Here is a 72,089-nt window from a genome sequence, read left to right as displayed (position 1 = left end):
CATCCGAACCATAAATTATTTTTCAATTCAACTTGTGCCTTAGATGCTTGGAAAATGATGATTGAACAACGTGGTTGCCAGGTAGCCAGAGGGGTAATCTGGGAATTGAATTTGTTAAACTGCGCCCTTTGATAAATACCAACCTATGATGCGCCTTTTGATAAATATATTATACTACGTACGTCCTTTGATAAATTACCGTTTTAACTTTGGTTACAAGCTAGACTTTGATTCAAATTTACTTTAAGATTAGTTTATTTAAATATTAAGCCCTCAATTTAAATTTATTTGACGATTGTTTGAAAACTTTTATATATTAATTTGTTTGATTATTTATATAATATAAATTTATTTATAATGTTCTTCTCTCTTTTCTACCTAGTTTATTTGACGGTTAATTATAAATAGATTATGTGATTTATTTTTATTCATATAAGCTTAAGATGAATTATAAAAACATCTGGAATGGAATGAATATAGTAATCCTTGTACTACCATAGTATTCTTCTTTTCTTTCGTCTATTTATTTTTTCTTCCCTCCCAATCCAAAACAAACTCGTCTTTCCTTTGTTTCCTGGGCGAGCACATAAGATCCGCCGACAATGTCGAAAGTCGAAACCGACGAAGACTCCTCTCATTTTCCTCTACACGGTTGGTTGCTAATCTCTGTTTCTTTTTTGCTAAACAGTTCTGTCTAATTGGGAAATTCTCATCCTCGGTTACGTGGAGATTAAATCTCCATCTCTATCCTTAAATTATATTCTCACCTGCATTCCTGTCCTCATTCTTGATTCTATCTAATCGAGGAATCTCTATCCTCATTCCCACATGGATTAAATCTTCATTCCCGCTTCAAATGCTACATTGACTTACCCAAAAGGATTTTTAATTTTCAACATATTACATAAAAGTATTAATAGATCCAATCACGTATGAATACTAATTTACTATTTTATTAAGAATATGTATCTTTTACTATGAACTCCAAAATGAAATTTCATTAATGTCTTTTTTTTCTTTTCACATCGACAATAATTTCAAAATTTATTAGTAATTTTTATAAATATATCAATTAGGAATATAGAGTTCAAGACTAGACTAAGTTGCAGTGTATTATTGGAAAATTTTCTCATTAATTAATGATCTAGAGTTAGATACTCAGTTGCGGTGTATTATTAGAAATTTTTCTCATTAATCAATTAGAGATCTAAAGTTCAAGACTTAACTGAGAAGTATTATTGAGAATTTTTCTCATTAATTAATTAGAAACTAAGAGTTCTCTTTAGTCTCACATTTTAGAATTTGTAACACTGCGAGCAAAAATTTTTTTATAAATATATTGGGTCAACGATGTTAAAAAATATATTTTTTCTCGATCAAATATAATATTAAATTAAAAAAAAATTTATATAAAGAGGGGTCTATTACGGTAGCAAGGGATTCTTGAGCTGTCACCTTGACTATGGTTATGAAGTTGACGGTGGGAAGTACTCCCAGTCAACCTTTTACATAAATATAATTTGCTATGATAATCACAATGCTGTAATTAGTTAAATCACACAAAAACTCAAACCGCTGAGTCAACCGAAGAACTCGAGCATGAGGCAAGTGGTTGGGCGGTCGTATACTGTAATAACGGAGCTAAGGTACTCAAACCTGACCTGATGTGATCAGGTAGGTCCAATGACAGATTCAGAAATTTAAATATGAAGAGACGATTTTTACATGAAATATCGGCGACAAAAAGGGGCGATCGTCCCCCGCAGACTGGATCCGCCCCTGCATAGGCCTAAGTTTACTTGCAATTGTCTGATAGCAAAGTATCCTTTGATAAAGATTTGAGATCATAATTTTCAATCTATGAAGGTGCTCAGTAAAGGTTGAATAAGTTTTTATAATTTATTCTCTTTTAAAGTGTACGGGACCGAGTAAAGGTTGAATAAGTTTTTATAATTTATTCTCTTTTAAAGTGTACGGGACCGTCTTAAAAGAACGTTGAGATTGACGATTTCAATTTTACTACTAGCGATTGAGTGATTTCAGTTAATTACATTTGTTTTTGGTGCTGCTAAAGTTGCAGTCAATCAACGTCGGATCCCTTCAAAATTTGTTTAGTGCAAAAATATCGGAATATAAAAAATGAAAGACAGCGCTGTCTGTCCCTGAACGTAAATGCACATTTTTCATCTAAATTTCTCATTCCATTCCCGTGTAGAGGTATAAAAACTGAGAATGAATAAGAACTTAATATGACCATCCACTGTAAAAAAAAATCTCGAGTTTACCGATGAAAATATTCATCGGAATTCCATTGATAACTTCTTATCCCGACGGATTTCCAACAGAAAATCATCAGTTGCGAGAATATACGTTGGAGTCTTATTTACCGACAGAAATATAACTTTCATCGGTAAATCACCGACGGAATAATAATTCCGTCGGTAAACCTTACCGGAAACACTATGCAGCCGCCGCCAACTTCTCCGACGGAAATTATTTTTTCGTCTATGATTTACCGATGGAAGTTATATTTCCGTCGGGGGTTAGGTTGGGATTACGGAGGAAATCAGTTACTCGTATCGACAATTACCGACGAAAATCGACATTCCGTCGACAATTACCAACGGAAATCGGAAATCCATCGGTAATTTACCGACGGAAGTTACATTTCCGTCGAGGGTTAGGTTGGGAATACGGAGGAAACCAGTCACTCGTATCGACAAATACCAACGGAAGTTGAAAATTCCATCGGTAATTCACAATGAAATTTCGATTTCCGTCTGTAATTACCAACGAAATTTCGACTTCCGTCGGTAATTATCAATACACAATGCCGACGAAATAGATATTCGGTCAGTATTCCATCAAAAAATTTAAAAAAAAACTGACAGCAGCCAATTATATTCAGAATCAACTGTGTTTACAAATTACATATCATATAAAATCATCACAATTAATGGTATTTCATACATACAAACATCATATTATACAATCCATACATATAATCATATTTTATACATACTAACAATTGATACAATTATAGCTTACAAATCCTAGCAATCTATACATATATACAAACAAACTAACACAATTGAGATAATTCATATATCAAAAAGAAATAAATAGTATTATGAATAGAAAAACATATAGAAACAAATATAATATAAATAAAACATCCATATATAAATCTAAATATTTCCATGCTCAAATATATAAATCCATACTAAAATAACAAATATTCCAAAAACAACTAATAGTGTAAAATCCTGCAGAAAGTAAAATACAATATATTATGATGTATAATTCAAAATATTGTATATATGTATAATGAATTTTACATGTAAAAAATAAATACCTAGATAGAAAGATAATGATGATGATGATGAAGATGATGATCGTGCTGAATATATACATCCTAACACCTGAAACATATAATAATATTAATATTTAGAAATAAACAAATTCGAATAAAACAATCAAATATATTTTGCATGTAACTTGTATGATAATTAAATATTTAAATTATAGTTGAACAAACCTCAAAACATGTTAATCACCACGGTCTAATAGGTCTTCAGTCTCCTGTGACTCAAAATCACGTGTAATGAATAATGTCTATTATCATTTTAAAATATTTTATTTTTTTATTGTTTTATATTTATATTTTATATTTCATTGGATATAGGGTCGGATATCCAAATAACTAACAACCCGTCGGATATCTGATACATAATAATCGTCGGATATAGGACCGGATGTAGGTCCTGATATTGTATTATCTGATCTAGTAGGGTTGGATAGTCTTTTATCCTAATAACCGAACCAACCCGATCCGTGATCACCCCTAATAGAAGTCATCCTCTCATTCATTGACTTCAGTTGTGTGCGCAGTTCTTCATTTTCGCGTCTTAAAGACTATATCTCACTAGAAGAAGAGAAACTAGCACGACCCCTAGGAGTCCTCAACGATCAAATGCCACTTTGGCCTAGGAGCCAAGGCCGTAGAGGGTGAGTTTTTTATCTTTCCACCGACAACATAGACAGAGCCAAATGCACAAGGTAAGGGGTTGCTTCAATTATTTTCACTAAGCCAAATGCATAAGGTCGAAGTCATATCTTCTTAGACATGCATAGATAGAGCTTCCTTAATCTACTATTATCCCAAACTTCTCTAGTACTATTTGTTGGAGGATCGGTGGCCGGCTTGAAGGGGGGTTGGATAGCTAGGTCACCCCCAAATCGATTTCTTCTCTACAAGAGGGTTAGTGCACAGCGGAAATACAAAAACTAAAGCAATTAGAAACAAATAAGAATACAAACGCTAACACGCTCGATGTAACGTGGTTCGGAGATGATTCTCCTACTCCACGACGTGTCCTTGAGGTGGACGAGCCCTTGATCCTTCGGTGGATCAGTCTCCGGCAATCTCCGGCTAGAGCTTCTCCTTCTCGGTGGAGCAAACCTCTCACAAGATGATCTCTTCCTCTTTACAAGATGGAGTTTAGATTGGGAGGAAGAGAATTGAACTTGGAAGCTTTGGGCAAGACTAAGAAGGTTTACAATTAGCATCAGTAACCCTCTTCAAGCCCTAAAGCATTCCTTAAATAAGAGTAGAGAGTTAATCACAAATCAACTCAAACCCCGTCACCAGTCGACTGGTCCAAGCACCAGTCGACTGGTGTGCCATTGGACCCAGCCAACGGCTCTCTGCAGAAAGCCAAATTCTGCCAACGGCTATATACCAGTCGACTGGTCTCAGGACCAGTCGACTGGTCCCCGTAGCCGACAAGCATAGAATGCTTCTGTGCATTCTGTGAAGCTGGATCAGTCGACTGGTCCCATGACCAGTTGACTGGTCCCAGTACATTCACTCCTCTCATCCTTTCCGGAGTCGCCTTTGAAGTCCTCTTCCTCGGCTTTCATCCCTCAGATGCACTCGAGCCCGCGGCTCCTCTCTGTGTTATCCTTCACGCTGCCTTGAAGTCCACTTCCCTCGACTCCACCCCATTGCTCCTCGTCTGACGGTCCCTCGAATGTCTTCCACACCATCCTTCACCCATTCAAGGATCCGAGCCCTTGAATGAGTTTTCCACACTTGGCCGCACCAAGTTCTCATGTGTTCCACCAAGTCCTGTAAGACTCAAACACATATCAAATACATATGAAAGTCTAACTTAAACTCTTTGACACACACATCAAAACCTAGGTCGATTGCACTAACAATCTCCCCCTTTTTGATGTGTGGCAATATGTTTAAGTTAGGCATAAATAACAACTTTGAAAATTTGAAGCAATATGTAACATGAAGCATAAAACCCAAGCTCCCCCTTAACACATGCTCTCAACCTTAATTTTCAAAGATTTGCACACAAGTAAACCAAGTAGGTTACTAACTTAACCTTCCCTTTTTCTCCCCCTTTGACACCATCAAAAATATTGTACCAGGCACATACACATACTATGATATCAATTCCAACCAATTTTGGACCAAAAACTTGATTTCAGAAACCCTCAGAGTGCTAAAAGGCTGGTACCAGTCGACTGGTACCTGTCACAGTCGACTGGTACATGCTGAACCCAAATTTCAGCCTTCTGAGGCCAACTTTAGAAATGCATAAAAAATTTCAGAAAATTTGAAAAATCATGAAATTTTGACAGCATATTTCTTGAAATGTCCTTTAACTAGGAAAAATATGTTTTCATGAAAAGTCAACCTATTTTTGAAATTTTGACCAAGTCTCAAGAATTCCAAAAGCATGTAAGTTTGTATCAATTTAAAACCCAGTTTTGCACTCATATGTTTCAATATAGCTATACCATAGTAAATAAAACATAGAACTATTTTCAAAAACATTTGAAATGTCCAACTATGATCTATGGGCAAGATGTCCATTAATTAAACATTTGCTTTCCCCATAATTGGTTTATGATCACTAAAAATTTGATACACCACATAACTCATCAAAATGCCATAAGCATATGTGAATTATTTGTATCATCCTAATATCTCACATTTATGGTTAGAAAAGAAGACAAGTCATTGTGAGATAAAGGTAACATCTATTTAGCCCTCTTGATCATAAATCTCTATCAAGGCTAAGTGCTTCCCCTTAAGGTTTCAAGTCAACCATTTTTCAAAGATTGAATTATGATTTCCATGATTGACTTGACCCAAAATCCTCTAATCCTTGAGGATTGATTTTGGTATCCAATAGAAATTCTTTCTAATTGAGTTAATCAAGTACTCTTTGGGGATCCATTTCCTAACTATGGTCTTTGTCTTGGATTGCCCCCTAGCAAGTAGACAATGATAGGTCTTTTCATTGTTTGGTTCATTGTATCCTATCCCATTTTTCTTAAAACTTGCCCTTTTGCTCCCAATGATCATATTTAGGGTTTTAGAGCCAATTTCAAATTTCCTAAGGGCATTGGTAAGGTATTCTACCTTTTCCCTTAATTTTCTATTTTCCTCTTCTAAACATGAATCATTTGAACTTGTAGAGGAAGAAATAAACATATCATTGTCCTTAGAGCACATGGACTCTAATTTTTCTTCAAGACAAATAAAATTATGTTTCAAAGATTTATTCTTCCTTTTTGCCTTGAATAAATCCTCATTTGTGCTTTTAATAATTTTAACCAAAACATGGGGAGGAAGATTATATACCTCACTTACCGAGAAGTCTGAATCCGAAGTTTGACCTCCCCCTTCACTTGAGCTCCCTTCTTCATCTTCACTTGAGCTCTTTCCCTCTTCATTTTCGGACGAAGTGGAGGCAATATCATCAATTCCCATTAGAGCAAAATTGATTACATGGTGCTCTTCTTCCTCCGATGATGATGATGGATCATCCCATGTTGCTTTTAGATTTTGAGCCTTCTTTCCTTTTTCTTTTGTCTTCTTCTCCTCCTTCTTCTTCCCTTCCTTTTTCTTCAAGAGAGGACAATCATCTCTTATGTGTCCTTCTCCTTGACAATTATAGCAAATGATCTTCCTTGTCCTACTTTTGCTTCTAGAACTTTTCCTAGCACGAGATTTGTTAGAAGAAAAAGATTTAAATGTCTTTCTCATCTTCCTTACCATATATGCCTCTTGATCGCTATCCATTGAGGCACTTGATTCTTCGGAGTCGAAAGATGGTGATGATGAAGATTTCTTCTTCTTTCCTTTTCCCTTGTTTGCCACAAGGGCTACTCCTCTTGATCTATGAGCTTCTCCATCTAATCCTTCAACTCTTGTTTCGTGAAGCTCCATTGTTGAGAAGAGTTCATCTAGAGAGGATTTCTCTAGGTCCTTTGATATGTAGTATGAATCTACAATGGAGCTCCAAGTTGTGGTTCTTGGGAAAGCATTTAGGGTTTCATCATCATGTCTCGATTTGAAAGTGTCTCACCTACACTTGTTAGCCCATTAATAATTTCCTTAAATCTAGAATGTAAAATTGATACCTTTTCTCTTTTCTCAAGCTTGATATTGTTGAGTTGAGTTCAAAGGAGGTCTCTTTTTGCCAATTTTGCTTCTGATGTCCCTTCATGAAGCTCCACTAGCCTTTCCCACAAGTCTTTGGCACTTGTATAGTTTCCAATTCTTGTTACTTCTTGTTGTGGAAGAACATGTAGTAGGTGATGCATTGCCTTGGAATTTGCTAGATGCTCTTCTTTTTGCCTTTTGGTCCATCTTGTTATGTTGATTGTCTCATTGCGTTCATCCTTGGGTTCTTCAAAACCACTTCTCATGATTAGCATAATGTCAAAATCGGTATTAAAAAATACCTCCATTTTCTTCTTCCACCATGAGAAGTCCCCTTCGAATTTCGGTGGATGAATGCTTGAGCCGGCCATTTTGATGAAGTGCTCTTCTCGGCGATTAGTCCATTGAAGGGCATCCTCGCTCTGATACCACTTGTTGGAGGATCGATGGCTGGCTTGAAGGGGGGTTGGATAGCTAGGTCACCCCCAAATCGATTTCTTCTCTACAAGAGAGTTAGTGCACAGCGGAAATACAAAAACTAAAGCAGTTAGAAACAAATAAGAATACAAATGCTAGCACGCTCGATGTAGCGTGATTCGGAGATGATGCTCCTACTCCACGGCGTGTCCTTGAGGTGGACGAGCCCTTGATCCTTCGGTGAATCAGTCCCCGGCAATCTCCGGCTAGAGCTTCTCCTTCTCGGTGGAGCAAACCTCTCACAAGATGATCTCTTCCTCTTTACAAGATGGAGTTTAGATTGGGAGGAAGAGAATTGAACTTGGAAGCTTTGGGCAAGACTAAGAAGGTTTACAATTAGCACCAGTAACCCTCTTCAAGCCCCAAAGCATTCCTTAAATAAAAGGAGAGAGTTGATCACAAATCAACTCAAACCCCGACACCAGTCGACTGGTGTGCCGTTGGACCCAACCAACGGCTCTCTGCAGAAAGTCAAATTCTGCCAACGGTTATGTACCAGTCGACTGGTCTCAGGACCAGTCGACTGTTCCCCGTAGTCGATAAGCACAGAATGCTTCTGTGCATTCTGTGAAGCTAGATTAGTCGACCGGTCCCAGTACATTCACTCCTCTCATCCTTTCCGGAGTCGCCTTTGAAGTCCTCTTCCTCGGCCTTCATCCCTCAGATGCACCCGAGCCCACGGCTTCTCTCCGTGCCATCCTTCACGCTGCCTTGAAGTCCACTTCCCTCAGCTCCACCCCATTGCTCCTCGTCCGATGGTCCCTCGGATGTCTTCCACACCATCCTTCACCGATTCAAGGATCCGAGCCCTTGGATGAGTTTTCCACACTTGGCCGCACCAAGTTCTCATGTGCTCCACCAAATCTTGCAAGACTCAAACACATATCAAATACATATGAAAGCCTAACTTAAACTCTTTGACACACACATCAAAACCTAGGTTGATTGCACCAACACTATTTGCTAAGTTAAATTAGTCCCTAATTTAACTAGTCTTAATTACCTAGTCGAGTAAACTATTGTTTTGGAGGTACCAACTAATTTGGTGTCTCCCCCTGAATAATAAACTTGGGGGTTAAGTTTTAGGTTTATGTCAATTAATTTTATAATTATAATAAATTTGATTATAACTTAAGTTTAAATTAAATTTGTAGTTAATTGTTTTAAGTTTAGTTTTTGAGTTTGATTTATTTGATTTCATTTTATTTTTTAGGTTTGACTTTAGCTTAGTAGGTTTAAAGGTTTAGTTATTTGGTTTATTTTGATTTTATTTTAGGTAATGTATTTCATTTTTAAGTATATAATATTGATTGAGTCCTATTTATTTGGTTAGATAAGCTTTTAGAACCTAAGCTTTTGTTTGTTTTGTATTTTGACTTATTAATGAAATAAATATTTTATTTGTCGAGCTGGACTTATATCCGAGCTCAGACTTATTGTATATAGCTTTTTGTGATCCAAGTATCATGTCGAAGTACTTAGATCTTGTTATAAATTTTTCTAAAGGTTCTTTTAGTTCAATTACTTAATTTTTCAATTTGAAAATTTTCTTCTCAAGTTTTAGAACTTGAGTTGGAATTCCATATTTAACTGGTGGATTTGTTTTAAGTTGTTTTTTTAGGTTTTGATTTTCTTTAAGAAGTTTATTAATTTAAATTTACGATTTCCTAACTTTTTGTTCAAGCATGCAATGATTTTGAAAAACCTAGTAGTTAGGTTAGAATTTACCTTATTGAGATCTTCTGAAACAAGTACAGACTCATGGCTTGACTCGTATTCTGACTCGTCATCTTCATTAGCTTCCCTTTCTGATTCCAGTCTAGATGCCATCAACACGAGGTAGTTCTATTGCTTTGGTTCTTCAGCATCTGATTCTTTAGAGGATGATTCGTCCCAAGTTGCTTTCAATTCATTCTTTCTTTTGGTAAACATCTTTCTTACCATGTTTACCAGTTGTTCTTTTTTTATCTGAGTCAGTGTTAGACTCGGATTCTGATTCAGGTTTATTCTTGTTCTTGACTTATTTTGAAAGTCCTGCAAGAAGTGCAACACATTTCTCAGATCTTTTGGAGTTAGTTTGCTCATGGAATTCGAGTTCACAAAAGAGTTCGTCTAATTTAAATTTAGATAAATTCTTCGAAACCTTGTAGGCATCAACTATAGATGCCCACAATTTATTTCGAGGAAAGGAATTTAAGGCGTACCTGATTATATCTCGATTTTCCATCTAGTGGTCGATTAAGTGGAGCCCGTTGAGGATGTCCTTAATCCTCGTGTATAATTGGATCACTATTTCTCCTTTTTACATTTTAATGTTAAACAACTTATTTAGAAACATATCTCATTTAGTTAACTTAGCGTCGTTGGTTTCTTCGTGTAATTTGATAAGCTTGTCCAACTCCTTTGCATTCTTGTGTGGGCCAGCACAGTTGAGTTCTTCTTTCGTGAGTTCTCACTAGATCGTGTTCAATGCATTTGAGTCGATCTGTGCCTTCTTCTTATTTTCTGAATTCCATCTTTCTGGATCAAGGGGTACTTTAGTTGCTTCATCTATCGGCGCCCTATATCCTCGACAGATGGTGAACCACTGCTCAATGTTAGTCTTTAGGTAGACCTCCAATCTCTTCTTCAAATACAGAAAATTATTTTCATTGAAGAGAGGAGGACGAGCAGTATTGTATCCTTCAAGTTGGGTCATTTGAATTATCTTGCAAAAAAAAATAAAAGAAATATCCCAAGACTAGGTCTTGGATTAGCAGAGTTTGAAGTAAAAAAAGAAATATCGACGATTCGAGTAGTGTTGCACCAACTTCGATTAAAGCCGAATGAAAAAAATTACTTGAAGAGGTAAACTTTACCGATTCAAATTAAATATGAAAAAACTAAAATCTGAAAAGAAATAAAATAATTCCCCATGCTTGATTGGTGGTTGCACCAATTTAGAGCCGAACTTTACTCTGATATCACTTGTTGAATCATAAAAATGCTAGAGGGGACAGGGTGAATATTGTTCTTTGCCTTTTCAAAAATCACGAGTTAAGTTAAACACAGTGGAAAAGAATGGAGAAGAAAAGCGAACGTTAACACGGGTCGTTTTACTTGGTTCGGAGCCTTCAACGACTCCTACTCCAAGGCACGCACTCGCTATATGCTTTCGTTGGGCAATCACTATAATCACGAAGCAATTACAAAACTTAAGTACAATTGCAAGAATTACATTATACCAACAATCCAATTTTGAAAACTTGAGCGTAGGTTGTGTTAGAACTGTTAACCGGCTAGAAGGAGGGTTGAATAGCCCTGTACAAATAAAAAACAAACTCTTCTCGGACTTAAAAGAACACTTGCATAAAATAATTAAATAAACTGAAAAAGCACAGGCTCAGAGGATTTACTTGGTTACAACCGGGGAGGTTGTTAATCCAAGGAAATGAATCGCACAAAATTCTCCATCAAGTGAAGAATTCTGTTTACAACAATTTACGCACAGAAAGATGAAGCTAAACTAGAAAGGAAAGCACACAAGTGTTGTTTCAGTAATTGCTTGTTCTATTCTAGCTTCTGGACCAAGGCTGTATTTGTAGCCTTAGTCAGGGCGCCTGGAACCCTTCCAGACGCGTTGATCAAAGTCCATGTCGATTATGATACATTTGGGTTCCGGGCACCCGGACTCACAAAGTTAACATGGTTGACTTTTTTGGTCTGGGCCCTCTGCTTCGGCTCTGCTCGCCTCGGTCCGGGACTTCCTCTCTAGCTCCGTTCGCTTGGGTGATTTCGGTCATCCGTAATAGGGCTCACCCAAACCCAACTTCCGGCCTTCTCGAGCAACCTTCTGCTCCGACTTCTCGTCCCTCGGAAACATCATGCGCCTCCTTCTCGTCTGCTCGTGTACTCTTCCGCGGCACCTCGTCCCTCAGATGCACCGAGCTCGTCGACTCTCTCCCGTGTTATCCTTCTTGCTAGCTACATCTTTTGCTTGACTTTCTGTGCTCTTAAGCTCCTGCACACTTAGACACAAGGTTAAATACAACATGACTTAACTTAACTTGTTTGATCACATCAAAACTACCTTGGGGTACCAACAATCTCCTCCTTTTGATGTGAGCAGCCTAAGTTAAGTTAGGGTAAACTAACATAAATATAAAGGCAATTAAAGTAAAAAAATAATAATTTACCAATCTATCTCCCCCTAGACTTAATCTTTTTCTTCTTCCCCTTTGATCACATAAAAAATGGGGTACCAAGAAAATTTTGATTTTGATTTTCAAATAAAAAATGTCCCTGATCCGGTGCAGCATGGGTCCACAAGGCAGCAAGCAAGTCCAAACGTGTCCCCGGCTAGCAAGCCGGAATACGGTACACACTCACGGCTCATGGGCCGACTGGTGAAAACATCCCACCCTCATAAGAGTAATACAAAGTGCGGAATACGGCGGCGCGCTGGCCAGAAACACAACACACAAAGCATGATACAAATCATGGAGGTCGTAGGCTGGCTGGTGGTAAAGATGGCAGCGGCGTGAGAAGACCGTAGGCTCCTGCGGCGGCTCTGGGATGGGAGAGGATGATGCAGCGGCAGGACTCCATGCCGTCGGCGGCTGGAGGCAGCCTCCACGGCCTTTGGAGGACGCGAGGGTGGCAGGCAGAGGAGGCTCGCGCTAGAGCAGAGCGCGAAAGCGCTGTAGCCAGGGGACGCACGGCGTGGGAAACATAACTCCTCGGCGAGGATGAACACCCAGGGTCGGAACTAGACGGAGACGACGGCGTCAGGGTGGAGTTCGTCGAAGGTGCGGCGGAGGGGACCTCCCAGCATTCATATCCCTTGAAAAAGGTCGTATACTGGCTGAAGTAGACAATGGCGAAGCTCTCACGGCCAGATGGGAGGCAGACGACGACGGACGGGGAGTAAATGAGGCAGAGGTTGATGGAGACACCGCCGACGGTGGGTTCGAGGAGTAAGGGAGGAGTTCGCCTTAAAGAGGTCGTCTCCGACGAAGCTCCTTGGTGGTACCGGCAGCGAGCCAAGGAACCCTCGGTTCCTTGTGGCTGCGCCAGCGAAAAACACGAACCCTCTCTTTTTTCATCTCCTCTGAACAGTGTTTCTTAAAAACACTAAAACCCTCACGGTCTCAAAAGACCCAATTGCCCCATCATTCTCCTTAATTGCCCCCTATGCCCCTGTTGACATCCGGATCACAAGCCTCTCCTTCAAGTCTAGTCGAAGGAGGTGCAAGTCTGACTGACTAGACCAAGCCCAAAACAAAATCGCTACCGAACACGAAATCAGATCATCGGACTCATCTTATCACATCGAACGAGTAGTCGAGGCGATGCCGAGCAAGTGACTCAAGTAGTGTCGAGCGAGCGACGAGAAATAACGCGATCCAAGCAACGGATATAATACTAATTAGATAGAAAGACGAGTGGTCGAGCCAGACGCGCGATCGAGAATATGCTGATCAGGCAACCGAAAAAATGCGAACTGAGTAATCAAGAGAGCGTCGCGCGAGAGACGGTAGCAATGCCGAGTGAACTATGAGAAATAATACCAAGTCGGCCACTTGACCGATGTCGGGCGACTAGCAGGCAAGCTCTTGGCAGAACGCCAAGTGAGCGTATAGGCGAATACCGAGTGAGAGATGAAGTAGAGTCGGGCAAAAGTGGAGTCCGAAAACCGAACGAGAGCACAACCCATGAAATCAAATGCGACGGAGACGAAAATAATGGACCGAACGGACGCATAGCCTACGAGATATTCTATTCTAAAACCAGTGGAGATACTCTCGTCCACGACCATCGGAGATAGCTCGACCCCGAATGGGGGAGATAAGAAATACGATGTGCTGATAACTTGATCCGAGATCAGTGAAGACTACTCGACCCCGAATGGGGGAGATAGGAAATCTGATAACCTGGTTTGAGACCAATGATGCCCGCTCAACCTCGAATGGGAGAGATAATAATATCCGATATGCTGTCGAAGACTGTTCGATACCGAACGGGGGAGATAAATGCTCACGAAAACTACTCGACCCAGAACGGGAGAGCTAGAATATCCGATAAGCTGGTCCGCGACCAGTGACTACCCCTCAACCCTGAACGAGGGAGATAGATGCTCGTGAAGACTGCTCAACCCCGAACGGGGGAGCTAGAATATCCGATAAGCTGGTTCGCGACTAGTGGCGACCACTCAACCCCGAACGGGGGAGATAGATGCTCGTGAAGACTGCTCGACCCCGAACGGGGGAGCTAGAATATCCGATAAGTTGGTCCGCGACCAGTGACGACCACTGAACCCCGAACGGGAGAGATAGATGCTCTGATAAACTCGACCCCGAACGGGGGAGAAAGAATAGCCGATGAACTGGTCCGAGACCAGTGATGATCGCTCGACCCCGAAATGGGGTAGATAGATCTGATAAGCGCGTCCCCGAACCGGGGAGATGAAATAACTGAAGCTGGTCCGAGATCAGTGAATACCGCTCGACCCCGAACGGGGGAGATAGATGTCACTCGACCCCGAACGGGGGATATAGAATATCCGAAGCTGGTCCGAGACCAGTGAAGATCGCTCGACCCCGAACGGGGGAGATAGAATATCCGAAGCTGGTCCGAGACGAGTGAAGACCGCTCGACCCCGAACGGGGGAGCTTGAATATCTGATAAGCTGGTCTGAGACCAGTGAAGACCACTCAACCCCGAACGGGGGAGATAGAATATCTGATAAGTAGGTCTGAGACCAGTGAAGATCACTCGACCCCGAACGGGGGAGATATAATATCTGAAACTGGTATGATATCAATGATAATCACTCGACCTCGAATGGGGGAGATAAAATATATGATAAGCCGATCACTCAACCCCGAATTGGGGAGATACACGCTCTGATAAGCTCGACCCCGAATGGGGGAGAAAGGACATCCGATGAACGGGTTTAGTGCGGCCGAACATCGAAGAACAACCCGTGTACTTCTTAAGCCACATTCTAAAGGATGCTGAATCTCGCTACACTGGTCTCGAGAAACAGGCTTTTGCCTTGATCCTCGCCGCGCGGAGATTGCGCCCTTATTTTTTGGCGCATACAATCATCATGATGACGAACAACACGCTAGGAAGGGTGCTCCTGAATCCAGAAGCGTCCAAGCGGCTCATCAAGTGGACAACAGAGCTGAGTGAATTCGACATTCAGTATCAACCCCGCTCGGCGATTAAGGCGCAGTCCTTGGTAGATTTTGTGACCGAGGTGCAGAATCCCGAGCCCAAAGCTATGTGGAAAGTATTTATGGACGGATCGTCCACTCGGCTCAGAAGCGGAATTGGTATCTTGTTACTTTCCCCTCAAGAAGAGCGGATGCACCTGTCCGTCCGGCTAGACTACCGAGCAACCAATAATGAAGCAGAGTATGAGGCCCACATAGCCGGCCTGCAGGCCGCGCGGCATGTGGGAGCCAACCGGGTGACGCTATTCTCAGACTCCCAATTGGCTGCTCAGCAACTCTCAGGGTCCTTCGAGATAAACAACGCGAGGATCAGGCTCTACGCGGAGGCCTTTGAAAAGCTCAAGACCAACTTCGTCGAGGTTGTCATACAGAAGATCCCCCAAGCCGAGAACCAGTCTACAGACGAGCTAGCCAAACTCGCCAGTTCGATTTCGCCGATCGTCCTCCAGCAACCAATCTAGCAAGTGTCCCTGGTGGCGCACGTTGACCGGATGGAAGGCCTCACATTCCCGAGCGATTGGAGGACATCCATAATAGAATTTTTGCGATCAGAGGCCACGCCGTCCGATCGGGAGGAAGTCTATCTATTGAGGAGGAGAGTCGGCCGGTTCATGCTCATCGGGGATCAACTTCACAAGAAAGCGTTCTCCCGACCGCTGCTAAAGTGCGTCAGCTCGGAGGATGCAGAGTACATTCTCTAAGAGGTACACCAAGGATCTTGCGGAGGTCATTCGGGTGGCCGGTCTTTAGCTAGAAAGATCCTGCTAGCCGGATACTTCTAGCCAACTCTACAGGAAGACGCCGCTCGAACCATCGCTACCTGCTTTTCTTGTCAGAAGTACCACAACTTCTCCCATAGGCCTACGAAGGAAATGAAGACGTCCACAGTATCCTGCCCGTTCGACCAGTGGGGTATGGATATAGTGGGACCCTTCCCTATGGTAACCGGGCAATGGAAGTTTTTATTGGTGACAGTCGACTATTTCTCCAAGTGGGTAGAAGTTGAACCACTTGCCAAAATAACCGAGCAGATGGTCAAAAAGTTCATCTGGTAGCATATAATCTGTCGGTTCGGCATCCCTCGTCGGCTCATCTTGGATAACGGTCGGCAATTCGTTGGTCAGGAGCTCGGAGAATGGTGCAAAGGATACGGCATCGAACAACACTTCACTTCCGTGATGTATCCTCAGAGCAACGGTCAAGCCGAAGTAGCCAATCGGGAGATCCTGCGAATACTTCGGGTTCGGCTCGATCACATGAGAGGAAGCTGGGTGGATGAGATGTCGGGCGTACTATGGGTCATTCGCACAACCCCAAAGGAGGGAACAGGGGTAACACCGTTCCACTTGGTGTATGGAGGCAAGGCGATCGTCCCAGTTGAGGTCGGAGTGGAGTCCGATCGGATCCAAAGCTACGATGGGGATAATGCCGAGCGAAGGCAGCTGGAGTTGGACCTGGTGGACAAAGCAAGAGCTAAAGCAGCCGTCCGACTAATGGCGTACAGGCAGAGAATGAAGCAGAATTACAACAGGCGTGTAATTCCCAGAGCATTCCAGGTTAGTGATCTTGTATGGAAGAAGGTGAAGCCGGTCGGCGATGTGAGCAAAATGGCAGCTCCCTGGGCGGGGCCCTTTAGAGTCGTCGAGAAGCTCCGATCGGGTGTATACTACCTGGAAGATGAAGACGGACGGTGACTAGATTGACCATGGAACGCAAACCACCTCCAGCCATACCGTGTTGGATAAAAGGTGCACTAGTGTAATTCATTTCATGTATGTTCCGTTCGTCTGTATCCTTTGGCTGCAGGATTGAAGATAAGAAAAATTACAGAGTCTGAGCGTTATTCGCCGAACGACAAACTACATGAAGACCGTCGAGCGGCGACGTTAAACTCTAGAGTCGAACCGACGACTATAAACCCCCCGGCTCGAAGACTGTCGAGCGGTGACGTTAAACTCTAGAGTCGAACCGGCGACTATAAACCCCCTGGCTCGAAGACTGTCGAGCGGCGACGTTAAACTCTAGAGTCGAACCGGCGACTATAAATCCCCCGGCTCGAAAACCGTCGAGCGACGACATTAAACTCTAGAGTCGAATCGGCGACTATAAACCCCCCCCCCCCCCGGCTCGAAGACCGTCGAGCGGCGACGTTAAACTCTAGAGTCGAACCGGCGACTATAAACCCCCTGGCTCGAAGACCGTCGAGCGGCGACGTTAAACTCTAGAGTCGAACCGGCGACTATAAACCCCCTGGCCTGAAGACCGTCGAGCGGCGACATTAAACTCTAGAGTCGAACCGGCGACTATAAACCCCCCGGCTCGAAGACCGTCAAACGGCGACGTTAAATCCCTGAGTTAAAACCGACGATTATAAATGCGCCGGTCCGAAGAATACCGAAGGCCACTTGGAAAGAATACGGTCAAAGAAGTGACGTCAACAGAAGCGAAGTCTCATTGACCCATCGTCAAGAAATGCGCAGATAAGTAAGTTGAAAGTCAAATTGAAAGACGATAATGTTAACTCGCCGAACGGCGAGCATACAGACACAACTTCAATACATAGACAGAGACAAGTAAAAGACGCTCCTCACTCCAGTGGATCAAAGATGGGCTCGGGAATGGTCTCTAAAAGGTCGGCCATGTCTTTGGGAGGTATAAAGGCTGTCTCCTGGAGGTGGCCCTTAGCTTTCAGATAAGTCGTTGTCGCCCGAATGGCTTCTTCAAAGGATATAACTAGCCGATCGCTAAACTTCTCGCCGAATTCGTCCGAGCGGAGATAGTGTTTCTTCATCGCCTCGAAGCGGCTTGATTCACTATCTTGATATTCTTTTAGCGCGGCTTAGGAAGCGTCAAGAGCGTCTTGGAGATCTTTCTTGTCTAGTTGCAGTTTAGCTTCGGAGGTCGATCGACCCGCCTGCTCAGCAGAAAGCAGATCAGCTAACTCCTTGACACGCTGCTCCAGCGCTCGGGCCTGCACATTCTTGGCCTCTAAATCGGAGATGGCTGTGTTTTTTCTGTTGGTCGCCAGCTTCATCTCCCGGTCGTGAGACTTGACCTGGGCTTCAAGGCCCGCTACCCTAGTCTCCAGGTCAGAGGACTTGTGTCGTTCGGCCGCCAGTAACTTCTCCGATTTGCTCTGCTCGGCTCGAAGCGCGGCATATGAGGGCCCCTGAGCTGGTGTCCCTCCGGAAATTTGAAGCCTTTTTAATTCTTCCTCCAGTGCAGCCAGGCGGTGGCTAACCGCGATGTTCTCTACCCAAGTCTGTGCACAAAGGAAACAATATCATGGACCAAGTCAAATAAGGGCATATGGTGTTGAGAAACATACCCCGGTAGTTTGCTACAAATGGCTGTCGCCGAGCTGACCGGGAGTCATCAAGGCGACGCGGGCTCTCGCGTCCTCCCATATCCTGGCAAGCGGTCCACGGATAGTAATCTGATGCTCAGGGGCGACTGGCCGATCAGCTGCCAGAAGAAATTCTTCCGTTGGGAGGTGGAGGATGGCCTTAACCACTCGACGGCCGCTCGGATCAAATTGAGCTGAGGTTGCGTGCCCGGATGACTCGCCGAGCGAGGCAGATACTATGCCAGGCCGCCTGAGCCGAACGAAAGCTTGTGGCTGGGAACTTACAGGCGGCGCTCCAAGGGAAGCCATCGGCAAATCAAGCTGGGAAGGAGTTCGATCCGAAGAAAGGGCCTCTACTGGAGCGGAGGCCGGGGTGATTGCTACAGCAGGGGCATCGGTCGGCTCAGTCACTGGCTCCACAGATGTGACTGACTGGGTGTGGAGGTCAGTCCGGGGCCATTTGCGTATTATCAATGGGGAGTCCTCGGTCGAGTGCCCCGCTTCGTCCGAGGTCGGTTGTCCGGCGGACGAGATAGCATCACCGACCGGTGCAGTTACAGAAGTCCGAGCGGCCGACTCTCCAACCGCAGGTGAAGCTTCCGCACTTTCCCCTTCGTGTGAGCCGACCGGTTCAATACCCAGATCGGCCATCTCCTTCGCGGTTGCCGCCTCCACCTCGGCAGCTTTCAACTTTAGCCGATCGACAACCTTGGCGCGCCACATGATGTCAGCTGCATAAAAGAAGAATAAATCAGTTAGACCAAAAGGAAGGGGGACAAGGAAAATGCTTACCCATGCTGCTCAGGAGCTTCGTTCTGATCGGGCTCAGTCCGAATATATATAGTACCCCTTCGTGGAGCAGCTTGTTGATGTTGAATCTCTGCCCAGCTAGCAAATTGGCTGCGTGAAGGTAGTCTGGCTGGCTCTTATATTTACCGATATCCGGCGGGTTCGGCACAGTGGTTTGCCATTTAGTGCGAAAGGACGGCCGCTCGGGAAAACGAAGATAAAAATAGTTTTCTTTCCAATGCTTGTTCGAGGTCGGCATCTTGTCGAAAAAGACTAAACCGATCCGAGATTGGAAGAGAAAGGTTCCCCACTCAGACTGTTTGGGGTAGTAAAAGTAGTGGAAGGTCTTAGGACTAAGGGGATGTCGTGAAGCTTAAAAAGGACAACCACCCCGCACAGCAACCTAAAAGAGTTGGGGGCGAGTTGGCCGAGCGGAAGGCGGAAATAATTACATACCTCAAGGATGAACGGATGAATAGGGAAGCGCAGACCGGCCACGAACTGGTCTCGGAAAAAATAAACAGTGTCGGTCGGAGGGTCGTGTGTCCGATCGGAAGATGTGGCTAATATCAGTTCGTGGTCAGAGGGAAGTTCAAAAGTTCAGGTAAGGCTCAGCGCATCCCTCTCATCGAACCGGCTCTCGGTGGTGGTATACTAGAGGCCGGGGGCGTAGTCGAATGGGTGAGAAGAACTGGCCATTATCAAAGACAAGGAACGACACAGAGGAAATCGAAGTTTGGCAAACAGGATGGTCGGAACAGTGTCTAAACGAGCACGAAAACAGCAAGAAGTGCGAAGAAAAGCACGAAGGAACTGGAAGGAAAAGGGCGAAAGGGCCTTACAAAGGATAGGACCGAAGGAGGCGGTGGTGGATCACCAGAAAGCAAAGCAGCGAGCTCGCCGGAGCGTTGGACGAGAAGAAGCAGAAGCTTTCGGATGCGCACGCGATGTCGTGAAGCGGCCGAAGAGGAAAGATGCTTATAAACATTGGGCTCGATCAACCGGCGCCGTCCGATCCAGGTTACGGGATCCAAGGAGGGGATCCGACTGTCAAATTCGAAAAAGCCAAAGGTCACATCAGACCTGACGGCTCGAGTGAACGGTGACGAATGCGCGACCACGTGGCGCTCGCTCACGGGTCGCATTTAATGAGCACCATCATGCGAGCATGGTCGCATGCTCAGCATTAATGACAGTGATTTACACAAATGCCAAGGAGTTTTCTAGGGATAATCAGCATAACTGATGTCGGAACGGCGGGACAACGGCAAGCAAACGAAACTATCCAAGTACCAACCGGGGACACGCCGAGCGGCGTTACCTACTTGCATAGTCCCCGGACGGCCGGACACTAATCTCGGTGGATGAGCGGCAAACACACCACCCAGACGCAGTCCAGTCAGTCGGACTTAGCGCCTCCTTCGACTAGACTTGAGGGGGAGGCATGTGATCCGGTGGTAAGGACGGGGGACCCTCATTGACGGGAGGTCAACGACGAGTGGAGGTCAATGGTCAAGAAGGTCAACCCCAAGGTCGTGCCGAGCGGAGTAGCAGACCGACCGAGCATCCAGCCGACCAGGGGTCTCCCAGACCGGACGAAAGACAGCCCGACCAAGGGTTGGGTTTCCGATGCTCAAGTAGAGTCTATGGGCCGAGCGGAACACTCGGCCGAGCCGCATGACAATAAGGTGCAATTCCATCCGAGCACATGAGCAGGGCTTCACCGCCCGGGCCAAGGTAGGCGCATTCCCAGAGACCATGAGCGCCGAACGGCTGGTCCGCTCAGCCCGGGAGCAGGTGAAAGCGCTAGGAGACAAAAAGGACAGCTGGTAGCTTCATCCTCGAGACACCTACCACCGACAAACAGCACGGTCGGCGGCCGGAGCGGACAGAATATCGTACGGCGGAAGTTTCCACCGTCACATCCGGGATATGCTCGGACGATTGGGGAATGGCGTCAGGCATTCTTTTCTGACACAACCCTACCGAGGTATGTTTGGGAAAGCGTGCACGCATCGAGAAGTGTGTCCGCACCTTCCCGGGGTCCTATATAAGGACCCCCAGACTTCGACGGAGGTATGCAATCTTGATCACTGTAGCCACAGTAGCGTAGCCTTGTTCTTCTTCTTCTTCGCTGCCTGACTTGAGCGTCGGAGGGTCGTCGCCGGGAAACCCCTCCCGGCTCGGTCTCTTTGCAGGCTCGCCGGAGATCTACATCACCAGTCGAAGATAGCGGAGGGCACCACGTCCCCAGTGTCCATCGACTCAGCGCTCAGACAGGATCAATCTCTAATTGGGACTCATCCTCACTGGATCACTCTCCTCCAGTGCTTACCATATTTACCAATGACAGACTTTCTTGATGTCAGATCCCTTGATCCACTAAGACTTCTTGCATATCTCAAACAATCTGGATTTCAATCAATTATCAACCCAATTAGACTTTCTTTCGCCAGATCTTAATCAATCTGGATTTCAACCAGTTATCAATCCAACTGGACTTCCTTCTGTCAACTATCAACCTAGCTGAATTTCAATATGATATTTTGGTCTTCTAAATCTATCAAATTAGGTAATCCTACATATTCGATAATAATATTAGATTAATAATATATCTAATTTTAATTCAGTTATTATTCATTAAAATTTAAATTTGATCATTAGGATACACTACACCAACTACTGGTACGAACAAAACTAAGTCGGACTTTTCCGTGGATGAGCAAGTTCCATTTGACCAAAATATAAGCCATGCATCCATCCGAAATTATAATGCAACTTTCTTTTATAAATGGTCAAAATGTCGGCCCGAATAATTTATAATTAATAAATATGATCAAATGCTTTCGTTCTATCCGAATCAAGGAATCAAACCCTGCTTAATAAATGAAACCTCTTCTCTGACCAGTTCTACTCGATTCTCCATGAATTGCTTCAGCGGCAGATCAAGACGAGGGCATCCCCAATCTGCTCCATCACCAGCCACTACAGGTAACAACAATTCCTAATCGTATAATACTCCGGACATGGATCTCTTCTGACCTCGCCGCAGGTTCCGGCGAGGAGGAGGAGGAGGAGCAAGAAGGTGAAGGGATCAATGGGCAGAGTCACCGTCGGCATCGGAGTACGGATCGCAGCCCCCTCTCCGATCGCGGTGCCACGGCGACGTCTGCAGCGGCATCCGCCGCCGTCTCACCCGCCTCCGCCACCATCAACCTCAGCACAGCGTATATGCATGCTGTCAACACCAACTCCTACAAGGAGATATGGCATACGATTCACCGCCATCATTCGGAGGAGGGGGAGGCGAGTCACTCGGCCGGAACGCCGTCGCCGGACGGCTTGATTGAGCGCGTCCTTCAGCCGGATCGGGCCTCCATCGAGGAAGCCCTTCGCGGCGCGACACCCAATCACCTGACCCGCCTCATTTCTGACTACTTCGACAGCAGCGAGAATACTTCCCTAGTCTGCCTGTCGCTCCGCCGCATCGTCGATCGCGCTCGCGCAATGTATGCGCCAATTGGCGAGCTGATCGATCTCCTCCCCTCCGCCGATGGCCATCACGCTTTCCTGACCCACCACCAGTGCGATTGGGCCTTCGATAGGCTCCTGGAATTCGATCTGTGTGGTAACCCCTTCCCGGTTCCTTCATCTAGCGAGGAATCTAGCTTCCACGGAATGCGCGGCTGCTTCTCGAACCTCAAGCAGCAGCTGGACCTCCGTCTTTTCAAGGCCCGACGGAAGCGCCGGCTGGCATACCGCGCCACCCGAGGGATCGGCGCCGGCTTGATCTTATTTACAGTTGGCCTCGCCGTCGCTGGGGCGGTTTTGGCTACTCACGCGATAGTCGTCATCATGGTCGGGCCGTCCATCGTTATCGGCGGATGTCTTCCTACAAGAGATCTGCGTGGAGGATCGAGGCCGCGGCAACGTGATTACATGGCCCAGCTCGACGCTGCCTCGCGTGGGGCGTACGTGCTTAACAACGACCTAGAGACTATCGAGCGCCTGGTGGCGAGATTGCACGCGAACGTGGAGAGTGACCGGGACCTGGTGCGGCTGGGTTTGGAGAGCGGGAGGGGGCAGCAACATCAAATCGAGGAGGTACTGCGTCAGTTCCGTAGAAATCATCCTAGCTTCCTCAACCAGCTCGAGGACCTCGAAGAACACATTTGCTGCTTCTTAGCCTCTATTAACAGTTCCAGATCGCTTCTCCTCAGGCAAATTCAACATCAGCCACCACCTCCTTGAAGTACGGGTTTGGAATTCTTCCTCCTTGAATTATGGGCAACATTTTTTTTTTTTTTTTGCCAACTTACCCGATGTCAAGCGAGCACATTTCCACTTCCTTTCTATTAGATCAGCGATATGGAGTCAATTCTTTATTAAACACTGATAGATTTATTTATTAAACACTGATAGATTTGTTCAACCTCTGAAGAATGGTGGTTTGTCCTACAATTGGAGAGGACATTACATATCTTCCTGAAAGATAGTGTTATAACAATGCTGTATTCCTACAAATAAAATAATAAATGAATGAATATGCCTCTTGGTTGTACTCATGTTTGTTGATCCTCATTGCAATCATCTGGAATTTGTTATATTAAATTCAATTCAAAAATAGATTCAATCAATGCCACAATCTATCTGCTGATCCAGTCGTACCATCTTTGATGAATGGGTTTGAGAAATTATCTTATATTTGCTACTTTACTTATTTGCAAATATTTTCTGATGTTTGCTGTTGTTATCAGGAGTCTTCTGAGTCCATCTTTTTTAGGGTTAGGAATTAGGATTTAGGAAATTGTTGGTTGGTTTCTTGTTCAGAGATGAAATGTTTATCTTGTAGGAGTTTCCTTTCTCTTGTACATATAGTTATTTCTTTTCCTTTAGAAAAATGAAAACGGCTTTGCCAGTCGGAAGTTTTCTACTGTTTTCTCATATGCATGACATGTAGGTTGCTGAAGGTTTGACTCCACAAACTATGAGCCTTTCAATATATCCCCAGCTTGTACAATTCATGATAATATGATATTCATCTAAAGACTATGTTGACTGCATTCGGAAAGACAACATTTCTTAAGATGAAATTAAACTCAGACTAGGAATCTACATGATTGGATTCAACTTTGAACTGTACAAATTATTAAAACCATGTGTAATGACTAAGAAGCTTACTTGTTGGCTAGAGTATCTGATTTTACACATTGATGCTATTTCATGGTTGTTTTAATATCTAGAGTTCAGCATACTTCCTACTAAAGGGACTTCCTCTAATCTTTGCTGGTTTCTCATTGTTAAAATCTGGTTTTCTCCTTTATGTTTGAAACTACTTCCAAGTTATGCCATCATAAATTGATTTGTCTGTGGATTCTATTTTTGGTTCTCTGTAGTAAACACAATTAAAAATAGATTTTTTATGGCTTGGCTTTCGTATCATTTTTTGGTAAGGGAAGTGTTGTTATGTGTCAAACAGTTCTCATTTCATTCAAGCCTCTCATATAAGCACTTTCTGTGTCTGGATTCATCACACTATTTTTATGATGCAATTGAGGCTGCACATGAGTTTTTTTTTTTTTAAATAGAACTTGCATGTTTAATCTGTTTATTATTGATGATTTAGTAGAATTGATATTTATGTAATTTTTTCAAAATGACTAGAATTTGGATCTTTACAAATAGTGTGAGTTTAAATTTCCCAGAGGATCCAAGTTTGGAACCTCCTCAAGGTTGATACACCATGGAATAACAATTACTACACAACAACTCTCAAACACCGCCACATATGATAGCACATAGATATACACTTAAGCGTGATTACATGGATGGAAGATACAAGGGAAAAGAGGGAAAGTGACAAAAAAAAATGTATAAAAATGATGGAGCTCTTTATGTAGTATTTTGAAGATTTCTCTCCTTTCCCTCAATTTTTCCATCCAAGTTCAAACAACAGGGGAGGTGACCCTTGGATGTTGATTCTAGCCTCATGTGTGTGTGTTATAAGCATTAACTTGTTTTTATTCATTTTTGATGCATGTTAGCTATTGGTTCTGAGGAAGAGAGTTAATGGATTCTTAGTTTTATCTTTTGATTTTTGACATTGTCCTGGTTATCTTGTGTATTGTGAATATGATTTTTAATCTGGTATTACATACTGTGATTTTTCAGTTTTCAATAAAATAAGAGACAAGTTCACTAAGATGTCAGAGGTGATAGATAGTCTCATGAATGTTTTTTTTATTTTTTTTATTGACCATCAAAGTAAATTGAGTCTTGATGGACTGTGCTTGTTGGCATATTATTTTGATAAAAAATTAAAAATAAATTTTGCATTCATTCTATAAATAAAAGTTTTAAAAATTTGAATTAAAAGTTTGTAAATAAATCAAATTAAAGTTAAACTTAAACTATTATTTCAATGACTTAATTGATGGTTTAATTTAATTTAATTATTTTATCAAATAAACTGAAACATCTCAAGAATTTGACCCAACTCAACTCAACTCAACTCAACTCAACTCAACTCATTTATGATTTTACATTCAATTGCTTCCCCTTAAAGAGGGTTAGGCGAGCACACTTCCGAAATATCTTAAATTACAAATCATTATCAGTCTTTAAATACGTTTGGGAAATGATCAAACACATGGCTGAAGCACAAACACAGCTATAGTTCATGGGGTGTAGGCTTTTAACATACAGCTACACAAGCTTCTCTGAGATAGTTACAGATGATGATGTGCAACTAAATAAAATACATACTGTGAAACTCTCTCTTTTCATATCTAGATATAAATAATCCCCCAGAGGGGAAACCAACCAACAGAATGTCTGATGAGCCCCCTTCACCGCGTGTGTATCGACAAAGGCATGCTCTTATTGAGAAGAATCAATGTACAGAACGACTGAAACAAAGCTTGAACAAGATGAACCATCTCTTGCCATTCATCCGATTACTGATTCTGAAGAGCTAAACTTGCGGCTGCATGCGGATCTTGCACAAACAAGCAGTCTTGCTGATTCTATGGTACGAGTCTGGAGCTAGAATATAGAACAGAGGGGGGGACACTAGCATACTGTATGAAACCTGTTGTGCATCGGTGCGAATGTCATGTAAAATCCTGTGTGAGACAATGCTGACAAGAGAGCTGAACTCCAAGAACATTCTGATAGGGACTCTCCTACTCAGTTGCAGTCTAATCCACATTCCTCCAGGAGTGGACCATCTGATTTTGGCAAGAATGGATCGATTCGTACCCAGAGCAATGAGAAGATGGATGCAAGGAGAATGGACCAGACAATAACAATTGTTGGTGTCCTGTTTTGGCGCCCAACGAGACCTTTGAGGAAAGGATAGAGGTGGACGATCACCCAGAAGGAGAAAAAGAGTTTCCCGAACAAAGGCCCCCAGGATTCATATCCATTGTTTATCGCGTTAGAGACACCAGCTACGACACCGATGAAGTTCACAACGAGCAATGTTGTGGGAGGGATGAGCAATGTGGTCCACTTGAACGTGTATAACTCGGAGAATTCTTCATCATCACCAGCCTTTGAAGTCACAGTGAAATTGGTGTCTATACCAGCGAGAACCTTTAGAAGTCCCTGAAACACAGCAAACAGATGCGCGGAAACGCCTCCAATAACCCAAAATTGTTCATTTCTCCACCAATCATCAATGGCAACGCCACTCCATCTCATTTCAAGGATGCTCGTCGCGAAGATACAAATGAAAAGTGACAAGAACCAAAGACTTGCTACATTAGAGAGCTGCAATTTAGAACACACATGTATAAGTCATGGTAAATAACAACAACAACCAAAGCTTTTATCACATTAAAGTCAGCTATATGAATCTATATTAAGCTTAAGCAGGGCTATATCATTGTTAAGCCTCAGTAGACAAATAAAGAATCACACATAAATACGAAAAAGGGGCAGGAAGTTTACCTCTGGGGTGATAAATTTTCCAGTGAGCAAGCAAACAGCAGGCAGGGTACAATATGCCAAAAGAGGAATTGATGTCCAGGGGTAGATGGTAGCATTGATATATGACATCCTTTCCAACCATTTAAGCCCGCCTCCGTATCCATACCATAGAGGGCAGTGCTTGCTCAAGAAAATTTCGACGGAACCAAGTGCCCACCTAAGAACCTGGTGAAGACGGTCCGAAAGATTAAGAGGTGCTGAACCTTTGAATGCAGTTCTTGACGGCACACAATAGATAGACCTCCACCCATGGCAATGCATCTTAAAACCAGTCAATATATCTTCAGTAACAGAACCATAGATCCACCCAATCTGCAGCAAGAAAAATGCATAGAAAATTATGAAAGTGTCCTGACTGTAAACTAGAAAAACTTTAAAGATAAGATGAAGCACCTCTTTTCCCCAGTCTGTCTTGTCTTCGTAGCCACAGCTGATAACATGAATAGCTTCCTTTAACAAAGAAGATGGAGTAGCACCTTTCAGCGTTCCGCCATTCTCTAGGAGAGTAGATGCAACAAAAACAGGAGACTGCCCAAATTTCTTTTCCAACTTCTGCTCAACTGTCATATTTTGTTTTTGAATCTCATTGCCTGTGAATAGACAAAAGATTAGCAAATGGAACTTCATAATAGGACCATATATATTTCTGATATATTCTCACGCAGCTTATAATCATGATATCCGCTTAATCATCGTTCCCAATGTTTAAATAATTAAACAAGACGACAACATTACAATATATATTAAGGACAACACTTGAATAGTTGCCCTGTATCTATTCAGTTGTATGATGTGGCCTATTCTAAGTCTTCTACTAAAAGATATTTAAGGAGAATAATGAAAAGTAGAGAATGAGTAAATAGACAACTAGATATGTTCTTCAAGAACTGCATTATCTCCTATATGGTTACCAGAACTAGAAGATACCATAAAAATACTAAAAGATTGTTAAATGCAAAAGTACGATATGAAGTATTCAAAAAAATTTGATTGTGTAGACATACTTCTAGCACCTTCTTCGATGCCTTCGAGAGTATGTGCTGGTCCTGCAATCTCAATACTTTTAGAACCAGACCTTTTCTTTTCCTGCTTACTTTTTGTTGACTTCTTCCTGCTACCAGTGCAGCAGCAAAAACAGCAGCACCATTTAGGCCAGCAATTGCAAGTCCTATTTGGGGGCTTCTTTTTCTTCGGAGCATCAGTTCCATATAACGCTTGTCTTCTGAAAGCACATCCAGTGCCGACATAAATAGGTCCTTGAATCCCATCCAAACCTTTCATATTGATCTAAATCATGCCTTTGTTTTAGTTCTCAAACCAAGCAAATGCATAAACTTTTATTGGATATGTAACAGATATCACAAGTTAACACTTACATCAAAAAACACAATGTTCCGATTAGCATATCGATCATGTCGATCAATACCATCGAACCTCTGAGGAAACTGCACATAGCATACTCTCTTTCCCACAAGTGGATCCATCATAAAACACATTGCTTCTCGTATTGCCTTGCTGTTGTTGAAGTAATGATCACAATCGACATTCAGCAGATAAGGTGCATTTGTAAGTACGGCGGAGACTCGGACCTGCCAAATGCATTAAAGGAAAGTGAGCAGACCTGCAGCTATTTTGATATTCAGGAAGATACTCATAAAGAACAATTGCTAACCAAAGCATTCATGGCTCCAGCCTTTTTATGATGATTGAAACCAGGTCTCTTTTCTCTTGAGACATAAACCAAGCGCGGAAGTTCATTCCCATCGACATCATGCCCACCACTTTGCCCCAAGAAGACCTAAACGTTATATAGATGTCAGCAATATAAGGGAAATTGAATTGGCAAAACAATGCATACTTCCAGCCAAAAAGAAATGAAGAAAACACAAGATTTACCTGAATCATGCCTGGATGATCGCGGACATTATTTCCAGGCCATAGTGTTCCATCCTGCATTGTCCACCCTTCTTCAGGTACCTTTTGTGCTTTTGCAACAAGGCCATTTATTCGTACCTTAAATTCCTCGTATTCTCTCTGAAAGCAGAAGCAATTTAAGTAACACAAATTGAATGCATACTTCACCACTGATAGTAATAACTATTTTGTACCTTCATTGCTCTTCTTTCCTTTACAAATGAAGGATGAACCTTATCCTTCAAATAATCTATCTTCTGCTGAAAATACCACTCGGGTGCACGTGGCTCTATATTGAATTTCTTGCAAAATGGAACCCATTTCTTTGCAAACTCAGATGTTTCAGACAATGCTTCAAATGTCAGCATAGCAGCACCATCATCTGAGACATAGCAGGATACTTTTTCCACTGGATAGTCCACAGCAAGGATCGAGAGAACAGTGTTTGCAGTGATTAAAGGGGGTTCCTTCATTGGATCAACTGTACTCACAAATATGTCCATTGGAGCCAAATGAGAAGGTTGCCCTTCTTTTTCATACCTAAGAACATGAATGAACAGAACAATTAAGAAGACATTGACTAAGTGAACAATGAGATTTCACGGTGACAGCATCAATTACCTCAAGGACAACCTATCAAGATAAGTTTCCCTCTCTATTGGAAGCCACTTGGGAAACTGATCAAGAATCCAAGACAAGGCAAACCAGATTTCGCAGATGACTGATATAAGCCACAATGGATATGCATCTTTCGCAGGGTTGGTAATCCGATAATGGAAGAAAAACCCAGCAACTACAAGTCGAATTAAGATGATCATTCTGTATGGGTTTATTTTGCTAGAAGGGATCGGTAGCTTTCTTGACAATGGTTGCCTAGCTTCATCCATTCTACAGAGATAAGTTGAAAGTCAAATTGAATTTCAGAATAAACACACATGAAAATGGAAAAGTGGATCAAACAATTATCCGAAGTTATTATAACATGATTCTCAAAGTTTTAGAAATTTAACTAGTGTTGGGGCTTACAATGGTAAATCAGATTCATCATTATTATTATCCCAGCCTTTATCACCGCCATTGCTCCTGGCCATCTGAAATTTCTCTTGCTTTTGCTTCCAGCTCTCCATCCGCTCCTTCCATGCCACACTCCCATATCCATAAGCAGCAAGATCCTTTGAAGGGTCCATGGATCTAGGTTGCACTGTGAAGAAAGTGCTTTGTTATCAATCAAAATTATACAAGAAGATCTAATGAGCCAGACATCGTGCTAGTTTAGTTTATATAAGGCGTAGATCCCAAAGGTAATGCAAATACCTGGAACATTGTGATCGGGAAAGGGAAGAGGATGAATCCTTTTCCCTCCGCCACCCATGAAAGAAGGAACAAGAGCATGCTGCTCTGGAGGAATGTCATCGACCTGTAGAATCAAAGTAGGAATTCATTCACCAGAACTGAATTGCACTACTGAGTCCAAAATAACAAACAGTACTGTGTGATTCGATGATACCATCTCTCCATTGGTGAGAAGAGGGACTTGTGGCATAGGACGAACCACATGAGGGTTGTTTATGTCACCATGTCGGCCGTAGCTCATGCGGCTGTGTAGCATGGCCTCCGCCAAGTATTCTGAGTCATGATCATCTCCCCAGTCAAACTCATGTTCGAGATCATCAACATCATCCTCTTCCTCATCACCAGGCACACGCGGGCACCCTGCAAGTACAAATGCTATGAATCCAACAATCTGATGCAAGTAAGATCGAAGCGAAAAAAGATCAAGGACAACAAGTGAATTAGGAGGGGTAAAACCATTGCAGAATCTATTACAAGAATGATCATTACCACATGGATCTACTGTGCTACAATATCTAGTGAAAGGAAACTTTCATGTGTTTGAATGATATAATGCTAAATTAAACGAGAAAATTTCAGGTAGATCTGGTGAAATGGAAGCAGGGAGGTGAATTAGGGATTCCTCACTTAGTTTTCTTTCTTTTATTTACCTTTGAGCCGCTTGAACCTTGTTTTGCACTGAGGGCAGACTTGGTTCCCCTCCCGGCGTTCGTACTCATAGCAAGTCCTGCAAATGGGGAACGCGCACTCGTTGCAGGCGACGAAGAGATCACCACCGACGTTGAGGCCAACGTCGTCGCCGCAGATCTGGCAGACCTGCCCACTCAGCTGTTGCAGCGGCCTTGGCTGCAATCCAAAAAACATCGATTGAAAAAAAAAATCAGATCTTGCCACAAGAAACCGAGAAATTAATGAAGAAGGAGAAGACGCAGAAATTACCCCCGATTCCCCATCACGGCGGATGACGACGAGCTCGTTGCGGTTGTGAGAGCCAGCGACCAGCCCCGCGCTCGCCTCCATTCGTCGGCAACAGGGTTTACTTCAACTTAATAAAGGCAGCTAAGCTACTTGATTCAAATCAAGGCGACTGCAACAATGATCATTGGAGCACCATGGTCGAATCCCTCGGCTCCTTCTCCCTCTTTGAGCGCGCAGTCGAGGAGGCGAAAGTAACCACCTTTCTCTCTCGCACTCAAATCTCTCTGTCTTCCGCTAAAGCAATGTGATGCCAGCGACACCTGCCCTTCTCCCAATCCCACCACCACTTATTATTCCTTGCTTCTTACTTGCACTCCGCCAACCGGATCAGTAAAAAACCAGAAAGGGGGCGGCGAAAAAAAGATGACTTTGGAGTTGGAAAGGGCGAAGCGGAGTAAAAAAGGACCGATCAACTGCGGAAGAACGACCGACAGGGCTGCTGCGAAGGCGACGTCTGAGCTGCCTTGTGATCCAAATCAACGAAGGCGACTCGATCGATGGGCGACACCCAACACCACCAACAGATGGATCCGGCCGGTCTCCGATCGCCCGGCGAGTGCGCGATGCGTTCTTGTCCCGAAGCATCTGTTAATTGTGCAATTAAAACAACGTTTAATCGATGCTATAAAAAGTAACTTTTTTATCTGCAACGGTAGATTTGTTTTGAGGCGTCCGCCGACAGGCAAAGAACATGACGTCGCTTATAGCTGCTGCGTCAGCGGCTCATGGATTGAACACACTCTCTTTCTCTGTCTAATGGAGTTGAAAAAGTGTTGAGTTTGATTAATTTCATTTATTCAAGGTTAATTGATAATCATGATGACAAGAATTGAAACTTCGTGTTTTTGAAATTAAACTTGTGTGAGGATTCATATGCTAAAAAACATATAAATGATGTTGGTTTGAGAAAAAAAATAAAAAGAATATCTTTTATTATCATTAAAAGGGTGTTGTTCTATATTAAAAAAGTATCAAAGTACCTTCTATCTTTATTATAATAATATTGGAACTATTTTAATAATTAGATTAATTTTAATCCAGTTCAAAAAATGGAAGAGGAATATTGAAACGGTTCATAGTAGGTGAAGGAAATATTCTCAAATATTTGGACCAATTCAACAACCATTATTCAAACTGACTGTTTGAGTGTCATTTTAATTAGTTGCTCAGTCATGTCGGATTAGGTTCGACAATAGGAGATAAATAATTTGCATAATTTGGATGATTGAGACGATCCACCAAATTAGATCACATCAATTATTTTTTGAGAATTAAACGCATACACACACGACACTCATTAGTCTTCAATTATTATTTCCTTAAAAATGATGGTCGATGATGACAAAGTCGTGCAAAAACCAAAGGAAAGTGTCGGTGGCCAAGTCTTTCGCCCTCACCGTCGCAATAATAATAATTAACAATATGAATGAATGAATAAAAAACAGAATTTGAAACGTGCACGAACAACTGTTTGACCTGTGGTGCAACAGGTTGTATCTCTCTGTCAAGTAAAAAAAAAAAAACTAAGAAGGAATTTATAGTCCATTTTAGCGAAAGTTGGATTTTGAAAAACAGGATCTATATTATACGTAGTCATGCTTTGCTTAAAATTAAAAACCCGACAACTTTACCATTGTGTTCATTTTATTTTATTTATTTTTAATAATCTAAATTTCAATTTTCATCCAATTACTCTTGAAAAATAAATGACCTTTCTCTAGCTTGATTTACCTACTCAATAAATGTTTGGGAGTTGTAAAAAGTACAGTCAAGAATTTTTTTTTCCTCTATGAAATCACCCAATTGAAATCTAAATTACAATAATTCACGTTCCTGATGGGGCAATTTTAGACAACAGCACACAAACATTCATAAGAACATTTTCATCAAGAATATTTTTAAAATTTAAAATAACTTATTTACTTTATTAAATTTATATTATCATTTTTCATTACATCTTATATCAATTATCCTAAAATTTTTAATATCTTTATTTCTTTATTATTTACTTCACTTTTACTCTTTTTTTTTATTTTTTCTCCTATAATATCTATTTTTCATTATCCAATTCATTCTCTTTATTTTTCATCTTACCAATTAAATAATATTTTAAAAATAAATTTCATTCTTTAAATTTAAAAAATATTATTTATAAAATCTAAATTTAGAAAATAAATAAGTAATATAAAGATTATTTTATATAAAATATGTAATTTAAAAAAAAATTATGGGTTTAGGAACGCTGACATAGATGCTCCAAGTCACAAGCATTTGAATGAGAAGGTAAAATCTGAGCACACGTGAAATCCTAAATAAAGTTTCTAGGTGGCTTAGTTGGTGTTTGGTACAATTGCAAGTTTCATATCAAATGGTTCTTCAAACGTTACACGAGATCCAAAATGTAAATTGCAAGAAATGATAGCCGAGCAAAATTTTCAATACACGTTTGAATAAGTTACATTAGATGGGTTCTAACATGTGCAATGATAGATAATTGACTTGGAGATGGTGAGCTACAAGAGATTAGTCGGTTAGTAATTATCGGGTTTAGAATATGTGAGAAGGGAACGCAATCTAAACCGACCATCAAAGGGGAGAGGGCTTCAGAATAAGCAGTCAATATGAAACTATAACCTTGTGAAGGACTTTCCAGTACCTTGAACATGATGGGTTCAAATGTATAGCTCGTTGTATCCACCTCTCAGGGCTTTGACTCGATGCTACGCCAGGATCTTGGATAGAGCCTGAATTTGATTGTTTTGCGAGCAAGTGCATTTGGAAATACAGCTCAGCTGGCCTCATTTCTGCAAGAACGAGAATGTAAGTGAGAAATAAAATATATAAACAAAAAAAAAACACTTTGTCCACAATTTTTTTTATTGGGAGTAACCTTCTGGCCAAGCAAACCATTCGTGTTGAAGGTGCTTCTCCCACTTGGTCTTTGCACCAAAGCTTGCTTCTGCTTGAGCCAACAACAATGAAACGATGGGCAAGAGAGTAGGTGAATTGTTCTGCGCCTTGATAAGGCTGCTAATTGCAGCAGACACAAACTGAGGGCCTGCCTGGCGCCTAGCAAGCTCCATACAGATGGCACCTGTTGTAATGTTTAATCCAACCTCAGTATATGGAAATGAGAAAAATCTATTCCATTGTAATGCAAGCACATCAAAGAACAGAGTTTTGCAATAGTTTAATCGAGTAAGTTCCATTATGAAATCTACGATTATATCAAGTAATCTTGCAAGATAACTCTCTTTCATAAACCTAAAATTTACAGCTCCAATGGATTTTTGACAGCTGCACTAGATCATGAAAGAACATGCAGAATGTGTTAGCACCAGTACTTAGAAATCAGGATTCACAAGTCGGCTTGTATGAAACAAAACAAAAGAATGGCAACCATGGTCATTTGTTGGGCTAAAATTGAGACAAATGTGCATTTAATAGTTAATACACAATTTTTTTCTGATGGGATAAATGTGAAATAGTAGATATGGCATAATGCAGGTGCAAGTGGACTTAAAAATTATCTGAAACTTGTAGAGATTAATACCATGACAAAGTAGAAGGCAGCTGTTCGTATTTGCGGCACAAGCTCGTGTCAAGGCTTGCTCTGCTTGCAAATACTCCTGATCCCACATATAACATTGAGCACTAACTAATTCAAAATTAGCAATCCAGTGATCAAAGGAACTTCCTTTAGTGGTTGCACATGCATAGAAATTTGCATCTATTATGTCTGAATTCTTCTGTAAACTGTATCTAGATGCAAGATATTTTAGTGATAACCATCCCATAGGATGAAGTGTCTTCGTCTGTAAACAGTTAGCATACTCATTCCTAAGGTTTGAGAAGTCCTGTTGCACTGCATATGCACGGCACAGTTGCAGGTGTGCAAAAAATGAATCACTAGATGTAGGGAGAAGGCTTAACGCATCAGTAGCATTACGTATACATCCTAAAGCATCACCACTCTGCAAACTTAATTCTGATGCACACAGTAGCAAGAGGAAATGCCTTGAATGAGAGTGATTATTTTCTATAAGATTCTCTCTATAAATGGCATCTGAAACCAAGTGTTTCAACGTAATGCAAAGTTGCTGAGGAAACTTTTGTTCACGAGCTTTCTGCAATAGATTAAGAATAAGCAAATAGCGAGCATTTTGGTTCCAAGGTTCTTGATGTAACCATCTGCAAAAATTTGCCGGAATTAAACTAACCTGCAATTTCGTTTGCTCTTAATATTAGTATCCAGATCACAATCAATCAGAAAGAAAAAAATACCTTTGTAGTAAAGGCAAACTTCTAGCTCCATGCATAAGGCAATCATCGCATGTGGGGAAAGAAAATTTTGGATTGGTAGAACACAAGGAATGGCAGGCAACTGCTGCAGCACCATGGATTTCATGCGGCAATTTAAATCCTTTCTTTACAGGATATAAGCTTCCAGTAGGAATGACAGTACACCTAGATGCTTTTGCAGGAGCTATCCAGTCTTCACTAGATAATAAAAGTGAACCAAGATGGCATCTGCAGCAGGCAAAGCCAATACACACATGAAACCAGGAAAGTGATGCTTCCAATTGAAAACAGCAGATTTAGATAAACCATGAGAGAGGACATGAGAAACATAGTTGACCCTCTATTTATAGAAAATGACTGAAAAACACAAATACAACCAAGGTTGTCAAACTTGAGGTTCCTTTCAGAAGATGTCTGATATTTTCTAATTTCTATATCCTAAAAATCTACAAAAACAATATAATATATGTCATCACACCATACAATAAGCAGAATATGTTGGTCATAATTAAAAGAAAAAATACATCTCAATATCTGTCTTGAAAAAAATGTACTGAATATTACATTTGTGTTTCATTGCATTCAGAATTTAAATGAAATGGAGAACCAAGTATATCAACTTCTAATTATAAGCAATTAATCATCAACTCCAAGTCTCCATGGTATTGATGTGATTGAAGAGAGGTAGACAGTGACACAACATTAAAAATTTGGAAGACTTTAACACAACAAAGACCATCTGGTGATGCTGTTTAACTCAGGTAAGAGTATTTTAGACGAATGGACAACTGTAAGTGTTTGACTCGAAGTGGCAGTTGCAGAATACCAGGATTTTGACAGGTGCAATGAGTAGATGAAAGACCAAACAGCATAGTTTCATGTTCACAATCAATTTCACCCTATTGTCAACCTAGTCCTAATGCGGCAAAAATTGTTATTTTCAATGATGGTTGGATGTCAGCTCCATCTTCATCATCATTCCCTCTAGATTCCACTCTCTTGTCTGTTTACTTCTATCATTTAATAGAATATTCATCATTTTGTTCTTTTATAATGTGTTAAGTTTTGATTCCAATTTGTTAAGTTAAAATTCAATACATTAGTGTTGTAGGGAAAATATTATATCACACTATCCTAGGTAGCCCCTTCTACTATATATGTATTAATCAGGAAGAAATATTACAAATACACCCTTATAATTTCATGTATTTAAAGATTGGTGTGCATGACTCCCCTCAAGTTGTTTTGAATATATATATATATATATATATATATATAGAGAGAGAGAGAGAGAGAGAGAGAGAGACTCACCTTTTATATATGTACTCAATTTTAGATCATTTAAAGAATTGGTCAGTAAGTCTGCTAGCTTATCATTAGAAGTTTATCATTCAAGCTAAAAAATTGAAGTGGTGATCTGGTTAGATTGCACTTTTTTCTTTATGAAGTGACAACCAATTTTTATGTGCTTTATCATCTCAGGTTCAAAGCTATATGCATTATTGTAGTAAAGCTTCATTGTCTTTGTAGGTATATATCTGAGCTTGACCATCATATATTTACACAAATGAGCTCACACGTTACTAGGATTATTACCTATATATTTTTCCTTTTCACTTGATCAAGCTACAAGGGTCTATTTCATTCTCTTCTAGGAAACCAGATTCGCTCCCAAGAGAACATAATATCCAAATGTAGATCATCTATACATAGAAGATGCTACCCGATCTACATCAAAGTACCCCACAATCTGAAGATGATCTCAATCTAAGATATCTTTCCCAAGACCATTTTAAGGTATCATAGGATAGGATTCTTTAAGGTTGCCAAGCAATAGTTTTGACATATGTTCTCCAAAAAGTGGTTGATCACACTAATAACATCAAATAAGATGTCTAGTCTGATGATTATAAAATATTTCACCTTTCCTACCAAGTTATATATATCTCATCAGTTAGTGGCTCCCTTATCCGAATATTAATCCAACATTAGGATCCATGAGAGTATTTATTAGTTTAGTCCCTAGCATGTCATTTCCTTTAAGCATATCAAATACATACTTGTTGAAACGCAGGCATCTCTCTAAGCAAACAACTTTTATACCATAGTACTTTAGGTCATCCAAGCCTTCAATTGATGGAAATAACTTCTTGATATCCAGCGCATGAAGCAGCCAATGAAAGATAGCATCTAGAGAGGAACAGATGGACTGGAGTCTAAAGTGCTCTTGACCACTAGAGAAAAAATATCTAGAGTCACCCCTATAAACTTAAGTATATACTTTTGTCACTAGACAAGCTTTGATGCAAGCGACAATTCTTTCACACTTAAATAAAATCTCATTGTGCCCCGCCATAGACTTCCCAGGTGGGAGAGGAACAAGCTCCTAAGTTTTATTGGAGAATCTTGCCATCATATCATCCTTCCAACATGGATATAAGAGAACCTTTGAGACATATCTAGGGATGATGCATGTGAAGGAGCATGATAGCAATAGCTTACCAAAACGATCCTGTATATCTCTGACATTTGAAGTTATCAAGAAAATATCTCTATGATTTGTTGCAACAGCCTAGAAGTGACCAATGTGGTTGATCATCTCGACATCAAATTGATGTAGCTAAAAGAGATTAGTAGTTATGCCATAGGTTTGATAGATGTCACCCATGTATAGGTCCCTAACTTGTGTCCTCATCCCATAGCAAGAGAAGTAACATTTTAAGATACTTATAAGGTTGAATCATGGACCACCAAAGGTAAGAATAAGGTTAAAAAACAATCCACTTATGCCCATAAGGATCTAGCTGACTCGGTAATCTCGGAAGCTAGGGCATTTATGACCTATAAACCATACTTGAACCACCATAGCTCGTGAGGCATAATTTTTTTCCATTCAACTCTCCATGGTGATTGTTAGGGACCAGAGGTTAGGGGAGATCACGTCAAGTGGCATTGAAGATGTGGAAGATGAATCTGACATTGGCTTAACTGTTCAACACAATGGGTTGGCCCTAGAAAAGATCTTGCTATTGTGCAGACCTAGGCTGGGCTAGACTGGTCTGCTTGCCCAACCCAAGAAGGAAAAGATGGGTAAACTGCTCAGGAAGGCTTCTCCAGTGGGCTGTTCTGGTCTGCAACCCAAGCCAAGAAAGATAGAAGAAAGGTAGGCTTCTCTAGTGGACTGAACATAAACCAAAGGAGATGAGTTCGTCAGCTTCCTGGAGTGGCAAGCATGCATCGTCACAAAGTAGAAAGTGGTGGCAGCAGAGGCCAGAAACCAGCTCTGGTGATGGTATTTGTCCTCTAATGCAGAGGAAAAGGAGATGAAATAGCAGTGACGGTGAATTGACAGTGGTGGCTCTGTGCAAGGATGAGACAGCACAACCACAATGATGAGAGGCAGTATCAGTGCAAGGACGAAGCTCATTGGAAGAGAGGAATCTTCAGGTCATCAGCAACACACAGAGAAAGGCACAGATGGAAAGGGCTTCATCTCCATACACACAAAAGATTCATGTTGTCAACACACACAAGGGGAGGGAATAGAAAGTATCAGCAGCTGGCTCTGATATCTAGGGGGAATTGTCTTATCACAATACCCTAGGTAGCCTCCTTCAACCTATGCACACATGTATTATTAGCAAGAATATTGCAAATACACTCTTATAATTTCACGTATTTATAGATTGGTCCATAACAATTTGATTTAATTTTTGATGAACTTTATTTTTTTCAAAGATGTATAAGATCCAAGTGACTTTGAATTTTATTCAATTGAAGTGATTGCCATGATTCTTTCATATTGGGATTCATATGTATAATGTGCATGGTTTTACATCTTATCTATACATTGAAATTCATATTGGGATTCACAGTGGCAAAAGACGATTCGCTCGCCCCCAGCACCTCCACTAGCCCGTCCTCAGACCAACACGGAAGAGGTAAATCATAGGGTGACTACTAGCCTTGGGCAGTTGAATAGCACATGGGGAGGACAAGCACCCGGCTACTAGCCGGGATTTGACCCCCAAACCTCATGGTGGCAACACCATGAGCTAGATAACTGTCCATCCCGAGGGGACTTCATATTGGGATTCACGTATCTATGCATGCTTTTCATATTGGGATTCAAATACACTCTTATGGTTTCACGTATTTATACATTGAATTCATGAATCTTACAATTCTGTTTCTGAAACCAATGATTACAACAACTAAAAGATTTAAATTCTCATATTTTTCTCCTTGTGGCATTCCTGACCAATAGACAAGGAAAGACTTAAATGGAACGAAAAACCCTAGAAAGTTATTCCTAGCATGCTACAACGGATGATTTGCATGTCAAAAAGTCAGTTTTTATCAAACGTATAGGCAGCAGATATGGTGTGTTATATATGGCCTATCAGAATCCAATCTCAACCAAACAACTCCATACATATGGAGTTGGTTGCATGAATCTTATCCCTCTAGCTGTTATAGCACTAGTAATATCCCAATCAATATTTAATATTCAAATCAATTACATTGGCTAAGGCTCTATTTGGTCTGTCTTTACCCTTACACTTTATAGTTGAATTAATATAACTGATCTAATTATCAGATTCATTGATCAACTTACAACATCTCTATGCCATCGCGATCTACTCCTTCATATAATCATTTATTGGTGGCAAAAGGTGAAGCCATCAGCTTAGCGGCCCCTCTAGGTCAGCCCCACACACTCTAGAAGGGCATAAATCACGAGAGCTTATTCAACCTTAGCCGACCGGCCTTCCTAGACGGAGCACGAGATAAACCGAAGCAATATTTGCACCTACAGGGAATCTAACCATGCTTCATTGGTGACAATCCCTGCCCAAGTACCAACTCGGCTACACCCGCGGGGGCTTTAATTAATCATTTATTGAAGCTATACTTAATTGCTCTTAAATATTAATCATTGATATTTTATCCTTTCTAACCTCTATAGATTCACCTTAGTATTTACTCTCCAAGCATTAATCTTTTGTGTCATTTCTTAACATCCCAATACTCAAGTATGACATTGGACACACCACAATGTCAATAAAAAAATTTAGCATAAGAGGCATATAACAATCTCATAAGTTCAAAAAACAAAAAACCTTCTCCATGTCAACCCACACATTTTTTATTGTATCAATGAAATCTTCATTAATGTCTTATTAAATAATAGAAATCAAAAATATTTAAAATTACTTATAGTAATTCATAGCTAAGTACATGACAAGAATAAATGTGCTCATTTCATAGCTAAGCTACATGTTACAAGAATAAGTCAAAAAAAAAAAAACAACAGTGAATGTTCAGAAACAAGAGAACCTACTTTTGCATGTTTTCACTTTGAAAACACGCAAACGTGTTAAACCAGAACTTACCTCAGTAAGTTATTGTTAGGATACATATGAAGAGCCTTTTTTAGGTAAGTTACTCCTTTGCCAATTGCTAAACTTTGATCAGATTCACATGTGATCTGTAGTAATGAACCTCTGTTAATACTATCCATCTCCAAGAGCAATATAAAGAAGAAATGCCAAATACTAAGACTGAAGTAGAAAAGAGCTTACCATTTTGCTAATAGCAGTAAGGGAATGCATTTCACTAACTATACCATGAGAAGCAGTAGCTGGAGAAATAGTTGGAAGTAGCAACTGCAGCCTATTATTTGTGTCTAAAGCATTCAATGCGCAAACAATAAGACTCATTCTTGTACTTTGCAACAAATTACTTGGAAGTTTGCTAATGGTTGCAACTACAGAATCACATCCTGAAATGTTGTATACTAGAGTGCATATCAACCCAAGGGCAGCATTTGCCGATGTCTGCTTCATGGTCGAGATATTCTCAGCCAGTTTACGCACCACTGTAAGAGCTCTGTTATTCTGTCCAAGATTCCATAATGCCACAGCATATATCTGCAAGCCCTTGCCATCTAAGAAGCCTGAAAATTGAATGGAATAAATCTGATTGCCAAAAAAATGACAAAACCCGCTAAGTTTTTTTCATCTACTGGTCATTTCCCTTGCGGTTGTGCTAGCTACTTTACAAATTTATCACCCAATGATTTATATAAAAAAAATTACTTCAGGTCAGTGGAAAAGATAAGTTCAATGTCATACCTTCTTTTTCCAAATGATCACACTCGTGTGCAGCATCAATTGCACGACCTGCCTGCAAAAGTAGTATTTTATAGGCGGTCCAGCGCTTAAGAGATGCACACATATCTATATAAAGAATGAGTTTCAAAAACTGGAACATAGCATATTCATCCTAACCAATAAACAAAATAGAATAGAATTTACCTTACATAGCGATCTAGCAAGGTTGACTGACACATCAACAAAGTGTGCTTGAACATCACCCTCAAAACATGGAAAGTTCTTCAAAATATATCTAGCCTGTTGGTATGCAATAACTGCAGACTGATAATCTGTCCGTGATTCACAAACCAAGCCTAGTAAATTATGTGCCAAAGATGAGAATGGAGCCCGATGAACAGCCTGTTGTATGGCACCAAATACCTGCAAATCAATAAAATAGACTAAATGGAATATCAACATGCAAGACATGATCCAGTTTAAGAGTAACAATCTAATGTAATTAAAGTGGTCCTTAAAAAATTAAATGTGATTGAGTTAACATCCTTTTTTACCATATCATGGGTAGAAGAACAAAATTCTTACCAAACTCTAACACAATGTTACCTTCGCCCATGTAATCATGACACCCACGCATATAACTCATCTCTTGCTAACATAAGACCATCTACACTAATCCTCACACAACACATGGTTAATTTTTTTGTTGGTGCAATCAATTTTGATGGTAGGCAAAGAGTTAAGTTAGAAAATGTATTTGATAATTGTAACAAGTATATGCCGACTAGGTCACATAACAAAAAGAGGTCCTAATAGATCAAGCGTAATCGAATGTTTGACATTGAGGAAATCCCAATAGATCAAGAGTGATATGATGTCTGGCAAGAGGAAGTCTCAACAGATCATGGGTGATCAAATGTCTGACAAGAAGCCTCGATGGATAAAGGGTAATTAAATGCCTGACAAGGTGAAGTCTTGATTAGTCAAGGTTGGTGAAAGGCTTGGCAAGACAAAGAAGACTCTATACAAAGATCCTGAAGAAGGTTTTCTAGTGACTTAGCATATTCCACTTGTGCAATGATGAGTATGAGTGCGCATGTAATATTGGAAAATCGAGAGATAAATTAAACTCAGATGAAAGCCTTAGACTTAGTCATTATTCTAGTCAATTGGATTGATGTTACCAATCGACTGATTGTCAGGTCAACCCGGATCCATAAACGCCAAGTGTCAGTAGCAATCAACTGTACAATCAACTGTGATTCAAACCATAAGAATTGCCTAGTCGTTTCTGTTAGACAATTGATTAGAAGTCACTTGAGTCAAATAGCATAATGGTTAATCTATTGTAACAGAACTGTTAGTTTTGTTGTAATAGCTACAATTGAAAACAGTCAATTGGTGGTGCAAGCAGTCAATTGATGGACGGGCAAACAGTTTTATCAAATAGTTAGTTCGTTATTATGGTTGTTTCAAGAAGCTACTATTGAATGCAGTTGACTAAAGTGATGGGTAAAGCAATTCCGAGCCAGTGACAAATCAAATGATACTGAAGAAGCAGCCAACTGATGGAAAAAGATGGATGTTTCTAGAGATCTCTAGGAAGCTTAGGAGTGGCCTATAAATATAGAAAATGTTGGCTACGAAATAAATCATCTTCTACAAGGAAAACTACTGTCAAAATCTCTACTCTCAAACTCTCTCTCCCATACTTTGTAATTTTTATATACTCTTTTGTAAACAAGACTTATAAGAGGAAGTTTCTCCACTTTCAGTAGGTGTCTGAGAACGAGAAAGTTAGTGGAATTCGTGAAGTGACCAGCCAAAAGGTTCTAAGTTCTGGAGTAGGAACTTAGGGGCTACTGAACCATGTAAAAAAATGAGTTAGAATTGCTTTCCTCTTTACTTTTGTGCATTTTTCTTTAACATCCATTACTTTTGCTTTTGCAAAGTAACTTTTCTTGTCTAAGTTCTCTCTTAAGGCTATTCCCCCCCTTCCCCTTCTAGCCTTCTTTCGACCCTACACTTTCTCCTTTAGCATCTCTGACCTGGCAAAATGACTATCAAGTCTTTAAAAGGAATTTCTAGCAGTAGGTATTGACCAGTGCACAGCACAAATGCAATATATGGAGAGATTTGTTTTCCATATTACAATTTCAAAATATTAACAATAGATTAGTTTTACTTTAAGCTTATAAACACCGGAAACACAGCGCATCAGAATATTGTTTCCCCAAGAATATTCATCTTAATGGCCCAATCTACTGCAAAGTGATTTGCAGCTCAGCCTGCAAGCATCCTATGTAAAGTTAGTGCCAATTTTGAAGCCACAAGCTAATTTCAATCTACCTTGTGATCTAAAGATATGGGCATATGGACACCACCTACTAAGATATATCAAAAATAAATTTGGCCTCCAAAAAAAATTGATGGGAAAATGATAATCAAGATACATTACAAATAAACTTGTGAGCATTTTGTGCCAAATATGTGTCAATTTTAAAATTGAAAAGTTGATTTGCAAATCAGTTTGTGATTTTAAAATCAATTATTTTCATTACTGCATGAGATATCAAGAAATAATTTTCCCAAAAAAGTTCATTTCGATGGCAAATGATGTGATCTTATGAGCATTCTGTGCAAAGACCAGAGTCACAAATTAATTTGCAAATTAAAATGCAATCTAATTGATGATTTTGATCACTTTAAACTTGTAACACAAGTAACACAACATATCAGGATATTATTTTCTCAGAAATTCAAAAAGATATATATTTTGACAAGAAAATCCACCACAAGATCGCTTTCAAATGAGGTTAAAATCATCCTTTAACCAACATTAAGAACACAATTTACAGGGATATTATTGGAAATTTTAATTAGGGGTATTTTCTGAGAAAAATTTAACATCAATGCTTGCTCTGGGAAAAGATATATACCAAGGGTTTGTTTTGGAAAAATGCTCCATGTTTAAATTAACACTTACAAGTTACATGCTATCACATTTAAAATAATTTATGACTCCATAATCACTAAAATTTTCTTTAGCAAAGCAAAACAAAAGTCCTCATTAGGTTCTTCATCATTGAATCTTTTAAGTGTGTCAATGGCCTATCTGACCTGCATAGGCACTGATGATCCACCTAGCCCAACTAAGTGCCTGAACCACAACAACACATGCATATACAATCGCTCCCTCATTCTAGGCAGTTGTCTAAGCCACCATTTAGAACACTAATAATTAACACTAACAGTATCAATAGGTTTAGGTAGATCATGAAAAGAAAGTGGAAAAATAAATAGAATGAAAGTAGTGATAAAATCACCATTCATGAACATATGGTTAACATCTCCATTAAAGCTCATTAAACATAATGTCCCTAAAAAATTTCAAAATTGTATATGCCTCCATTGAAATAGGAAGTTCAGACTCAAGTTCAAACTTAATGTCCACTAACTACTAAGCATAACAACACAACTTCACCACAATGTGAACTAGATTGATCTTAATCTTCCTCCATTGTGGAGTTGGAAGCCAATACATTCTGTTAACTCTTGATAGTGATATGAGTTCAAGATGGGTAATCTAGTTTAGTCTGATATCATACTTGGAAGGACAAGGTGGTGTTAGTTTGTATTTACCACTAGACCATATTTGATTTATCCTTAGTGTTGTGACTTAGTCATCCTAGGGCCTTAAGTGTGTAAGCCTTTTCCAGTATTCAGATGTTCAGATAGGTCATTGAATCTAATCGAGGTTTCTCACACATAGCCAGTCTTGGGTAACCACGCTTCTATTGACAAATATACCAACCAATGCACAATAGGTAACACTCACTGATATACCTAGTGCACAGACTTAATCAAACAAGGATATAACTCACACTAGATATCAAGATGCAGCTTCACTTGAAATCTGGCCGAGGTCATAGGCTATAACATCATGAAAATCACAATGCAGCATCAGCTCATATTATGTGCTCATGAGACTTGTAGATAGATAGTGGGCAGTGATAGCTTTCTCCTTTAAGTTTGAGCTTTCTCCCCAACATATGGGGTAGGAAGAGGAGCAACTCCTTCCTAGTGATATTTGGCATATTACAATAGGATTTGGTTGACATGACAATACCATCTTAGCAAACCTAACTCATCCAAGATGATTAATAATATGAAGTATAACCAAAAATATAATCATAAAGGTATTTCATTTTATGCAGAAAGATTTAGTATAAAATGGAAGCCAATTTAATAAGTTAAATTTTTTCCTTAGCTGGTATGATATAAAAAAGATGATTGCATCCGATGAATGTTAAATCTTTAAAACCCATCAAACTTTGTGAGTGAAAGAGGCCGTTGTTGCTAGAGGAAATCAATTTCAAGCTCTAAAACCACATAAGATAGCCACATATAGTGGACCCAAATGCAATGTGAATTCTGGACCTCTATCACATCCACTTATGTGGCAGCATAACCCTATATTTAAAAATAATGATTAGTTTGACCTTAATAAGTACGTGGAGGATGGAGAACTAAGCGTAATTAACAAAAAGAAAAAAGTTGCTCCCCATAAATTGAGAACATATCACACGGCCAATTCAATTGGTGATCACTTAGACTCAAATCTATTCATATTGAGTTAAGAATGTTCTCAAGTTGGCTGTACCAAGTGCAAAACACTTGGATATGTTCTATTGTCACATACACAGATCCAAATCCTACGAGCACACCATGATATGAGATGATAAGATTCACTGTACTGCAAAAAGCTTTTGTGGAAATCACCACTTCCGAAATAGTGGATAATACCAATGTTATACTATTGGTCAATCACAATTTGTGTACCTAAACCAATGAAAAAAGTCTTCATGTGGGAGACAAATGTCTCTACTCACTTACGTGTTATTGCCACTAATTTTCAGGAGTCTAAAAAGTTGCAAGTTGCATGCTGAAGACTCGAGATATTAGCATGTGATCCTCATGTAACCTTGAGGGAGAACTAAGGATAATTAAGTATTAAATCTCTTGACTAATTAATCAAATAACTTAGTTAATTACTTAATTATGTTGATTAATGGAGATTTAATTAGGACGACTTAGAGAGGTCTACTGTCAAATTAAGGCTGCTTTGGGCAATTGGATAGAGAGGCCAAATTAGAAATTAATTAAAGGGTAATTTATGTGAATACGATCCTAATTATTTTTCTCTAAGCTTTAAATCCAATGGATGAGAATACATCTCAATATCAAGCATTAGGTTAAATTTTAATAGATAAGGTCTAAAAGGCATCTTCTAGAGGACATATTTTAGTAAACGTTCTTGGCATCCTGTGGAGAAAGAATATCCAATCGAATGAGGTTGGATGCTTTACGTTGTGGATGAGACCTTATGGGTTTATTAGGAAGCAAAGTATATAAAAGTCACTTTAACTCTCTAAAGCCTAATATTTATTCTAATATAGATTTTGATCTAAGCTCTCTCCCTCACATTGTCTTTCCTTCTCCATCCAAAATGGTGGTCGAAGCCTTGAAGCTTGTGGCCAACCCTTCTTCCTCCCTCCCTCGTATTTCAAGGGCCTAGCACTTCCTAGCATAACAAAAATTAAAATAATGTAGGCAAATATTAAGACTATGACGAGACAAGTGTCATTGTAATGCTAGGGTCATTATTGTTTCATTGAGACTACAGTTTCATTGGTATTGACTAAGATAAAGCCTAACTAAGCTAGTATTATTTGAGTTTGACTTAGCCAACAAAATTCTCTGGTATGACTCAGTCTTCGATTTTGTGTGATCACAAGGAGAAGACAAACAATAAAAAAAGGGAGAGGGGAACAGAAGCACTTGCATATAATATTGGTCAAGGCAAAAAGACTTTTTTTTTCCATGATTCATCCTTTGATTTCATCTAATGGTCACAATGAGGAAATGAACCAACCAAAGTATTAATCATAGTAAAGAGGAGTGATGCCAAATTCAAGTAAATAGAGATCTGTTCATATGTTGTACATATTAACATTTCTAATAGTACCAATCTAAGTCCAACTACAAGTCGTTGACCAAGATATATGTATAGACATGTAAAGAAACAAATTCTTTGTACCATGTCTTGGGAGTATTAATTAGGGTCTTAAAAGATATAGATTAATCTCAGTAGCATGTTGAAAAAATCAATGCTACAAGCATTGATCTAGGCATTAGGAATTTATAACTATTACTCATTTGCTATATTTTTGTTACTTGTTGACCTAAAATTTAATTTAATTAGCTATATAATTGCTATAAGGTTATACATAAAGGTAAACAAACAAAAGAAGAAGAAAATCAGAACAAAATTATTTACATTGATCTTGAAATGCTTTAGAGCACGCAAGTGTCATCACGACATGGTCTGAAAATAGTGTTTCACTCAAAGATCAAAATTCCGGCATTTGAGGATACTTAAAACCTTTCTTGGGCCCAACATCAACACTCAAGTATTGTTACTCCAAGTAAGCACTTGGCATCCCAACTTATCATGTTCAAAATTTTTTTAGAGATAGCCATGTAGAACACATAGATCTACAACTCTAATGAACACATACTAGAAACCAAATAGCATAGGTTTGGGGACCTGTGGTTTTAATTTAAGGCGTCCTTAAGACTAGGAATGGAGCAAAAACAAGAGATAGTAGTAAAAGCGCTCTTGTTGAGCGAAAGAAGGGAAAGAGGAGCAGCAGTATAAAAGACACATGGGGATTTTAGCAAATTACTCAAGTATCAAAAGACAATCTCTATAGCTGCAAGACTCAAAAGTACTGCATCTACAATAATGTACATAACAAATAGCATGGCAACAGAGATGTTTCTCTAGGACGAGGATAGGACAGTTTGAGACAAGGGTCCACTTTGATACAAAATGGAAAAATAAAGTTATTCAAAATTTCAAACAATAGAAGGTGTTCTATTGGTAGCATAATACAAGGCATCAAATAAAATAATTAGTGGACTATCACTCAACTATCTTAATTTTTAACAATACATCAGACGGGATAAAAACAAAAATATATTCCTAATGTGGAGGCATATCTAAATGGGCAATAATTTGCTTAGATAATCCTTCTTTAATTCCTACAAATGGTAACTGAAGCTAACAATATATGTGACTTCTGCATCACTTTAACTGGCAAGGATTAAATGAAATCTTAGACTTGCAATTTTTGGTAAATAGAAAAATCAATCCAAGTAAAAAAAGCAAGCTTGCTCTATAGAAAATATCAAAATATTTCGACATTCACTGCTAGCAAGATCCTAGTGGATCATAAGGACAAAAAAACATGTTAGCAGCATACTAGGATATGGATTACTATGCCAAATTGTCATCAAAACCTGCTTTCAAAATGAAGATCTTTTAGGAATTTATTGGATCATTTCATGATTCTCCCAGTAAATCATAGACAACACTGTTGCCAAATTGACATTTTTAGATGCAAGGACATTAATAAACCAAATACCTGTGGAGACAGCTCATGATCAGAAAGAACAGCAAGTACACCAAGACCAATCTGAAACTCGGCAAGCTGAATGAATTACAAGCATTAAGTGAGCAAACCAGACTGCTCCAGGAGCAACTTAAGTACCAGCTAGATGACTATGAAAAATGGTAGATGATTTTAACTAATTTGCAAAAGCTAATGCATGCACAACCTAGATAACCAGTGACTAAAGAGGTCTATCTGTGCTTGTTTGATAATTAAGTGTTAACTCATTTGTTTACTCGGATGACTATGACAAGAGATTTTACATTTTTAAAATTACACAGTTTCATTATTTTTTTTATTTATCACATCAAACTGAAAAAGTTTAGGAGAAAATTTATAAGGTCTGTCCTTTCATTTTTTAACCAGAAATAGTGAAAAAAAAAAAAAAACAAGGCTCACAGAAGTGTCTATTACAATTTACCAGGAAAATGGGAACTAAAGAAATAAAGAAAATAAAATAAAACTGTAGTAGTTAAGCTAAAAATTTATTTCAGTAATTTCCTTTTTCCTTTCCTTTCATTCAGAATGCAAAATATTACATCATAAATACTACTATTAGTCTATTATGACATAGTCAATTTAATATCACAAACAATAAACTAAATTTATAAAATTTGAATGTACCCTAGGCGTCCCACATGTTGGTGCACCCTGACCTACACGTGTGCATGTTCATGTGATCAACCAAACTCTAGAAATTAAATTTTGCGACATTTTTATATGAGGAACAAAAAGAAATAAGCTACTATTCCATGAAAATGCATCCCTAAAAACATTTTCTTGCACAAAATATTTCCATGGAAAAAAAATCAAAAGCTCAACTTATATCTATGCAACGTAGGAATTGCAACGGAAACAAAAGAAAAAGTAATATGATAATAAAATAAAGATGCTTACAGGAAGTATCTGCACAGCCCAAAGGCAACTTTCATATGCTTCATTCGCCGAGCAAAGCCTAAGCATATGAGAAGGAAAAACTGAAAAATGACATAAAACCCTAAGAAGCACACTAACAGTTATCATTGCCTGGATATTGAATAGGATCGAATGGGCCATTGGTTTGTTGAGGAATTGTCAACCTTTAGACCCTCACAATTATGCCTTCTCAAAAGGGGATGCATAGAGTGGAGTTAGGCTTTATAAAGCTTTGAAGTTCCTCACTCCTTGTCAATAGTCCCATAAAGCTCCCTCATCAGATGAGGTTCAGTAATAACAACAAGACTTGGCTCAGTTGAGAGATCGATAGACCCACATTAAATGAACTTAAAGATCTTACTGGAGTCAACAATTAAGAGAGAAAAAATTTATAAACTCCCAATTCCCTCCCAAAGTCAACAATACCTTGACTATACCCACATATCCTTAGTCAATATCCAAGAAAATGACATTATCACATAATATGACTGTTGGAAAAAAAAAATTGTAACTATGTACCCATCATCAAACCCAGATGACATGCCAGCCCATGGCAATGCCAAAGAAGGATCAATACTTCTTGCATGGTCAAATGCTTCGCTTGCCAACTGCTTCTCTCCCAAGCTTCTATATAGCTGTAACATAACAAAATCAGACAATTATATATGAAGATTCAACTAATGAAGAGTATTTTCACCTTACCTTGCCAAGATGTGCCCATGCTGATGAAAGAGATAAATCCAACTGCAACGCTCTAATCAAAGAATGTTGCTTCAGAGCATCATTGCTTGCCAAACATCCAAGCAGAACCCAGAATTCCTTATTGCCTCCCTCCAGCATCAAACCACCCAAAGCCATCTTCTCTGGCAGCTGCCTAATGAACTCAGAATAAACTTAGCTAGATTCTTGCACATAAGAATTTGCAAAAAGGACCAGAATTCTCCATAGATGATCTTACCAAGCATCCTGTCCATCTTTGTTTTTCTCTTCTAGAGAGTCAATTAATTCAATCGAGATTGCAATATCAGTGTAAATATTAGCCTGCCATGGAGCCAAGTGTAAAGCACGCTGGTATGAGTGCTTAGAACTGTTTGCAGCAGAATTTCGTTCCTTCTTCCAACTGACAATTGACAACTTGAAGATTTCCTCATCTACGTCATACCCTTTTTTCTCATTTTCCCATGGAATGCAATTTGCATATGCAATCTAAATATCATAAACAGTATAAACAGGTTAAGTGTGGTAATTTCATGTTAAGTAGTAGGATTATTAGGTCATATGTAAATATAACAACTACAGAGCTTGTTTCAAATTTAACCATATTTTCAATTTGGATTCATGGATGCACAAGTTTCAAACTTCCATATAAAGAAGACAGGAGTCCCCTCAGGGCGGTGCGGTGGTTGAGTCATGGAGTGTTGCCACATGAGGTCTTGGGATCAAAACTCGGCGCGTCCGAGCATATCTTCCCCCATGCCTTGGCCACCTGCACTAATGGCTAGTAGCCACCCGTGATTTACCTCCTCCGTATTAGCCTAGGAACGGGTTGGCAGGAACACTAGGAGCGAACGAATTGTCTTTTTTTTGCCACATATCAAGAAGACGTGTCTAACATTTATCCTGTTAGTTGTCTGGATTGGACATCACCAATATCATTGTATATTACTAGTAAAATTCACATTCATTTGTTAGATATTCACTGTACATCATGGTTTAGTAGTTATAACTGAGATACTAATGGCATGGCAATACCCGATTCTTGAGTCCACATTGATCAATTACTAAATAAACAACACATATGTCATGTCCCTATTGACCATAATTTAAACAAATTAGAAAGTTATTGTATAAACTAATAAAAAAATTGAAGCGCACACTTAGTTGAAGCTATATTTAGATATCCTCTCTGATTATTATTATTATTACTTAGTGCAACTCAAGTAGATAAGACATCACAATTAACACATATACTGAAGTACAAAATGGCAAAGTCTACCCTTATTAAATAACATATAAACATATTTTGAAAAATGAAAAAAAAAAAAAAACTCTAGGACAGGTACTTTGGATTCCATTATTCGCAAATATTTCCAGCATTATCCTCAGTAAAAGAGAATTTGACTCTGATGAGTACAAACTAGATATCTAATTGTTAATGTCAATAACATCTTCAAGAGACACATTGATTTTTACTTCTCATTTGGCTATATCTTTCAATAAACAAAATAATAAAGTAATTTCCTGAAGTAGAATAGACCACCCATGTATTTAAGCATAATTTCAATCAGAAAAGGCCACAACATAACTCAAGCAATGTTGATACTAGAATCAAAGATGGAATATCCCTTAGGTTATGCTTCATTTGAAAGAAAGGAGAGAAAGAAAAAAAAACAGAGATCAAGTATCTCATATACTCACTCTGAAGAACAAATTTTCAATATCATATACTCACCCATTTTCAAGTCACTCATAGAAAATAGGTTTATAGCTTTGTGTAACAAATTGGATTGATTGATATCGTTGCGTAGTTTGAGGAGAGTTGCATAAAACAAATATACCAACCATATGCCAACTTTTTGATAAAAGAGTCAAGCTCAAGGTTTATATATACAATCATTGGACTTGAATCATAAAAAAATAAACCTAGTTTCCAACTACCTATATATATTTTTATAGCATAAGCTATGTCTGGTTAGGGCTATATAGCTATCAGAAAGATCTGCTTCTCTAATTAATTGTCCTATTTTTTATTATTACAATAGGAATTTTATATTATTTATAAGTCATGGTACCTATTAATTACAAAAGTATTAATATATGTACTACATGTATGTAATCTTATTCAACTCATTAATAAGCCAATAGTCATGATAAGATAATATGATTAATTAAGCAAAACTCCAAATTAATTGTTCCTTAACTCGATCTACCAATCTAGTTCAATTAATAAAGATGTTTTGGGACCACTAATATGGTTTGACTGCAAGGAGTAGTTGCAAAGGAAGGGAATTTGAAAAGGCTCTTATACAAAAAGAAAAAAGAAAAAAAGGAAACTAATGCAGAATGAGGAAAAGAAAGATGAGAGAAATAAAAGGGGAGGGCAAGAAGTAGAAATAGAAAAAGTTTGTTACATCCAAACATAGTTGCACAAGTCTATATAGACTAGTACTCCAAGCAATGCCCACCTATATGAAGTCAAGATCATCTGGGATATAAGTGAAAACCAATAAATGCAAGATTGATATTGTTGGAACCCCAAGGTGTTTTGATATGATCAAACAAGTTAAGTTAGGTCCTGTTTTTTTAACCCTTGTGTCTAAATGTGCAAGAGCTTAGGAACACAGGAAGTCAAGCGGAAGACGCGACTAGCGAGAAGGGCAGCACGGAGAGAGAGCCGACGGGCTCGGTGCGTCCAAGGGACGAGGTGACCACGGAAGAGTACACCGGTGGACGAGAAGAACGTACGCGACGTTCGAGGGACGAGAAACCGAGGAGGAAGGCTGCTCTAGGAGAAGGCTGGAACTTGGGTTCGGGTGAGCCCTATTCCGGATGGCCGAGATCACCCAAGCTAGCGGAGCCGGAGCGAAAGACTCAGACCAAGACGAGCTGAACCGGAGCAGAGGTCCTGGACCAAGAAAAGTCAATTATGTTGACTTTCCTAGTCCGAGCGCCCGGGATACCTCCGGGCCCCCGGACCAATCCGAGGTGCCCGGGATGCTTCCAAGCGCCCGGACCCGACTATTTGACCAGATCGAGTTTTGACTCGATCAAAACTCGATCTGAACGTTGGGGGATAAAATTTTATCGCGCCCAGGTCGCCCGGACCCTTCAAGGCGCCCCGAACAGTGCTATAAATATAGCACTAATATGCGCAGTCTTATTAATTCACTTGTAATCAATTTCTCTGTGCTTTACTTCTCTATTTGTGTTGTCAACGTTGTAAGAGGCTACTCCGCCCAGAGGAGATCATCAGATAGTGCGCCGTCTTTTCCTTGGATTAGCAATCCTCTGATTGCAAACCAAGTAAACCCTCTGTGTCTAATTTCTTTTAATTAGTCTCTTCTTTTTATTATTACAAGTGTTTGTTAATTAGTTGAAAATCCGAGAAAGGTTAGATTTATTTTTGTAGGGCAATTCACCCCTTCCCTCTTGCCGGCTTCCAAAGGAACCAACAGATATGTCTTGTAAATGGATTAGCTTGGCGTGTTATTATATCATGGCGCTAGTCACCATAAAGGTTTAAAATCTCGACATGTACAAAGTCTCAGTCCTATCGTTCTATGCCGATATGGTTTCAGTATTTTTTAAATATAAAATATATAAACTAAAAATAAAAATTTAATCTAAACATTTAAAAAAATAAAAAAAAAATTTAAAATATATATTAAATTAATATGATAGTTTTATTAGGGTTTAATTGAGGAGTTGATTGAAATTATTAACTTAAGTTTTTTTAATTTAAGGCTAAGTTAACGGTTCTTCCATCATGTATTAGCAAATGCAAGACCTGCGTGGCATCCACAGCGGCCGCGAGTGGCCACCACAGCGGCCATGAGGCCATCACGAAGCCTCCGCGGCGACCGTGAGGCCATCGCGAAGCCTCCACGACAGCCACGAGGCCATCGCAAGGCCGACGACCGTGAGGCTATCACGAGGCCTTCGTGAGGCCTTTGCAACGACCGCAAGGCCTTCACGAGGCCTCTGCGGTGGCCACGAGGCCATTGCGAGGTGAGGCCTCTATGGCAGCAGCGAGGCCATCGTGAGTTCTGAGCGAGGCCTCCGCGAGGCGCGCACGAGGCCTCCACGAGGCGCGCACGACGCCTCCGCAGCTGCAGTACCCCTGGCATGCTAGTGCCAATTTCGGTCGGCAGGCGGAATGGTATATTTCGCCCGTATTGAGCGACACGACACGGTATTTTAAACCTTAATTTGATGTATAACAACAAAATGAGAGATTTTATTTCTTGTTGAGCCAAAAAGTGGGCAGTGTTGTTGCTCATAAGATCCACATTAAGGAACAAAAGAAGTGATATAGAGTAGAGGATTCAAGGAATAGAAATGATTATCATTTACAAACAAAGAAGAACTTGAATAATACACTCTTGATTAAGGGATTAAATTATACATATTCTATTATCATTGTATATGCAAATCTAGAGGATTATTGTTTTAAACAAAGCCCTATCAATAATAGGATTATCTATTCTTTCACATACCTGAATATCCCCTTGCAACTTCCAAGCAGAAAATAAATTTCCAGATAAAGAGGTACTAGTTTTGGTTGCTTCTAATGCTTCCTACATTCCAGATAAACTGTTATCATTTTTTCAGATTCAACAAAGAGTGAGTTTCAGAAAATTCTGCATCTAACCCTCAAGAGATCAGCTGCCCAAACAAATGCTCCAGATTTTACGCACTCCTTTGACCAACCAAGCAATGCAGAAGCAAGTCCAAGGTTTACAGATATGTTATGTGGTGCTAATTGCAAAGCAAATTGAAATTGTTCAACTCCCTGCAACCATAGAATGCACAGAAAAGTAGGGATTAAGCTAAATGGTAAGCATAGAAGCAACAACTATAGTCCATACCAGGTGGTATGAAATGACCATAGACAATATGGTTTGAGAGAATAGCATAATATATATTCTTGATTTTATTTAGCAGTGTTAGAGTCAAGCTGCCAAGGGATAGCAGACAGTGGAATGTTTAAAAGTGAACTAAGATAAGCTACAGTCAAAACACATATGAAAAGCATACACAAAATATATAAAGGGCAGCCCGGTGCATGAAGCTCCTGCCATGCGGGGTCCGGGGAAGGATCCATTGTACGAAGCCTTACCCTGCTTTTTGCAAGAAGCTGTTTTCAGGATTTGAACCCATGACTTTTTGGCCACAAAGCAACAACGGCCTACACATACAGCCACCAAGGCAGATTTTAAAGGGGAAGACATAGGCCATAAAAAACTAGAATTTTAAAAGTGATCCAGGTGGCCACCTAGGCAGTATTGAAAGGGAACTGGCTCACCTAGTCAATACCCAGTCCCCCTTAAACAGATTTCTAAAAGGCAGTTCAAGCAGCCTGCTTTAGCGGCAAGGCAATTTTAGTGAATATTTTTCAAAAATGTTTTGTTTGAGAAATTTCACTTGAATGAATCTCTAATCTCCTAAACTCCCTACCCAACCCCACGGCATTTTTCTTCCTACGCTTGAATTGCAGCGACACCAACACAGTTCAAGCCATCTTTCTTTTCCTTTTCTGCTCCAGGTGGCTTTTCCATCTTCTCTTGTTTATTTCTACTCTTCAGGTAGATTTTTATTTATTTAATCTCAACTTAAGCTTAGTTTTTTTATTTACAATTTTTACTCTTTTACCACTATTCTCTTCAAGTTTCTTCCTTCTATCAGCAAATTATACCCTATCCTCTTGACCATCAACTTCTCTCCCCTATTACCCCTCTTCTAATAGTAATATTTATTCTCTATTATTTGCAGATTTTTTTTCATAAATTTGTCATCTTCTACTTCTCTAGAATGCAAATTTTATCCCCTCGCAACAAGGTATAATTCGTCCATTATTTGTGTTACTTAATGTGCCCAGTTTGTTGTTAGCCTATCCTTTTGAATCTTTTGATTATGTTCATTTTGCATTGGATCCAATGTAAAGTCTTTGATTAAATTTTCTTTTCTATTTTTTTATTGTTTAGTTAATTAAATTATGAGAAGGGGAGTGTTGGCACAATGGTAAAATTATTATCATGTAATCTGGTGGTCCCCGGTTCGAGTTGCGAAAATAGTCGCTTGCAATGCAGGGTAAAGCTCAATACAATAGACTCAATGTGATTTGACTCTTCTCGAGACTACAAAAGTTTCGTGCACCAAGCTATTTTGGCTTAGTTAATTAGATTATGAAAACAACCTCGACACAAGATTCTCCAATGGATTACTATAGATGACCTAGATCAATCGATCCCTTGGAATTGTGGATATCTTTACCCCCACAAAAATGATATAATACTATGGTATTGCCTCTCAACAAACAAAAATGGCCTTGCAAGTGCATTGCCTCTTGTCATAGCTGATGTATGAGTTAACAAATAATGAAAATTAAAAATAAAAAAGCATAATTAACTAGGAAATAAATAAGAGACAATGAAGTTTTTATGAGGAAACAAAGTAAGTGCATAAGAATTGACTAAACCAACCAAAATTAAAAAACAATTTTTAGAAGAGACGAACAAGATTAGTGAAGTTGTGCGAGCCTATCAACTATCGAAATTGCCATGTGTAGATCTAGATCAAGTAAGGCTTTAAGCTCTTATCTTTGTACAAACTTCGCTAAAATACAATCTTCAACAAAATCTCATTAGAAATTGGGGTGGTTGCTGCTACAGTAATTTTAATATCTTTTATCAAGGTGGAGCCAACCCAAGGAAACAAACAGAGGCAAATTGTGGGGCTCCATGAACAACAGTAGTTGAATAAATGCTATGTTACAATCTCAACCGAGGAAGAGGAAGTCAGTTGATGGCCTACAAGGGTACGTTGGAGAAGAAGGATTATCAGTACACTCAGCCAACGAGTGGCTTCTGCAGTTGGACGACGCCAAGGCGATTTGTGCAGACATGAGCCAGTGAGGTGGAGAAGATGAAGTTTCTTGGAGGCACGAGGTGGATAGGGATGGAGTAAAGATATAGTGGATGAGAGGTGGCGTTGAGGAGATCTCATGGAGGTGTTGGGCTAGTGGGGCTAACCAGAAGATGTTAGAAGACGCAATGAGGGGGATTCAATCCACAACGAAATGTTAAACTGTGGTTGAAACTTGGTGTGGATGATTGCCTCTGCGAAGAGAGGCATCCATAATTGATAGCAACATTGATGTTGAAGGGATTTTGTTGTGTTTGCTTTGTGTGCAGGAGGTAAGTGCATCCGCAAGATCAAAGAGGATAACTTGCTTGAGGGACTTAAGAATGTGTGAGTTAAGGCATCATAAAGTGACAGGCTTGGAACCGATGCTACAGTGGTGAGAAATTGTGAGTGAACAGAGCCTGCAAGAAGCGGGCTTTTACAGTCGATGCAAGTTGATCCACTAACTATCCTACACACTAAAATAAGCAAATTACCAACTTAAAGACTTCCTTTAAGGACTTACTCTCCTAAAGAGGAAACCTTACCAAATAAAACTCTTACAAAACTAAAACTTAAAATTAAATTTAAATTTGCACCAATATCACAAATTATAGCCTCAAAAATGTACAAAAAGCCTGTAAATTAATGTCTCACAAACTTATGCATGAAAGTCAAATAAAAAAATACTCATCAGCCCTTGTATTAAAACCCTCAAATTTAAGCATTCAAATCAAGAGAAATCCAACTTTTAAAGGGTGAAGCATGAAAAGTTAACTTCACAATTATTAGAACAAGGAATGATATGGATGATATTATATACAAAGCAAGTAGCAATATTTAGACCAAGGATCCCAGCCCCAGTTTTGCCACAGGTAGAAGAAGCCTTACTTTTCTGAAAGAACCAAGTATTGTATGGATATAACCACTCTCCACCAATGCAAATATTCTTGACTCCTCCAGCTCAATGGCTCGTCCATATGACTGTTTCAAGGAAAAGAGGAAAAAAAAACATGACACTCATTAGATCAGGAATATCGATAATAATGTTTTTTTCCGTATAAAACAATGGCATTGAAGCACCCCTAGCCACATAAGATCAGTGAATTTTTCAAGAACAAATATGCATAGCGAGCTTCATGGAAACAACCAACCAGGTAGTATTCATGAAAATAACGAAGTTACTATACCTTTAGAGAAGCAGTAAACATGCCTAAACGATGGTATGCCAGACCAAGTGCCTAAAATTACAAAATAAACAATCTGGAATATATACAAATAAAAATAAATAAATAAATAAATAATAGAACAAGTGTTGCCTGTTATAAGAACACACACTTCCCACAGATCTGCACATGCTGGGTAGCCTCGTATTGCATGCTGAAGGTTTGGTACAGCCTCAGACCATCTTCGTTGGTGGATCTGAAATTTATATTACCTAAAGATTATCTTTATGAAATTCTGTTAAAGCCTGTTTAACATGTTCAATTTGAATAAATCACACATAGAATAAACAAATCTAGGTTGCCTTTGGAAAAATAAGTAGTGGTGATTATCAACAGATGTGCATAGTACCAATAAAAGTGGATAACCAATGGCAACAAATAACACAAAACCACAATCATACATAAATATGAAAAATAATGAAAAGGTTTGATTTTGCTAAAACCTGCAAGTATCCCAATCTTCGAAATGCCCAGAAAGCTCTGGGAGATTTCTCTGATGATTCCTTACATACAGCCATCTCCAAGCTTTCCTTTCCCTCCCCATCCAAAAGATCGCATAACGCATCCTGCATACACAAATAAAAGAGGGTTTGGAAACTAGAATTTTGACATCCCAATAAAAAGGGTTGGGGTAATTTCAATAATACTGATTAGGTTATTCTTTTTCATAATTAAACCCGCCTATGGTTCTTGCACCATAAATCACATCCTTCGTTGCCCACATTTGTTTTTTGACTTATTAATTGACAATGCAAATGACCTAAAATTAAGATTTATTCTTATACATTTATAGGTTGATTTGAAAGCTTAATCAATTTATGTAGTTGAACGACTTTAATTCACATACGAGACCCACATGATAATAATATTTGAAAAGGATAATTAAAGTCTCTTTACTTTTCCTCAGAGTAGACTTAGAAAAGTCTGCATATGGTGTGTAGAATATAACTACAACTTCTATACTATATTGACAAACTTTTATGTTCAAACCTGGACTGTTATAGATTCAATGCCACATTCGCTAACAATTTTAATTCCTTGCAACAACACAGGTTGAAAGCATTTTAGTCTTTTCAATCTCAAACTAGGCTTTCAAATGTATGCTCCTCAATCTCTCAATAAATTCTCTCCTTTACTTCCTTTTTCTCTGGTCTAGACAATTCCTCCACCCCTCTTCACTACCTAATTCTCCTCTCACAACTTCAAGGGAAGTTTTTGCTTTTCAGGTCATGAAGAACTCTAATTTGATGCTTAAACTAGGATAAAAGAATGGAAAATGTTCTTGGATGCTTGATATCTATAGTTGAAGAATGCACATTGGAAGCAAAATTAAAGAACTCTAAGCAATAGAGTACACAAAAAGAAAACCATAATCAGCTTCCTTCACCATTGGCTTTTACTCTGACAATAATGGAGATTATTGAAGAATGGTCAATAGCTAAGGAAAAATGAAAGGTAAATGTGATATTAAAGCATATCCCTTCTTCCATATCTGATATCATGTTAAAGTTGAATCCAGGTTTCAAGTTGAAAGTGAGATTTCTTGATATATTGTTTTTATTCCTTAATGTACCACAAGGGGATTGAAATCTTTGAATTGAAAGGGTCCTAATTTACTGCTTAGATAGTTAACTTTGACAAGAGTGAGAGACGGAAGATTAAAAAGACTAGAAGGGAAAAAAAAATTGTGAAAACCACACGTGAGCTGACTATAATGCTTACCTTCAAAATTTGATAAGAAGAATTATGGACGAAAAGATAAAATTTGGTAATAGCACAAGAAAAAAAAAACTAAAATTAACCATAAAATGCCAGCTTCAGACAAGTACAAGCAATCGGCTTATTTTAGCACGACAGACTCACTCCAGCTTCAGAGTCATTGGAATCCAAGGCAACAGCCCTCTGGTAGCACTTGACTGACCTCTGTGCATCCACTGAAACCTCTCTGTAGTAATGCCCTAGGAACCGGAACGCGGGGCCGTTGCTAGGGTTCAACTTCGCAGAGGCCAAGAAATGCTCCGCTGCTTTCTCTTTTAACTGCTTCACTTGCTCAGCAGACAGCTCCATTGCTTCTGCTCTTTCCCATAAATAAATGCCCTAAACTTAAAGCGAAATGATTAAAAACAAGAACCAGACACGCGAGAAGCAACGAAAAAAAAAACGAGAAGCATGCCAGGTCGTAGTGGTGGCGGGGATTGTCGGGATCCGAACCCAAAGCCTCTTGTAGCTTCATGAGGAGCTCCTTGTCGCTCTGGAACAAGAAAACGATAAATCAAGAGAATCAAAACCAACTGTAAAGAAAAATTAAAGGGAGGAGGAGGGCAGCGGGATGATGAGAAAGCAGAGCAAGAGGACTTCGTTTGATGCAGACCATTGTAGGAACCTCCGGTTCCATGGATGAGCGGGCGGAGCTAAGCGCAGAGGAGAAAGGAGGAGGGAAATGCAAAAGGTGGGCGGTGGAAGCGGAAGACGAAAAGAAGGGCGGAGCTGCGTCTCGAAGATACTCGACACGGTTGCCGATCCTGATCTGAAATCCATTAGTTCGGCCTAATTTGCCAGCTCCTATTGGGCCAAATAGAGGCCCGAACACTGGTTTTATTGGTCTCGATCCGAGCTTAACTTTGGTTAAACTTCTTTTACAAAATACACCTCAAAAAGTTAGTATTATAAAATACTCCTGGTATTAAAAAAAAAAATATCATTTCATCCCACCCAATGGTACTAACACATTAACAAGAAATAAAAGGTGAGGATTGTTTAAACAAATTTTAAGGGATGGCTTTTTCTTTTAGAAACTTATCATTTGCTTCCAAACTAACTTAAGTAACTAATAAATATATGGCATATTATATAAAAAATAATCATAAATAAATTAACTAATTGATGTCGTGTAAATCATTCAAAATCAACAACATTACGTTCTCATTTAATTTAAAATAATAATTTATTTGGTCGACCCGAATCTTATAGAAACTAAATCATTCAATGTGGAATTTTTTTTTTTAAGTATGTATTTGATTTAGGGTCTAGGATTTAAAATTAGGGTTGACATGATGGATTTAATTTAATTGTATTTCTTTAAATTTTAAAAGTATGTGTTTTGTTTCTTAAAATAAAACATCTATGTAGAAATATTATGGGGTCATTTGGTTTGAGATGTAGAAATAAAAATGGAGATGGATTTGATAGTAGGTTGGAATTGAAATAGGTTTAGTCATTTATTTGATTTATAAGCTCAGATTAAGTATAATTGTCAATACTACTGTTTGGTTTTAAAAAGGTTTGGGAATACAAATGTAACTAGTATCATATTTGCCCTTAAACAAATTATGATATTCCTATGAGGTAATTATTTTCTTATTTGCTATTCCTAATAACTTGAAATATATTTTATTATTATTATTTTAAAATAAAATCAATTTTCAAATCATAATATTTTACCAAGATAGCTTTTACAAAATGATTGTGCCACTATCACAAAATATCTTCTTAAAACTCCAGTAATATTCTCACAAAATGCATCATAATATCCAGCTAAATACAAAAGACATACCGAAAAATATTCAAATATTGTAAATCGAACATTCTAACTATCCAAGAAGTAATTTCCACAAAATCCAACAACTACTATCATAAAATCTAGAATAATACTCTTCCCTAAAGTCGTTTCCACATAACGTAGTAATACAGTAAAAAAAACAAGCACTGTTGTCACAAAATTCAACATAACAGTCATCCTCAAAGTAGTTTCCATAAAATCTAACATCATTATCTACATATTTGGGGAGGGGATGAGTAGACTAACCACGTAGTTCTTTCGCAACTCTCAAGGAATATTGAACAACACATCAATCTTGTCCTTATCTGTATTGAATATATTAGCTTCTTTGAATCATCACCACTGGGAAGGCTAAGGTTCATTAACTCAGCAATTACATCTTTCATTCTTTCTAAAGTCATTTCTTCTGCAAATTCTCTTCTGTCATGACATTTACAATGGTTGCAAAATTTGCATTAAAACTATCCACAAAAGTGTGAAATCCACTGTTCATGTCTTATTGTTGTGTCCTAACATCCAAGTATGATGTTGTTGTTTTTTTTCTTTATGACTCTATCTCCGATTGTTAATGGTTGTTTTCGTTGTGTAGCTGACTTTGTCACATCAGTGTCGTGTGAAGTAGTGGGTTGATTATGATTCAAAATATATATTATTGCCTTTTTCGTACTCATTTGAAGAATGATAGAATGCGCCTAGATTTTCACCTCCACTTTTATCATTTTGATCAACTTCCAAATTGTGAACAACGTCTACATACCCTTGAACAATAGTGCCACTAGCCCTATCCCTTCTATAAACTAATTCAAGTTAATTCCAATATAGAAATTTGAGATTCCATATTCCTTTTGTCTCTTTGTGAGTCTACAAAATAGAAAATATATATAATTGATAAAAGCTTAAGAATATATGAAATGAAAGATTTGAGAGAGTAAAAAATTTTGGATATTAATATATAAAATTACTAGCTATCAAACTATTACTTTTCACATGCTATTTTTTTTCTCCACATTATTTTATTGACATCCACTTTGCCTACACATATCATTAATAATATAAAAATCTTATCTTTAACCACTTGATTTTTTACTCAAGGTGAGATATAACTTGTTTTGTAAGAGTAGGGATCTTGCTTAGCATTCTCTTATGCACCTCAGCCATGTAATTACTTTTAAAACCATCATCTATCTTCCATGAAGGATCACAAGTCATATCTTGAAGAGTTGCAATTAATACTTGGGCCTCATTTTCTGTCCAAAAGCATTTATTTCTCTCATACCCTTGAACTCTTTGATCTTGCTTCGTCCTAACATATAATAATTAATGACAATAATGGAAATAATCTCTAATTGATTTCAATCAATTAGGATTTATTATATTTAGCACACAATCAAGATTGACATGAATCAAATAGGAAAAATAATATTTCCAAGTCTATTATATTACTATATTTATATTTATTATGATTGTATGCCTTATTTAATTTTTCCATTATTATTTTAGACAATTTGTATAAATAAGCCTATTGACTTTAGTAATAAGATTATCAAAAAACTTTATATTATTTATTTCATCTACTTATTGATTTCAACATGGTATCAGAGTCATCTTCTCTTCCTCTTAATTTTCCTCTTTCAAATTTTTGTTACAGCAGCTACAGGAATTTCTACATCAAGGTTTGATATCATCGTCTACAATGCGGCAACCTCGGCAACTTCGGCAATAACAACTTTTCTTCTCCTTTCATCAGCAACTCTTTTTTTTATCGATGATAGCAACTTCAACAATATTAATCGTAGCAAGGCAAAGTTATTATTTGTTCGTTTTATTTTTCTCTCCGTATTTTTTTTCTCCTTCTCTATTTTTTTCTCTTCCGTTTCTATTAAAAAAACAAAAGCAGAAAAAAACCAAGGAAAAAAAAAGGAAAAAAATGTGCAGAAAAAAAATCAAAAAATAGAGAGAGAAAAAAAAGAACAGAGAGAGAAACAAAATTGAAGAAAAAAATATGTCTTCTCTCGAGTTTTATTTTTCTCTCCTTTCTCTGCCTTTTCTCCTGGTATTATTCTCCTATTAATTAGTCTTGTTATTCTCTGTTGTTGTTCATCTCCATCATAGCAAGTGCTTCTATTCACCACCGATAGCTGACTAATCCAACACAGAAAAGTCTTCTGCTTGTTTATCATCATCGAAAAGTTACTCTGCCGCCCACAACAAGTGGTCGTCGCCGTCCACCAAGCTTCTGATTTGTCGCTTTCGTTGGGCAGTAAGGTTCTAGTGCCAAGTATTATTTCCAGCCACTGAAAATTCTTCTAGCAAGGACTATTACTATCAAGGGATGAGTTATTTATTTTCAATGTCTGATATTCAACGTCATCAAGGTGCCCAACAACAAAGGTTAGACCGATGTCAAATTTATCACATCGTTGGTCATACTGGTATTCATTGCTCTAGAAGATTTGATTGGTCTTATAGTTGAAGAAGATGTCAAATTTGTCTCAGAGTTAGACATATTGGTATTCAATGTCCTAAAAGATTTGACTAAATTTTGTTGGTGGTCCTGCAGCATTGGGACAACCAACTATTTCACAAGGAGAGCATGCATCTTCAAATCGACCACCACCTTCTTGGCACTCTACAGCCTAGTCATCTCATTCTGAAGCATTCTCACATTCTATCTTTCCTAATATAGTTTCATTGACCCTTGAGAACCCAAGATGACATTCAGATTCTGGAGTAACTCATCATGTTACATCGAAGTATAATATTCTCACATAAGCTTCGCCTTATGATGGACCCGACATGGTACAAATAGGTAATGGTTCAGGTTTACAAATTACTCATATTGGAAACACATCTTTTCACTCATGTGGTCAAACTTTTCGTATGCGCAACACTCTTCATGTTCCTTCTATCACCAAAAATTTAATTTCCGTGCGTCAATTTGCTCTTGATAATAATGTGTTCTTTAAATTTCATCATCATCATTGTCTTGTGAATGATCCCACAATAGAAACTATTCTACTTCGAGAAAGCATTAAAGATGGCATTTAACATCTTCAACCCACCTATACTAATGCTTTTATTGGAGAACGCACTGATAAATTCTCTTGGCACGCACATCATGGTCATCCGTCTCTACGTGTTGTTCAGAATATCATTAACCATTATAGTTTACCAATTTCTTTAGCCTCCTCTTCTCATTTATGTGAAGGTTGCATGAAAGCAAAATCTTATAAATTACCTTTTGTGTCTTCTTCTCGTACTTCTAGTTTTCCTTTAGAAATTATTCACTCTAATGTGTGGGGTCCTGCTCCTATTTAGCTAATCATGGTTTTCTTTATTATGTTATTTTTATTGACAATGTTAGCAAGTTTACTTGGATTTTTCCTATGAAAAGAAAGTCTTATCTCTTTGATATTTTTTGTCGTTTTCAAGAATAAGCTGAGCGCTATTTTGATCATAAAATCCTCCCCCTTCATTATGATTGGGGTGGTGAGTATCAATCACTTCATCGTCATCTTACTTCCTCTGGCATCATCCATCGAGTCTCTTGTCCCCACACTCCTGAATAAAATAGATCCGCCGAGAGAAAACATCGTCATGTGGTTGAAACTGCCTTAGCTCTTCTTAATCATGCCTTGATTCCACTTAAATTTTGGGATGATGTTGTCCTAATTGTAGTCTACCTTATCAATCGTTTACCCACTCTACTACTTCAAAATAAGTGCCCCTTGGAAATACTTTATAATTGTCTTCCAGATTACTCCTTTCAAATCTTTGTTGTGCATGTTATTCTTGGATACGACCTTACTCTAAACACAAGTTAAAACCTCGCTCTTTACAATGTGTTTTCCTTGGTTATAGTAATTTGCATCATGGGTACCGTTGCCTCCACATTTCGATCGATTGGATATATATTTCTCGACATGTTACTTTTGATGAATCTCTATTTCCGTTTGCAGTTGCTACCTCAGATCCTCCTTCAAATAATCAAGGCAACTATCTGATATCACCAAGTAATATATTAGAAGCCCCACATATTGATTCCTCATGACATATTGAAAGTACAAGGGGGGATGGTATCTTGGGTCCTGCTCTATCTCCACAAGTTCATATAGACTCAGCAGCTAGTAGTGATCCACTCTCTAGTTCTGATTCTCATCTGTCTGACCACTCATCTCCGAGTAGCTCTAATGATGATATTCCTCGACGAATGCTTCCTCTAAGAGATATTAATGAATGATGTCAACCAGTTTCCACTCGTTATCCTCTTCTACGTGCTCTCATTATTTATTGAAATTTTGTTGAACCTTCTAGTTTTACACAGGCAGTCAAAGATCCAAATTGGCGTGCTGTGATGGCTATAGAATTTGATGCTCTTATTCGTAATGCAACCTGGAGGTTAGTCCCTCGTACCCCATCTATGAATATTGTGGGCTCTAAATGAGTTTATCGAATTAAGTATCGTACAGATGGTTCTATTGAACGTTACAAAGCTCGCCTTGTTGCTAAAGGCTTTAATCAACAACCAAGTATTGACTTCAATGATACTTTTAGTCCAGTCATCAAAACTACAACTATCAGATTGCTACTATCTATAACTGTTAGCTCCAATTGGCCAATACATCAATTAAATATTTTCAATACTTTCCTTCATGGACACCTTGAATAAACTGTTTATATGGAGCAACCTCCTGGATTCATCCACCTGCAACTTCCAACACATGTGTGTCAACTTCAGAAGTCTGTATATGATCTTCGATAAGCACATCGTGCATGGTTTCATTGTCTATCTACCTGACTTCATACTTAGGGATTTTCTGGCTCAAAAACAGACTCTTCCCTATTCTACAAATGTAATGTGAAATTTTTAATATTTGTTCTGATTTATATGGATGATATATTAATAACTGGTAGCAATCAAAATGACATTACTACTTTACTACATCTTCTCCGTCAAGTGTTTCCTATTCAGGATCTTGGCAATGCTCATTTTTTCCTTGGCGTAGAGTTTCTATCACATTTTGAAGATTATCTTCTCTATCAGAGCAGATACATTACTGGACTCCTACAATGAACTAAAATGGATGGTATACGTCCTATCTCCACACCAATCATCGAGGGTGATTTCACTGCACCTTCATCCTCCTCTTTAATGTTTGACCCTCAGATCTGCCGTAGTATTGTTGGCGCCCTACAATATGTCATAATTATACGACCTGATATTGCTTTCACTGTGAATCGTGTCTGTCAATTTATGCATGCTCTTACTGAACATCATTGGGAAGGTGTTAAGAGAATTCTTCGATATCTCAAAGGTACTATTCTACATGGTCTTCTTTTATATCGTCAGTCTTCACGAGAGTTGATTACTTACAGTGATACAGATTGGGCTAGATCTCCCGAAGATAGACGTTCTACTAGTGAATATGTTATATTTTTTGAGCAAAATCTTATTTCCTGGCTTTCAAAAAAGTAACATATAATCTCTCGCTCAAGTACTGAAACTGAATATAAAGCTAGTACTAACGTAGCGTCATGAATTATTTGGCTACGATCTCTTCTTTCAAAATTATACTTTTCCCCAACTGCTACACCTAAAATCTGGTGTGATAATATTAGAGCAACTTATCTTATGGCAAATCCTATTTTTCATACTCGTACCAAGCATGTAGAGATTGATTTTTATTTTATTCATGAGCGTGTGGCGACTTGACAACTTTCGATTTCTTATATCTCTACGGAAGATCAAATTGCTGATATATTTACCAAGTCATTATCTAGATAGTGTTTCACCAAGTTAGTATTTAAACTCAACGTTCAAACACTCCCGTTGAGTTTATCGGGGGATAATGATAATAATGGAAATAATCTCTAATTGATTTTAATCAATTGAGATTTATTATAATTGGCACACAATCAAGATCGACATGAATCAAATAGGAAAAATAATATTTTCAAGTCTATTATATTATTATGTTTATAATTATTATGATTGTATGTATTATTTAATCTTTCCATTATTGTTGTGGACAATTTGTATAAATAAGCCTATTGGCTTTAGCAATAAGATTATCAAAAAGCTTTATATTATTTCTTTACTCTACTTATTGATTTTCAACAATAATGTCAAATCATTCAAAGTAATGAGTGAAAAGGATCATGATTATAAGAAACTATAATATGTGATACTAAATTTATCAAGAAACAAAATTTATTCGATCATAAATAATATATAAATCAAAATAAAATAATTACTGAAATAAATGAATAATAGTTAAGTTCTGCAACATGTGAGAAACTTATGGCATGTAGGTTGAAGAAGAAAATGATGACTCAAACATGGCCATGATGATTTAATTTTGAATTCTACAACTTTGATGAAATATCAACTAAAAATGCACTTATCTATATGATATGGTGATGAAAAGGAGCCCCATCAAAAATCAGTCAAAGCAGGAAAGAGCGGCTGACGTGGAGGTCAAAATCAAATAAACAGAATCCATAGATCAGGCGAAGTCGATCGAACGAGGCACCAAGGCCGGATGAAATGTATGCCCCGCCCAAGCGGACAAGCATAGTTCCGAATGAATGAGCCTGTTTGAACCGCCAGTCTCTGAAAGCCTGCGATAGAATGATAGAGACAATAATAAAATCCCCGAACCATCGTCCCGGCCGACTCGACATCACGGCCGAGTGGCCACTAATCGGCCTACAATGGGACCCCCTACATATCTCATCATACCCTTTTAAAGATTTGTGCTGCTACAATAGAGCATGTCTGGCAAATAAATTGTACTTTAGAAGCTTCTATCCTGTCACATCAGAAATTTACATGCTCACTTAAGAAAAGATGTCAGAGACATTTTTTTTACTTGTCTTTTCCTAAGGTGCTTTGGAAAATGTGCAAACACTTTGAAATGCGTGCACAAACGCTACAGTGACACTATAAAAGAGGGTTTCCCTCCATAGACGAAGATATGTGATGCTTCACTGTTGAACACTCTTTTGCTACAGTATATTGTTCTCCTTTTATGTTTGTGTGAATTACTGACTTGAGCGTCGGATGGCTAATACCGGGAACCCCTTCCTATCTCGGCACTAACGCCTTTTGTGTTGCAAGATCACGTGGAGTCTTCGCCTCATCAACCTTTAAGCCACATCCCCAACCTGCTATCTTCTCCACTTTTGGACATGATCATATTTAGCACCGTCTGTGGGAAGTTACCTATAGACTAAACATGAAGATAGAGGACACTAGATGACTTACTACAGTAATGCTAACACAAGAAGACTTAGAGATGTTGATACAAGCCTGAGCTGTGAAGATGTTGGAGCAGCAGTATATAGCAATTGATTGCGAGCGAACAACCCCCGCAGCTTTGATAACAGGTCAACAAGCTGATCCCAGAGTCCGAGTGAAAAACCCCACAGTTCGCAAGCCAAATAACAGGCCAACCGAGGCCTTCGGAGAGGCACCAAATGCGTCGATCCCCTATCACCGAGCATTATTCCCTCAGAAGAGTAAGACCGAGTGGAAAAAGACACAAGGATCCTCTTCAGAGGACACGCCCGTCCGGGACGAGCGGAAAGGTAAAGCATCCCAACTCAACAACTCTCCTGAGCGGATCAATAGTCAGTTCTCTCAAGAGATCTTGAACGACCAACTGCCACGTTACTATAGACCACTAACGATTAGGGAATACACGGGGGCAACCGATCCCATGGATCATCTGATCATGTTCTACAATATGACCACACTCCACCAGTATACCGATGTAGTCAAGTGCCGAGTATTCCTCACCATGCTCTCTGGATTAGCGCAGAGGTGGTTCAAGCGATTGCCGATCGGATCCATATGTAACGTTAAAGACTTCCGAATGACGTTCCTCCAATACTTTCACTACAAGAAATTTAGGATTCAACAACACCCAATAGACAATAATTTTTTAAAAACTCATTGTTTTTTTTTTCATTTAACAATGATTTTAATATAAAATCGTTGTCTATGAGCTTATTTTTTAGTCTGATAATAGTTTTAACCAACCGTTATTTATTAGTATTACTTACATGATAATAAATAATAATTTTATTAAACTATTATCTATGTACGGATTTTAAGATCTAAAACCATCCTCTGTGAAAAACCTACCTCTAAAATTATTCTGCCCAAAACTTATATACACGAAAAACCTAGCCTCCAACACTCCACGAGAAACCCATCTCCTCCAAAACCCCCCTTCGCGTGATCGCCACTCTAATCTTTTTGTGGGAAAAGGCGAAACGCTCGCTCACAGCGCCCCCGCCGTACCCGACCCAAGGCCATCACGAGGGAGGTAAATCGCAGCATTCGAGCGAGCATGTGACGGACAGGATGTAATACGGGGATAGAGGATTTATTCCCCGGCTACCCTGAGGATCGATCCTTCGACCTCATTATGACAACACCCGCCACATACCAACTCGGATGACCCGCGGGGTCAATCGCCACTCTAATCTTTGGCTTGATGAGAGAGAGAGAGAGAGAGAGAGCACCTCGAATCCTCGATTGAAACCATTCACCTTCTCTGCCTTCCAGCATGCCGTTGCCGCTAAGCTCGCTGTCTCCTAGCACGTGAATCAAAGCCCTACCGGAGGAAAGAAGCTCGCAGGAGAGAAACTTGGAGGGACCCCATCGTGTCTCGTCGATATTGTTTGAGTGAAGGAGGTATTGTCGGTCTAATCGTGCTAATATGTTACCCTTCCTTTTCCTTTTCCTTTTCTTATGCTTTTCGTTGAATCGAGTCTGCTTTTTGGATCTATGTCGATATTGAAACTAGATTATGCACTTCGATTCCTAGTAATCCTTGCTGAATGCCTCATCCTTTGTGTTTTTTCCTTTGCTTAGAAGAACATAATCATGGATTTAAGAGAGCATAAGGTTTCAAGAAGTAAAGATGTTGGTACAGGAAAGGGCACTACATGTGTATTATGTTTTGATTAAATCCCGTAGGCCATTTGAAACTATTTGTTTCTAGTATCTTTCTCTTAGTCCTGCATAACAAAAATGATTGAAATGTTCTTTGTGGTGAGTGTGAACGGAAAAGATAGTATAATGGAATATTTTTTTTCAAACATATGATGTAAAAGCTTCATATGTCTTTCTATTTGATTTCTGTCTTTTGTGAGAGCAAACTATGCGCTTGTGCTACTATTTTTATGTTTATTGCGTTAATGATGATAGATTTATTATGAATGTGATGTTTGCACAACACAAGTTGGAGCTTAGTGGTTAATTAGCAACTTTTTACTGCA

The 72,089-nt window shown here is 39.2% G+C and overlaps 3 protein-coding genes across 7 annotated transcripts; 1 reads left to right on the top strand and 2 right to left on the bottom strand.

Moving 5' to 3' along the window:
* Positions 1–22,162: 22,162 nt before the first annotated feature.
* LOC121970141 (UPF0496 protein At3g19330-like) lies at positions 22,163–23,862 on the top strand. The gene is made up of 2 exons (XM_042520644.1): positions 22,163–22,294; positions 22,356–23,862. Exons 1-2 carry the CDS (start codon positions 22,228–22,230, stop codon positions 23,552–23,554), a joined length of 1,266 nt encoding a protein of 421 aa, XP_042376578.1. The 5' UTR covers positions 22,163–22,227; the 3' UTR covers positions 23,555–23,862.
* Positions 23,863–25,894: 2,032 nt separating this feature from the next.
* Positions 25,895–32,262, bottom strand: LOC121970140 (probable cellulose synthase A catalytic subunit 5 [UDP-forming]). Of its 2 annotated transcripts, none has more exons than XM_042520643.1 (14): positions 31,502–32,262; positions 31,213–31,408; positions 30,717–30,922; positions 30,524–30,626; positions 30,236–30,410; positions 29,831–30,097; positions 29,404–29,749; positions 29,192–29,329; positions 28,968–29,093; positions 28,672–28,884; positions 28,309–28,582; positions 27,689–27,885; positions 27,257–27,607; positions 25,895–27,076 (listed from the first exon to the last, which is right to left on the bottom strand). In XM_042520643.1, the coding sequence occupies exons 1-14, from the start codon at positions 31,580–31,582 to the stop codon at positions 26,492–26,494; spliced, it is 3,258 nt and encodes a 1,085-aa protein (XP_042376577.1). In that variant the 5' UTR covers positions 31,583–32,262; the 3' UTR covers positions 25,895–26,491. The 2 variants fall into 2 exon arrangements, with proteins under 2 accessions (XP_042376577.1, XP_042376576.1); XM_042520642.1 differs by having other exon boundaries at positions 28,300–28,582; positions 31,502–32,257.
* Positions 32,263–33,930: 1,668 nt separating this feature from the next.
* On the bottom strand, positions 33,931–61,777 carry LOC121970139 (tetratricopeptide repeat protein SKI3-like). 4 transcript variants are annotated; one of them, XM_042520637.1, is made up of 22 exons: positions 61,611–61,777; positions 61,413–61,490; positions 61,103–61,336; positions 59,683–59,805; positions 59,352–59,435; positions 59,204–59,254; positions 58,905–58,997; positions 55,762–55,902; positions 55,607–55,687; positions 51,349–51,596; positions 51,093–51,264; positions 50,910–51,025; positions 50,373–50,430; positions 49,449–49,514; positions 42,163–42,381; positions 41,980–42,031; positions 41,428–41,801; positions 41,239–41,333; positions 35,825–36,070; positions 35,094–35,731; positions 34,431–34,634; positions 33,931–34,344 (listed from the first exon to the last, which is right to left on the bottom strand). In XM_042520637.1, the coding sequence occupies exons 1-22, from the start codon at positions 61,632–61,634 to the stop codon at positions 34,157–34,159; spliced, it is 3,585 nt and encodes a 1,194-aa protein (XP_042376571.1). In that variant the 5' UTR covers positions 61,635–61,777; the 3' UTR covers positions 33,931–34,156. The 4 variants fall into 4 exon arrangements, with proteins under 4 accessions (XP_042376571.1, XP_042376572.1, XP_042376573.1 ...); XM_042520638.1 differs by lacking the exons at positions 61,413–61,490; positions 61,611–61,777 and having other exon boundaries at positions 61,161–61,288; XM_042520639.1 differs by lacking the exons at positions 61,103–61,336; positions 61,413–61,490; positions 61,611–61,777 and having other exon boundaries at positions 59,350–59,435.
* Between the last annotated feature and the right edge of the window lie 10,312 nt (positions 61,778–72,089).

The sequence above is a fragment of the Zingiber officinale genome, chromosome 4A (assembly GCF_018446385.1).
Source record: "Zingiber officinale cultivar Zhangliang chromosome 4A, Zo_v1.1, whole genome shotgun sequence".
Taxonomy (NCBI): domain Eukaryota; kingdom Viridiplantae; phylum Streptophyta; class Magnoliopsida; order Zingiberales; family Zingiberaceae; genus Zingiber; species Zingiber officinale.
This window is presented reverse-complemented; position numbering and strand designations above follow the sequence as displayed.

Coding starts and splice junctions, on each gene's coding strand:
- LOC121970141 (XM_042520644.1), top strand. CDS start 22,228: ATGAATTGCTTCAGCGGCAGATCAAGACGAGGGCATCCCCAATCTGCT. Junction 22,295..22,355: donor TCCATCACCAGCCACTACAG/GTAACAACAATT, acceptor ACCTCGCCGCAG/GTTCCGGCGAGGAGGAGGAG.
- LOC121970140 (XM_042520642.1), bottom strand. CDS start 31,582: ATGGAGGCGAGCGCGGGGCTGGTCGCTGGCTCTCACAACCGCAACGAG. Junction 29,330..29,403: donor AGGAAAGAAGAGCAATGAAG/GTACAAAATAGT, acceptor TTCTGCTTTCAG/AGAGAATACGAGGAATTTAA. Junction 27,608..27,688: donor AGACAGACTGGGGAAAAGAG/GTGCTTCATCTT, acceptor TTCTTGCTGCAG/ATTGGGTGGATCTATGGTTC.
- LOC121970139 (XM_042520637.1), bottom strand. CDS start 61,634: ATGGAACCGGAGGTTCCTACAATG. Junction 36,071..41,238: donor CCTAACAATAACTTACTGAG/GTAAGTTCTGGT, acceptor TGCCTGCTGCAG/ATGCCATCTTGGTTCACTTT. Junction 34,635..35,093: donor CTGCCTTCTACTTTGTCATG/GTATTAATCTCT, acceptor ACATTACAACAG/GTGCCATCTGTATGGAGCTT.